The sequence below is a fragment of the Eufriesea mexicana genome, unplaced genomic scaffold (genome assembly GCF_001483705.2).
Source record: "Eufriesea mexicana isolate 0111107269 unplaced genomic scaffold, ASM148370v2 scaffold4744748178, whole genome shotgun sequence".
In the NCBI taxonomy this organism is placed as follows: Eukaryota; Metazoa; Arthropoda; class Insecta; order Hymenoptera; family Apidae; genus Eufriesea; species Eufriesea mexicana.
This window is the reverse complement of record NW_016907978.1, coordinates 1-71,425: the sequence shown is the minus strand read 5'-3', so window position 1 is coordinate 71,425 and position 71,425 is coordinate 1. Positions and strand designations below refer to the sequence as shown.

The 71,425-nt window shown below is 37.3% G+C and overlaps 8 protein-coding genes across 8 annotated transcripts; 5 read left to right on the top strand and 3 right to left on the bottom strand.

The window, feature by feature from the left end:
• The first annotated feature begins 42,207 nt into the window (after positions 1-42,207).
• TfIIA-S (general transcription factor IIA subunit 2) lies at positions 42,208-43,204 on the top strand. Its single transcript, XM_017905239.1, has 4 exons — positions 42,208-42,402; positions 42,685-42,789; positions 42,866-42,995; positions 43,129-43,204. Exons 1-4 carry the CDS (start codon positions 42,331-42,333, stop codon positions 43,158-43,160), a joined length of 339 nt encoding a protein of 112 aa, XP_017760728.1. The 5' UTR covers positions 42,208-42,330; the 3' UTR covers positions 43,161-43,204.
• Positions 43,205-43,696: 492 nt separating this feature from the next.
• Positions 43,697-46,094, bottom strand: S2P (membrane-bound transcription factor site-2 protease). Its single transcript, XM_017905181.1, has 6 exons — positions 46,020-46,094; positions 45,586-45,864; positions 45,058-45,408; positions 44,509-44,667; positions 44,155-44,412; positions 43,697-44,065 (listed from the first exon to the last, which is right to left on the bottom strand). Exons 1-6 carry the CDS (start codon positions 46,092-46,094, stop codon positions 43,697-43,699), a joined length of 1,491 nt encoding a protein of 496 aa, XP_017760670.1.
• A 687-nt stretch (positions 46,095-46,781) lies between these two features.
• LOC108551177 (8-oxo-dGDP phosphatase NUDT18) lies at positions 46,782-48,840 on the top strand. The gene is made up of 4 exons (XM_017905227.1): positions 46,782-46,917; positions 47,186-47,717; positions 48,339-48,444; positions 48,573-48,840. The coding sequence occupies exons 1-4, from the start codon at positions 46,815-46,817 to the stop codon at positions 48,810-48,812; spliced, it is 981 nt and encodes a 326-aa protein (XP_017760716.1). The 5' UTR covers positions 46,782-46,814; the 3' UTR covers positions 48,813-48,840.
• Positions 48,841-50,645: 1,805 nt separating this feature from the next.
• LOC108551191 (zinc finger protein 836) lies at positions 50,646-51,941 on the bottom strand. Its single transcript, XM_017905252.1, has 2 exons — positions 51,717-51,941; positions 50,646-51,560 (listed from the first exon to the last, which is right to left on the bottom strand). Exons 1-2 carry the CDS (start codon positions 51,939-51,941, stop codon positions 50,646-50,648), a joined length of 1,140 nt encoding a protein of 379 aa, XP_017760741.1.
• A 1,734-nt stretch (positions 51,942-53,675) lies between these two features.
• LOC108551169 (transmembrane protein 39A) lies at positions 53,676-55,764 on the top strand. Its single transcript, XM_017905215.1, has 7 exons — positions 53,676-54,059; positions 54,133-54,272; positions 54,346-54,444; positions 54,557-54,663; positions 54,773-55,025; positions 55,183-55,390; positions 55,492-55,764. The coding sequence occupies exons 1-7, from the start codon at positions 53,733-53,735 to the stop codon at positions 55,744-55,746; spliced, it is 1,389 nt and encodes a 462-aa protein (XP_017760704.1). The 5' UTR covers positions 53,676-53,732; the 3' UTR covers positions 55,747-55,764.
• Positions 55,765-56,737: 973 nt separating this feature from the next.
• Positions 56,738-60,613, top strand: LOC108551130 (laccase-like). The gene is made up of 10 exons (XM_017905174.1): positions 56,738-56,747; positions 57,260-57,482; positions 57,629-57,913; positions 58,054-58,327; positions 58,568-58,769; positions 58,910-59,094; positions 59,277-59,472; positions 59,574-59,774; positions 59,900-60,142; positions 60,345-60,613. The coding sequence occupies exons 1-10, from the start codon at positions 56,738-56,740 to the stop codon at positions 60,611-60,613; spliced, it is 2,088 nt and encodes a 695-aa protein (XP_017760663.1).
• Positions 60,614-60,806: 193 nt separating this feature from the next.
• LOC108551160 (chymotrypsin-2) lies at positions 60,807-63,739 on the bottom strand. Its single transcript, XM_017905203.1, has 5 exons — positions 63,618-63,739; positions 63,111-63,261; positions 61,883-62,132; positions 61,564-61,704; positions 60,807-61,437 (listed from the first exon to the last, which is right to left on the bottom strand). The coding sequence occupies exons 1-5, from the start codon at positions 63,736-63,738 to the stop codon at positions 61,204-61,206; spliced, it is 897 nt and encodes a 298-aa protein (XP_017760692.1). The 5' UTR covers position 63,739; the 3' UTR covers positions 60,807-61,203.
• A 2,355-nt stretch (positions 63,740-66,094) lies between these two features.
• On the top strand, positions 66,095-69,443 carry LOC108551122 (laccase-5). Its single transcript, XM_017905162.1, has 10 exons — positions 66,095-66,122; positions 66,403-66,613; positions 66,737-67,021; positions 67,090-67,363; positions 67,512-67,713; positions 67,790-67,968; positions 68,225-68,420; positions 68,542-68,760; positions 68,924-69,163; positions 69,256-69,443. Exons 1-10 carry the CDS (start codon positions 66,095-66,097, stop codon positions 69,441-69,443), a joined length of 2,022 nt encoding a protein of 673 aa, XP_017760651.1.
• Positions 69,444-71,425: the final 1,982 nt, after the last annotated feature.

Sequence of the window (71,425 nt, the reverse complement as noted above, 5' to 3'; positions counted from 1 at the left end):
ATTTTTGAAGATCGTTCAAGATTATTTGATGTATAGTTCAATACTACTATAATTGAGAATTTTCTAATCTAATACAACACCCTACAAGTGTTTTTAATAAAATAATTATGTACTCACATCCTCGCTGTTTCTTTTCTACCCTGCAATCTCTTTTCCTCGACATCTACAGCCTCGGGTAGCCTAATTTCACGCACTGGATCTAATATCTGGCACCTTAACACCCTCTGCTCTACGATGTGAATTCCGATGGCACGCACCACGATGAACAACAAGGTCGGTCACACGTCGAGCCATTTCGTCCGAACTCAGCGAAGAATAACACGTAACTGAGACGGAAACACATGGTCAGGAATGTTGTTTACGTTGGATCCTACTTACAGACCACGCTTCCGAACGGTAATGCTCGTGTTTAGGCCGATTTCCTTACCGCGAGTCTCGCAGAGGTTAAACAGAGATACTCTCCATAAATATTAGCACGAAATTCTCGCCAATGATAATATACAAAGTCGGAATATCAGTGCTGGGAAATATAATATTGGAATATTAACGAAAATTTCAGCCAGCCAACTGGAAAATAATAGTTGGAGCTAGTTATACATATAGGAATTTTAGTGAAAGTTGAACCGGTAACAAGAAGGGCGCGAGAGGTGTGTACGGAAAGGACGGGAAGGATTAAAATGGGCCGTGTGTATAATCTACTTTGCATTTCCACGAACCCTTTCTAAGCGCGGCGACTAATACTGTAATGCATCGGAATCCCCTCAACGGGCGCGGTAGTTTCCGCTAGTCGTAAAGCCGGTTTAAGTAATTCCCGATAGAGGGAAGCTTTCTCCGTGTAGCCTGCACCTCCAGGCCAGCCCCCCGCGAAGCTCCGATGCCGATCGAGATATCGCTCGTACGCGAATTTCCGCCATTTTTACGAAAGTTCGCGACAGACGAGCCTTTCGAGCCGTCTTAAATAAAATCCACGCGAAATACACGAACATCCTTGTATCGTATTATCGATACAGTGAAAAGGAAGAATCAGTAGTACTACTCTACTTTAAAATGATAATAGGTGATATAAATATTCATCTACCTAACTATCTCGCGTTAATTTCTAAAATACAATTTACTTTAAATGATGAGAAACATAGGAAATCACGTGTATACTGGAATAACGAATATTTTATAAAAATAATAAAAATATTTTGCATAAGACACAAGGAATTTCTGATATATCGTAATTGATTTATAAAACCAATTTAACTATACTGTAGGATGACGAGCGGTGAACGACACTAACAATGTATTAACTCTTTGCACTCGACGATTTTTTGGCTAAAAAAGAGTAGAAATTCAAAGATTCTCTACTAAAAAATTGACGATACTTTTTTGAGCAGTAAATAAGGAATTGTATAATAGAATTGTTATCTAACAAGTATGTCACTGTTACATTACATTAAATTTGATATATTAATTAATATCGATCTTCCAAATTTTATGAAATGGTGACCGAGGGTCACCTTTCGAGTGCAAAGGGTTAAGAGTGGCGAATGAGTGTACGGTCCTACTTCTAAGGGAGTGCATGGAAACGTTTGGACAGCTTCCCCCGGAAAGCGAGGGGTACCGAACGGCGGCATCGGGCCCAACGCGAAAGAACAAACGATAACGCGAAATCCTTTTATCGGAATGTATGTCGAATGACTGAGAAGAAAATCATGTTTATGGAAAGAGATAGATTTGGCTTTAAGCAAGGATGCAAGAATAGAATAGAATAGAATAGAGTGGAGAATTGAGAAGAACTGAGAAGAATTGAGAAGTCGGAAGTAGGCAGATTTGACGTGAGTTAAAAGGCTGAATGTGTGTAGAGACATAGAGGATTGTATGAAAATTGTATGAAACGATGGTAATAACGCGGGAGATTGAAATATTTTCAACGAAGTATCGCTGTTTGTCATTATGTAGTGAATAGACGAATCGTGTGTTTGATAGTTGACAGAAACCTAGTGTAATATCTTAATTAAATAAAACCTGTTTGTTACAAAAAGAGAGTTATTGTTCGTTAGACGCGCAGATCTCTGTCTGTATAGGATTAATTTAACCAAAAATCCTACAATAGCTAAATCCTTATCTATTTTATTATTAATTTACCCGTGGACATCGGTTAGATACGTAGAAATAAATGTTACTCACGTCAGACTTTTATCCCTCGTACCAGCACCTTTGTTCACACGTTTACACTTTCGTGGTTCAAGAGCGACTGAGAGTCGTTCGACTCGCGAACGTAGTGACCAGGAGTTATTTACATAACAGAGGAGACACGCCTGTATCCGCTGATAATGCGAAGTATTTGGCTTCAACGGTCCTCAAACGATAGCGTCGTTGTGTGCGATTTACGTGTGTTTTCCTACCGGGTATAGCAGTGACGAGAAAGCGATTAGAAAATTTTGGATCGTATTGCCACGACGTCGAGCGTTAAATCGTACGTTTCGAGATCTAGCTCGAGGAAGGAATAAATTACGCGAAAAGTCTACGTCGACCTGCGAATCCAATCGTCCAGCGGTTACAGCAGTGTGCGTCTCGAATTTCACTTTGATTTTCCTCGTCGTAGACGTTCCGGATAACGACAAATTGCCGAAAGTTTGCAGGCTGAGCGACACACGTGCGCCCGACGATATCGAGCACAGAACGAAGGGAACAAAGGACAGCGGGAACGAAGGCGAAGAAAAGAGAAAGAGCGCGATATCGTGCGCGTAAGGCTGGAGAAATTGTTTAACTTTCGTGGGGTCGGTAGGGGACATCGACGATACAATAATGGCCCTCTGATGCGATTTTAACTTTTCACGCCTGTCCCCGCTCTCCGCGCTCGGCCGGATTCCATCGCCGGAATATCGGCCGTGCTATGATAAAGCGCTAAAAAACGAAGGTGCCACCTCGATCCGTGATAAAAAGGGAAGAGAAAGAAGAAACTTCCTTCCGGGGGCGTTCCCGGGATTCTGACCCCGCGAATTCCTTCGGGACGGAAACGAAATTCCGAAGAACTCTCCGGAAATACCGTATTCCGCGTTAGGATTTCGCCACTCGTAAAATCGAACGGCCCGCCGGAATTACGCCGTGAATAGCTTCGGGATTAGTGCGTTTCGTGCTCGCGGAATTTCGCCCCGATTCCTCGGTATTTGCGAATTCGAGCGCGGTTTTTGGGGAAAAAATTTTCCCAGACGCCGAAATCGAGAAGCGTTTCTATCTTTCGCGTCGTGGAAGAGTCGGGAGTAGAAAAGTTTCGGCCCCGTTCCGTTTGCCAGACCTCTCGGCGAGAAAACAATCGAATATTTTAGACCAGCGCGAAACAAACACGAATATCCGTGGGTTAACTCGAAGAAAATATTAAGCTAATACAGCTGAGCACATGTACGTCTTCCAATCTTTCGATGGTCTCGGGTAACATCGCAAGGTAATTAGCTATCGAGTTACCTTCTGTTCTCCTGCATGTATTTCACCTGGATCCGTTTACAGACGCACAGTTATATCGGATGATGAAAGAAAAATTTGTAAAAAGAATTTATTTTATCTATTTTATAAATTCTCATTCCATAATGTTTTACCTCGTCGTCAATTTTATACGGCAATATTCTATGTTAAAAAATGAAAAGAAAGTTCAACTTTTCGCTAAACTTGCGAATTATACGAAACAAAGGTTCCAACGCGTACTTCGTTTCTGATGTTCGAAAACAACATCGTACCAATAGGATTTCAGGCAGGCGACGCAAATGGCATTATCAAAGAATACCTGGCCTTCGTTCAGGACAATATTTCCCGTCGTAATCTGCGCGAGGTACTCCAGTTAAATACATTACGCTGTCCCGGGAAGGTTTTTCTTTTGTCTCGAAGCACCTTAGCGTGGAGGTCCTACCGTGAACAATTTACGGCTTAAAAAAGGAAGGGAGCCACCCCTCAGCGGCGGAAGGGACGCGGACACCGGTATCGAAACTAGACGGTGGCTTTTCCTTCTTCCTGCGCCCCCCGAAGGGTCAAACTTCTTGTAAACCATAAAGAGGATTCCCAGTCATTAGACCGTTTCGTTAAGAGATGCCTTGCTACTTTCATCCACGTTCTTTCATTTCGCTTTACTCGCCGTGCTTCCTGTGATTGTATCTTCCGATGAAAATCGCAGCGGAGACAAAGTGCAAATCACAGAATCCTGATAAATTTCACGAGTATATACAAAGGGTTAATCCTAGAGTCATCGAGTGTCCTAGACTCCATCTAGTACCCTATCGCTCTAGAGTGATCATGCAGTGGCTAGTAAGGTTTCGTAGGGTTTTTCTCTATCAGATTTCTCCTTTTACCTCTGTGGAAGGTACGTACGAAGGACGAGCAACATAAAAATATGATTTTGAGTTCGAGGAGGGATTCCAATTCGAAATATGCTGAATCGATTGGAACACGGAACAAGGTGGAAAAGTCTTTGGATTGGCAGAAATCCGGGGCACGGGGACGCAGCACCGTGATTTCGTCGTTCCCCAACCACCATAGATCACCGTGTCGCGGCAATTGAGTTAGGAAGGAAGGAACCAGTTCGGCAAACACTCCTGCCCCCCTCTGTCTTCATCTCTCTCCTTTCTTTCCCGACTGCTCCCTCTTAGCCATGAAATTTATGGCTTAAAAAACTCCCGGACGGGCGAGTCGTTCGCTTTATCTGTAATGTACTGATCTTGCCTTTGTCGAGGAAAGCGACCCCTGCTTGCCACTCCTTGGACCATGCCTGGACCAACGATCAGGATACGGGATCCACCCCCCTGCCTCTCCCACCTTCTGGTGCACAGGGGTGAGCCCACCCTGCAGCTCTCATGATTTATATCGACGAGAAAGGCGGGACGCGCGAAATAGAACGAAGAGAGACACGTGGTTGGAATGGGGCGAGGAGGGCTGAGAAATCAACGGTAACCTTCAAGACCTGCCGGGGCTTGGGCCACGGTTTTGATAAGGGTCTACGAATCACGAAATCCTGTCGGAGCCACTGGCCCAACAGCTGGATCTCGGGCTTACGTTTCCGAGAGAGCCAGTCGCTACCAGGATTATTATCGAGGACTCAAACTGGTGGAACGATCGGTAGAATATCGGTAACGAAACTTCTCGATCGAAACCGGGTTTAACCGCAAACGTATTTCGATTTGGAATCTCTTCTTAATACCGATAAGAATTTTTACCTAATTCGCTGATCCTTTTTCGACGAAACGAGAAACGTGAGAGAATAGAGACACGTTCCCTGAAATTATTTTGACACACCGATTGCTCCACCAAGAAATGTCATCGACATAAACGCCAAGGCGAGTTCCCTGAACCCGCATAAATCGAACTGTACTTCTCGATCAGGCTAGACGGCAAGGTAGATGCAGAAAGCTGGACTCGAGGGAGCGCATAGAAATGTGGACGAACGAAACGAAGGATGTCCCTCCTTCCTACACACTCGCTCCACGGGAAGGCTGTTTTAAGTTTTCCAAAGGCACCGCTCGTGAGAAGTTGAAGTACGAAGTTCCGCGTGCGCTTGGCGACCGAGGGGGATCTTAGGGAAAGGAGACATCGGCGAAGGACTGGGCAGTTTCGTGGATGGATCGAACGGTTGTCGTCTCAAGGCGAGCAATCACTTAGGCAAATATTCACGCGCGGATGCATCCTCAGCATGTGGGTTTCTGCCACATTGGACCACGGAGGACGTGTGGGTCATAGGGGTCCTAATTGGGGTACCGTTGCCACGCATCCTGTCCCAAGATCGATACCCTCGACTCCTTTGTAGTCCGACGTTGTTCGTGCTTATTGTGCTCTGCGTGTGTACTCCACTTTGATGGATGTTTCTGAATGCCGCGGATGCTTTGAACGGAAAGCCGGCGAAATTGCGCGACAGAATGGAAAATATTAAAACGTCGAGGAAACTTTCGCGTGGTTATATCGAATACGAAGATTGCGACGAGAGGACACGAGGAAGAAATGCTCGTAGATTCTTGAACCAACGACGCGATATCCTTGCGTAGAGTTTGCAACTTGATTCGATCCAGAAGCTCCCGCTCTCTAATCGTTACTCGATATCTCGCTACGTCCAGAATCGAGAAGACGTTGCAAGAACGACAGAAGGCGTTCGAACGCAATGAGACGTTGGTTTTCAGAGTTGCAAAGAAGAGGAAACTAAAGAAACCGGGATGAAGGAACTGTCCGATTAAGTCTAATGAACGATGGTCGCCTAGCGAACGCTTCAAAGAGGACGCAGACACCAAACGATTCATCAGGATACATAGAGCTCAAACCTCGAGGCTTTTGCGGTTCACCTCCTTGAGGTTCGACCAGAAAGTTCACCCTTAGGACCAGTATCCGGCTCCTTAAACCTGACCTCCACAGGTAAGTAAGCGTGATTCCTTTGACGATATCTCCGCTGTCGGTGAAGAAAAGGGTGCCGTCTTAGTTCCGCAGGACCTTCCCAAAGACCAACATCTGCACTGAGATGTCAGCGATTCGATTGCTTTCGGAATCAGCAACCCTTCCTTTGCTATCGTAATTACCCAAATTAGTTCGACTCCATCGAACCAATTTGTCTTTCTTTTATCAGCCTCCTCAGAGACTTACCGCGGATATTCATGCTTATATACATCTTATATACATCTCGAAAAATTAACACGACGGGCCCATGTCAAATATCGTATAATTATGGAAAATCAACACCGACGCGTAAGGTATACAAAACATGGCAAACATAATCGAGGTGGAGTGTCTTCGAGAAATCGCTGGTACACCACGGGGGACAAGGGATCTTTAACGCATCTGTCGAGCACGATAGCAGCGATTACTTATGCGACCCATGCCCTCTCTCGCCAGAAGCTTCGCTCCGCGCGCTCCTCCTCCGCCTACCCCCTCGCTGGGATGTAAGAGACGTGGGATGCAGGTGGAAGTACAAGAGGGGGTGAACGCAAGTTAACGCGAACATATAAATTAGCAGGACATCTTAGCAGGCCGCTTGCAACTTAGTCACGTAGCGGGTTTAAACTTGACAAGAGGTGGATCCTACGACGGCAAGCGCGGGCCACCCCTCGCAGCTATCACCCCGTCACCTGGCCCCTTTCGCAGCTTCAATAGGTACCAGCAGGAAAAGCTGGTAATCACCCTAATTTCCAGCCACAATCTGCACCGTACAAAGCAACTTTCCGACTCTGCTCTGAAATCTTCTTCTTCTACCGAGAGACGTCTTATCCCTAAATAGAGATCAGAGCCAATTTGGGTGTTCAAAAGAAGCAGGTAAATTGCAAACTCGATTTGTACCGAGTTTAAATACCTCATAAATATCGAAGCTATCGATATCGTACGATGATCGTAATAATGGTAGAAAATTCGTAAGTTGGCCCTGTGACTACTGCAACAAGAACGAAGTACCCTGTCTGAAAGACTCTTGATACCCAAACAATGTGTTCGCAATGTGTTCGCGAAGTTGCCCCGAGCATGATGAACTTTCCTTAACTCGTTCCACGGGAAATAGAATGTTACAACTGAACGTATAAATCAAAGTGCAGCAAAAGATAATTTAATCCCAGCTGATATCCTCGAGAAACGCAGGAAGTATTCTACCCTGAAGCAATTCGATTCACGATTCAAAAAGATGATCTCAAGAGAGAACTGGACACCATGTGTCCCATCCATACCCTACTCACTCGCTACACACGGTAGATATAAATCACGACGATAATGTATCTTAGAAAGCGCGATTTCAAACGATCCAGGTGGTAATCCCGCAACTGACGAAGAGTAGCCGGAGGCGAATCGCTGCTCGATCTTATGTTAACGCAGGAATACGTCGATAACGGGGATGGGGTACACGGTACCCTTCGGGGAAGCCTCGAACTTTCGATTTATGGGCCGTCGTCCCGAGGGATCCCCACGCTAGTCCCCTGGATGTGGTCAAAGTGACAGGGTGGGCGATTAGGTGCACAATACTCCGCAACAGTCCGAAGCAGCATCTGCGCCGTTCATTGATCACGCTCGGCACCGACGCTGAAAGTCCACGGAAGGACGCGGAGAAATTGAGAGAAATAGCGGGAGGAGGTTATGACGCGACCACGTTTGATTCCGCTCTCGAAAGAGGGGACGGATGGTCAAGGGGTGATGACAGGATGTCCTCCTCGATTCCAAACTCCCTTCGCTGTACACGATCCAGACTCTCCGCGCAGCTGAGACATGTCTCTTTTCTTCCACTTTTTCTCGCTTTTCGCCTGGTCTCCTCATCGCCAGTGTTTTCGCGACGGTGATTTCTTTCGCGTCGCAAATTATCGTCTACGAGCATTGTGTACGCGTTGGATTAATCCATTTGTTAAGTGCATCCAGTTAGGGATAGTCTTCCAGTGGATAGTACACAGTTCGTACTATCTTGTTTGACTTGAGATTACTCGAAATGAAGATTTGATTCGCCGTGTGTCTACGTACATTGTATACCGTGTCTAAGCGATGACGAATTCGGAGTAGCTTCTTGGATGCTGTGTACGAAGATGGACTAATCTACGCGAGATCGTTGGTACTCTAAGCGCGCGAAAGAAAGCTCGAAGGATTAGACCAAAGGAACGCAGCTCCTCGATTTTGACTTCGCGCAGGAAGTCTCCCGACCCGGTTTCAACCACGTCTCGAGCTAAACCATCATAGTAATTGCAGCCTAGCTTGCCGGTGATTAATGCTGCTTGTTATTAGGATAACGCTGGAAGATGCTTCAGGAACGCGACGTAACATCCTCAAGAAGTTACTCGACGAAATACGAATTATTCTCCTCGATGAATCGCACTTAATCGCCTCGTCACAGATATTCCATTGTTCGTTCTTCCGAATCGTCTCCTATCAAGTCTTCAAGTGCATATGAACAGAAATAAGGTGTCTGCGAAGCTGAAGAACACCACTGTCGATGCAAATGGTCGCAGGACAGTGTTTTCTTATAATTAACGAGAAGCATGTTCCGAATGGACCGGTGTACCGCCTGGAGGAGAGAAAGGGTTCAGCTAAGAACGTAGGGGCTACCTTCTAAACTCCGGAAGCATTCCAGGAATTCTCTCTGCGCGTCTATCTCTTACCCTCTCTTTCGCCAGTCCGCCGGAATGCTGCGGCATTATTGGCCACGTTTATCATCCTCTTGCTGGGAGGACACTCGTGAAATCTTAACGCGGTAACTGCTTTCTATCGGCCATCCGAGGGCTCTGGAAATGAGGCGACCTGGCAACCCCAGGCGCGAAGAGACGCGGTTCCCGCGTAATTCGATTCTCCGCGGCGAGCGGGCAAAAACGCGCGGCAATCTCGAACGGGAACACGAGACCCGGGACATGGGAAATTTACTAACACGGCCGAAGATATATAACGGGGGAAAGATTTTAGATAAATCAGCTAAACGCTGTAATAATAGGACGCGAGCGCGAGATTTACGGTATCGACAGCCCGTACGATTTACGGGCCAATAGAAATAATCCAATCCGAACGATATTCCGCTCGCGGGATGTTTCGTTTCGTCGGATAAAATTTCTCCCTTCTTCCAATCTTTTCCACCAGGACGGCTCTCTTCGTCTCTCCTTCGGCTTTTTACATCCCCCGCCCCTGTCTCCCGTCTAACGGCCTGCCTGCCTCCGCGAAATTGCACGGCGGTCGAATTTAATTATGTCTGGAATTCGGCGCTAATTAAGTTTGATCGAACGAATCCGCGGGTTTGTTACCGAGTTTGCCCCGCAATGCTTACGAAACAAGGGTACACCCCGCTGCCGGCATAATGCAAATTAAATTACCCCCTATGCCGGTCAGCCCGAAATTCTATCGACGTGAACTCGGCATAGTTTCTTTCCTCGTCCCGGCTAAAAATCCCTTGCTGCAAGAAATCGCGCAGACGCTCGGAGATACGCGAGATATTCGTTAACGAGTGGCCATCTTCGTTCAGTCGCTCGGCCAGAACTACCCCCGATGGCTGACAGAATCGCCAGATTTTACGAGAACCACGTTGCCACGCGATGAAATATTACCGTCTAATCTCTGTGGCTTGTTACACAGCGAACATGACGATGGATTTGCTCGCAGTGACGACCGCAATTTTTTTTATTGACTCTTGCAGAAGAACAAATATGCAGCGAGTTATGGAGGTCAGAGGGAGTCGGAGGTAGAGCAGCGACACCCTCGGGCGCGGTAGGTTTACCCCCTGATTGGGTGAATATTAAATTCTGGTCACTGGCAAACAACCACCCCTCGGCCTGCTTGCTTCTTCGGTTACGACGATTGAAATATGTATCCGTCGTAAAGTCAAACATTCCGACCAAGTGCATGACCCCCTACGTGGCACAAATTTGTCACGCAGTTTTCGCTGAGAAATCGGCGAAAAGGAAAATGTCGACCATCGAGATTGAACGGCGAGGCTGGATGAACCGGGGGAAGAAAAGTTCTGGTCGGTTATCGAGGCAAATGTTGAAGCGAAATTAACGATGGAAAATCGATGTTTGGAACGAATTAGATACCTCGGTAACGAAGAGGACGATTCTTACGCTTCCCAAGACGGTAATTGCTCGGGATGAAACGGGACTTTCGAAGGAATGCAATTTTGTTTCGTCTCCTGCGCGATGAGACAATCATTAATCGTCGATAAAGCTCGATTATTCACGGCGATGAGATGGCAATTATCTTTGAGAATACATGGGGGTGCTTAAAAAGACTAAAGGGGTATCGAAATACTAATACCGGTAAACAAATTGGTATTTTTAATTTACGTGGAAGATTAAACGTAAGATTAAACGTTATTTTTGTAACGGGTCGAAAAATGGCGATCTGCGAGCTGGTAGCTTGGTGGATGCCTCCATTGTTTCGAAATACGAACGACGCAACTTTCTCGACGATGGCACGGTGCTTTTGAAAGAATGTAATTTCCTTTTGCATTACCCTCCCGCCAAGGATCATCATCAATCGCCTCCATAAGCGACACGAGGTTCGCGACGCGAAGACGAGGCGGCAATTATCTTGGAGAAATTAAGGGCGAGCGGAAGATACGCGAAGGAAGAGGGAGGACAGGGGCGAGGTCTTGACAGAACAGCCGTATTTCGGCAAGAAGGGTGGTACGCTTAATTTCATAGACGTGGCGCATGGGGCCATGCAAGCAAGAACAATCGAGCCCGGGAGCGTGTGCGATAGGAGGTTGGCCAAGGGTAGGCCCTACGTACTCCGAAGGGATAATTACAATAAGCAACCCTCGCTGGCCTTACCTCATCATTGATCTAAGAAATCCACTGGCGTAATTTACCATAAATTTTCTCGCAAACGAAACGGTAACCTGGCTAGCAGAGAACCATTTTTCCTTTCAATTATGTTCGTTTCATACTATACGATCCTTGTAAGCTACATCGGAAGTTGGAATCACGAGTCGAACGTATAATTTTCCGTAATAATTTTTAAAAACGCAGTGAGAATTTTGAAATAAAAAGATTCTTTTTCCTCACAATTAGATACGAATGAAATTTCATTGCAAGTTACGGATCTTGCTCTGTTGTTTCGTACTCTGCAACGGAAGGACATTCCTGTACCTTTATCCGACAAAATAAAAGGAATAAAATAAAAAATGGAAGATATGTTATAGGAGATACAAACGTAGGAATAAGAATCGCGACGAAACATTCTATCATTTTCCACCACGTTACACCTAACACCAGACCGTCACGACTTAACCCTCCCGCCCCTGTTATTCCGTGAAACGTTTATTCGATTCCGGCAAAGGGTAAATCCCCATAATTCTTGCACGTACACGCAAAACACGGCCGCCCGATATACTTTCTGTAACGAGCGCATCAGAAAGTACAAACTTAACGGCGCGTCGCGCCACGATAAAACATCGGCGAATTCGCGCGATTGAATTACAGTTTAATTAACTCGCGGGCAATTAAGGCCCTGCCCCGCCGTGCCCGCCGCCCCGTGGCCTCCCTCAAACAGGGCCGCCACCGTCGCCATCCACCTAAAATGAAACCGTTTCCGCTCGCCGTCGAATCTCGTGCATCCGCGAGCCCGACCGTTTCAAGCTGCAAGTTTCGAGGGTACTCGCGATTTCATCGGAAACTTTTGCACGCTTCAATCGTTTCTTTTTTACTGTCCCTCCTTCACCCCTCCTCGTCTCCGTCCCCCCTTATCTGTGCCTCTCGGACTCGCTTTCGTTCCCTCTCGACCCTCGCTCCCAACGAAAACGCGTTTCGCGAGCGGAACGCAGGTGCATGCACGGCTATAATCGAGACGGGAACACGATTTTCGTCGGTCAATTAAAAGTAATCGACTGACACAACGATCCACCGATTACAGTGATTCGTCTCGGCGATATGCGCAACGCTGCTGGCAACTCGCACCAATTACCAATACTCGAAGACAAGGCATTGCGCCAACGCTGCTTTCGACTACTACCTGCTCGTCAAAATTACCCAATCGGAAAATGGCGTGTAGCTACCAAACTAATCGAGTTACGATTCTTCCTTTTATCTTTTATATTTATATTTCCAAGATTTTCCAGATTTCCTGTTCTCCGTATGACGCAGAAATTTTTCAAGCGCGACAGAGTTGGCTGACAATGGCACACGACTCGTCCAGTGAAACCAAAAGCATTCGCCGGAGTACGCTAATCCGCTATCACATATGCAAGCATCCTAGTAACACGTAGTCAGTATACACGGTACACTTAGCCGACGGGAAGCCGTAACTGCCGCGTAGGCGGCCGATTTAACGACGAGTGAATAATTATGGGGCTTTACGGTCCGATGGAGGAGAGGTTTGGCGAATGGAGGAGCACTACTATGCTCGTAGTTATATTTATGAGCCGACGATGACGGCAATTTCGGTCATGGAACCGACGGCGAAACTGTTGCTAATCGAGTCGCTCTTATTCCTCCTTCCGTTGAATCGGTGACTCGAACTTATAAAAATCATAGAGAAACACCGTCGCGATTGTCCCGCGTCGTAAAGAGGCAAAGACTTCCACCCTGGGGGACCATTATCGCGCAAATTCGTACGGTGGACGATCGTCGTTCGAGAGACAAAACTATTTCATGGCGATCGTTTGATGGCACCGAGCGAGAAGACGCGTGCCATGGGGCAATAACACCCATCGAAGAACGTTGCGATCGTTAATGTTCAATGAAACACCCCCGACCCGCGATTCACCGCGACACTCGAGGGGGATGAGTCTTCCTGGAAGAGGTCCTGTGCCATTTCTGCCCATTTTATCGCTCCTCGTCCCATCCTTCGTCCCTCCTAGTACCCAGGGAGACTGTCACGAGATGATCGAAATTTTTAAACGTGGTTACCTTCTGGTATCTTGTACGTACAATGTACACGTAGAGAGATATTTATGGCGAAACGAAGTATCCTAGAATTATTTTTCTATCGAAATTAACAGCCTCGAAGATAATTGGAATTGTTAATCGACGCGATGTGTTTAGTTGGAGAAAAATGGCTAAGATTTCTCGGCACTTTAAATACTAATCGATCAGTTAATTAACTCGATGATACCGAGAGGAATTTAACCAAAGACAATCTTCCTGCCGGCATGCTAACGGCTTAAATTCTAACGTACGATTCGGTGTACCCCAACCCACAGTCAGGATTAAACGGAAAGTGGGAGCTAGATAAGTTCGTTTCTCGGGTGCGAGCATTTATAATTAAATGGCGTTGTTACTTATTACATCGAAGTTCGCGAAGAAGCGGAACAGGGAGATTGTTAGGCTGCGGTTACTCGGATAATCTTCTTCATAATGTATAGCGGTAAATGAAGCGATACCGAACCATCTCTCCGTTTCATTCCTTTTTAATGAAAATTCACCACATACACGGAAGCATTTCAAGGAAAAAGAGACCACCGTAAAGATCATGAAAAGTTGTGAAAAATCACCGACGTATTGATAAAACGTGATAGGATTGATATACGAAATTAACGAAGAATAATTAAGTAACGCGATTGAACTTCAAGGGGTTAAAATTTAATATAAAATAAGAAAAAGAAAAAATCAGGACACGCGTTTCAACCCTTACAAATCTACATCCCTTGCAAGAACTAATTTTATTTCCAATGTGTAAGTGAGTACAGTAAGTGATACAGTAAATTCTTCTTTATTAAATAAATAATTGGCGAAAATAAATTTAATCGATTGCCTACAAAAGGAAGCCTAATCACCACGAGGTAACGTGTTCGTACAATTCCGATCCACCCCATTCGACCTACGATCTAGCGCCACGAGCCTTGACTCCTCCACTAGGGTACTCATCGATACTTTCGCGGAATCGCGCATCGATCGTGCCTAAAAGAGAAATGTCACGGCCTGCTTTCGTTTATTTCCGCTTATTAACTAAGTCGCGCTCTATCGCATAAGTCGTGGCGCTGTCGGAAAAGTCGATATCGAAAGGCACGAAGGGCAGGTGGCGCGCGGGGGTGGCGTGCGTCGCAAGGGTGTCGAACGCCCAGGTCTCGTGACAAATAGAAGCTTTGTGCCGCGACAATGGGGAGTTTATTTCCGGGCCGGCTGGGGCTACAATGTAGGCACTATACTGTAATTAAATTCCCAAACCCAAGGATTCGGAGGTTATAGAGGACCAGAAGGAGGAACAGAGAAAGGGTGAGAGAGCGAGACGGCCAGTGAATTTTCGGCTAGTAGTAGAAAGGGAGGAAGAAGGGAGGGGAAAAGCAGAACCTTAGCATATTGCATACTGACCGGTCCGCAACGGTTTGGGTTTCTCGTGGCTGACGCCATATTGTTTGCTCTATGTTCATTCCTTCCAACCTACCCACCTTCCCTTCCACATGCTCGGCTTAAGCTCCAGCCAAGATGAAACGAATTCCACCTACGAATATCTTTGTCGACGCGGCCATTGTGATCGGGAGATTAGTCCTATTAGGCTAGTCGTAGGTAGCTTCGTTTCCTTTCGACCTGACTCGAGGAGCGCTCTAGTAGAACATCGACTAGCATTCGGAGCACAGAACTCGAGGATTCTCTTTCGATAAATGTTCAATACGAAATATTTGCACTTTGACGCACGATATACGATAATGGGGAATCTGTTATTATTCGGTCTCTTATTTTCCTTCGAAATGGAAGTATTGGAAGTATTGCATTTAATAAAATTACCAACGTCCGCCGGTAAGAAATATCGGTAACACCCTCGTTTACCAGAAGGCAAACACAGGGGTGGTGGCCAGGAGTAGGCACAGAAATATAAGGACAGATCTCGGGACTTAAAGGCTCGTATATATCGAACGAAGAGCAAAGAACACGATACCAATGTCGCCACCACCAGAAAGGGGGACGAATTCGTCGTGTAATCTGTATTGGAAGTGCTAACTAAATTCCAGGCAAGGGTGGGATGTTTGACAATAACGAAGAAGAGGAAAAGAGGGTTTCGACCTCCGGAGGGAAGTTTGATCCATCTGATCAAGCTGGATGATCTCCGTCTTGGAAGCATAAAGCTGCGTGGCATTGCGATTTTCTACAGTGAAATCCACGTTTCGTGTAAATCGAACGAATTTATAAATGCAAATTTTGATTATTATTTATCGTCTAAAATCACTGTCCATGTCAGTGCAACAATTAGAAGTTTTAATTGCCAATTTAAGACTGGAACGTTCGGTTTAAAAGTCGCTGTACCATTACAGAGAGAGCCACGTAAATACGTGACCGTGTGCTGCAGTTACTAATCCGATGAGTACATTCGGGTAATTGGATCGATTGTTTAGATAAACGAAGCTATTGAACAACCGGCACAAAGAGAGATGAACAATGGATCGACGAAGCATTCCTCCATGCGACTCGAAATGGTTATACATGCGAAGATCACAAAGAGACCTCGGAGGACGCGCGTAATCGCGTACCATTTTCCAATAACATGGAATCGCAAGCTACAAGTCATCCGAGTATAGTGAAATAAATATAATAAAAAGATAATTTACGCTTCTAAAGTAAAATTCGGGAAAAATCAAAATCGCCAGTTTTAACCACATAAAGAGTCGAATAACCCTCTGGAATAAGCTAACTTCGACATTGATCCCTTCTACGATCAGACCTCGAGCCTCCGCTGTCAACTTAACGATTACACCATACGAAAGGTAAATCTTTCTGGGCGCATCGGTTCCATCGGAGTTAATAACTTAATCGCGACGCAGCGAGGCTCGTTCGTTCCCGGAGTTTCTTAAGGAGGACAACGTCGACGGGATCACGCGTCCCCGCGAAACAGAGACAGCGTTTTAATGCAGGACAAACACCCCGTATGGGTGTCTGGCGAACGTCGAGTGGGACGAAGAGGGGCAGGCCCGCGGAAAGGTGGCAAGAATAAGAGAGGAAGAGTGGAAGGCAGAGAAAGAGAAGCGGACGAAAACGTTCGTGCACGGCTTGTCAGGGCGGGGTTAGCTAAAATGAAAGTTGGAACCACGGCTTGCCGCAGCAAATCCGGCTTGATTAAAACACCGTAGGAGGAATCCCTTACCCCTTTAGCCCGTAGCCACCAGCTACGTCCTCGTACCACCACCCCCCCGTTTATTTCGACCTTCTTCGGTCGCCAAGGAGCGCGCCAACGTATAATCTTAATGCAGTCTTATACGAAGCGGAACGAGCCTATATTTCATTATAACCCCGCAGTCCTTCCGGAGCCCTTCGCGTGCAACCCTTTCCATTTCGACTACTATAAGCGCGAGACCGACCGGGATTTCGCTTCGAGATATCGTTCCGCGGAAAAGGGGTCTCTCGTCTCTCTCCGGCACCGCCAAACCAGATAGAAAACCGGAGGGTGCTGCGAGCTTTCGAATAGGAAGGGGGCAGAGGGTGTAGGGGCGTAAGTATCGAAACGACGACATTGGCTAAAGTGCCTCGACGGAATGCTTTCCCTAATCTTTTCCCCATCCTGTCGAAAAACTACAACCGGCACCCGCACCCGCCGGAATTATAACCCGCGATCGCGTTTGATAATAAAGATGGCCGCTAAATCAGCGAACGGACGGGAACGTAGGGTGGTGGAAATCCATGAAGCAGGATACGATCTTCACTCGACTAACTTGACTAACTCTTGAGAAATATAGCCGAGAGATTGACTATAGACTACCGAACGATGTGTATCTGTTGATAATAAGGATTTCACGCGGTTTATTTTGCTTCCACTGTCAGAGGACGTGAGCTTTTCAATTTTGCGTCGTCACATGTGCGCGAAGAGTTAAGTAACGAAATGTAATTATTTTATTTCCCCGTGTTGAATCCGAAGTCGGTGACAATGGTCGGTGGTGTTACCGACCGACAGACGACGAGAGAACCGGGAGAAGTACCGTGAGTTTAAGCTCGAGGGGTAAAAAGGGGATGTATTTACGACGTTACAATACCCCGTGGGCTAATCCTCGCCTGGAGCTGTGCCTAGGTCCGATCGACCCTTCTCCTTGCTCTAAACATCGCAATTCCGAAGGCAGAACACGGAAATTCGAACAGGATAAGATCGTTACCTTACATTTTTGGGACTCAACGTTAGATGTTAAGAGTAGCAATATCGATTCGATATCAAGAACGCGGATAATGATTTTAATCGACGAGAAATTGTTACTCGTCGGAGGAAACACTCGAAGATTCCTGGTGCAATAAGAAGGAGGCGAAAATTTGGATGAAGAGACGCTCGAAAGGCAAATTGCTTGTCAACGATCTCTTTATAACGCGAGCTTTAAAGCCCTCGTCCAACGGAACACCTTACTCGACCTGCCTTTCTTTCTCGAGGCCTAATTGACACGATTTTTATAAACTCCCCTCTGGTTACGGAGGGTTAAGCCTTCTTTTGTACTGCCGCTAACACTTTCAGCCTCAGACCCTTCTGCAAAAGTCCCTTTGTAGCTAAAGAGTGCGACGATGTTGGTGCACAATTATGATTTTCATCCCATGCAAAAATGTTCAAACCCCAAGGAAGAAGCTTATGTTAGGGCATAAACCACGACAATGATACGCGCATGACGTATGACATTATTTCGAGTCACTAAGGGCTGCGTGAATTTTATAACGCTTCAACCCTCGAGTAACGTTTCAAAATAAAACACGAGCAACGAGAGTAGAATAACGCCGCGTGTCATCCCTTCCGCGTGTAATTCGATTAGTTGCGAGAATTATGAATCGAGGACGAGGTATCTTGGGGAAAAATTTGTTGACGTAATTGCAGAATTAAAGTGAGAAGCACAAAGGGTAAGACAGGCGAATTAATATCGGGAAAATTGAGTATGAGAGCGGAATGTATTTGCGTAAGATGTAACGGAGCATAAGGAAAAGTACGTAGAAACGAAACGAATGATCAAAAGACAATTCGATTTATTTTAAGCCTACTTACCCCAAAGGGGTGCGTTTTAACGGCAACGTCGTTCCCTATAGGTTTTATGGGTTACGAGAACTTCAAATTGAGAGTCACTGACGTAAATATAGGTACAGGGGTGAAAACAGGGTGCGCATTCCAAAGCCTTGGATCTAGGTATCCTCGCGCATTCATTCATAAAAATTCACTCAACCGCGTGGCTACTCCCACCGAGAGAATTGGAGGGTTCGTTCCAACCCCGATCAGTATGACAGCTCGACAAAGTTAAAGGGTACTGTGCCTCGTCTTTCCAGCTCTCCTTCATAGCAAATGATCGCTAATGCCATCTTCACTCAATAGAAATACCTCGGTCTCTGTAATATTTTTTCTCTTTACGCAATTCCAATGAGAACGAAGATTCCGTGGAACTGTTAAAAATCCATCAGATTTCGAATGTACGAATTTCAAAAGGAAAAAAATCTCCACCTATTACACACAGTTACAGAATTCTTTTACCAATTTCTATGCAATTACACTAGTTGCAAAAGAATGGAATCTACATAAAATAAAATAAAATTTCTTCATAAACATAGGAAAATCGTAGAAAAATAATATATAATATCGATCGAATTCAATTTTACGATGACAATACAAATATTTCCTAAAATAATTCACGACTTATATATTCCAAATTTTTAGCACAAATTTAGAAATGAGATAATCATCCACATCGTGTTTTAGAAATACGTTCAAATTCTATGAATTATTGAATCAAAGTATCGAATCGATGACGTTGAACATTCTGTACAGTGAAATAACAAGAATCCTGGGAAGAATATTACTCTCGGCTATTATGGTTCTCCTTTAAAAAGTACGACTGCTCGTAATCGTAATCGTAACCATAACGATCCCGACCTTTCAGTCGGGGCAGATTTCGCCATTAATATTCCAACGGCGTACGGCGAATTACCCAGAGGTTCGCGTCTCACGATGTTAATAAAGAAATCACTAGCGATTTCCAGATGTCAGTCACCCGTTACTTTTCCCACCGTCGACTGGAAAATACGGAAACAGTGGAATCGCGCTTTAACACCGATGATAATCGTTCGAGCGCATTAGAGTCGATTTAGGTAACTTCGAAACGGTGTTCACTTTTATGAAAGCATAAAGTAACTCCGCAAGATCCCTAAGGGCTCTTAACCCCGTACAGCGATATCGTAATTTCGTTGGAATAAAATCGTACGTCGATTACTGAGAAAAGTTACACGTGTATGTCGTAAAGATTATTCGTTACATGGATGATGAGGATAGATGAGAATAGAATTACGATAATGATTGCAGATGATCATCTGAAAAGTTATCGAGAAAATGTTATCGATCGTTCAAAAATTAAAGATGAAATATTCCCCTGAATAATTCTAAATAAAATTGTGTTCAACGAAAAACACGATGCGAATAAATTTTTAATATTTTATAAATTTTTGGGATGTATATTTATAGTGAAAAAGTAATTATGTTAATCCGTATTCTTGTATTAAATAATCGAGTCGTTGTAATTTAATTTATTCGCTAAATTTTTACCCCCGGATCGAGGGAATCATGGAGGGTTGCGATACCAGTGGCACCCTCTCTGGTCGTTTCCCTGATTTTTTAAAGTCTATACTTGTTATATATTTTATGGTTAATAGTTTATTTCATTTAATATTTAAAAAACAACAATTGAAGTGCTAAACCGAAGAGATATAATTATTAAATATGAAATACGTATACTGAATATAATATAAGCCAAACCTAATCGTCTTTTAAAAAATTATCATATTATAATGGTCTCTGAGGTCCTAAACTCCAAACTCTAAAGAATTAAGTACCACTCGAAAGAATGTTCATCTTAAGTATTTGATGTTGCTTATTATAAAGTAACGAGATAATTGCTTTCGGGTCAGAAATAAAGAATCATACTACTTCGATCTTACAGCATCGACTTTATTTTATTCACGGTCTCACGAAACCCCTTGGCCTCCTTCCGTTATGCACGCCGTTGGCTAAATAGCTAACTTCCCTCAACTATCCCAATAGATTATGATTATTGTGGAGGAAAGCTCTGATTTATGCAATTATCATAAATTTAGTTCCGCCCACCACCTTGCGTATGCTCAAGACGCTCCGAACATAGTCCCATTCATAGGAATTCAATAGCAAATTATTTTCTCGTAAAATACATGAATATTCACCTTGATAAAGGATCACTCGGGAAATTTAGAACAAAAATCAATCGAAATTAAAAATGCGTCTCTTCGCTACTGCAAAATTTGTTGTATACGAGTTGGACGATTTGGATAAAATAGCATTTAATTATTTATTAACTTTTCGTTATGCTGGTTTGCGAATATTTTTGGAAACAGGATTATATTGTAATAAATTTGGTATAAAAGCAAACAAAAATAATGCAAGTGATCTTATCGCATGTAACCATGTTATTAATATATTGATAATCAAATTTTTAAAAGTTTCTTAATTATTACGTATATTAAAACTTTTCAAAATCAAATTTCAATCGATATCTTTGAACGCTTACCATCTGCTTTCGAATATCTGTGCAACTTACAATTTGTCGATAACAGTTTTATACCTCTCTGTAATCTACCTTACCGATAGTTGTGACTGCAACTTTGCCGGTATATTACCAAAGATGTATCCGCTGAAACCATCCCTAAATGAAACAACCCGTCTAGAAACCATCGTTGATAAGTACGTACCCACAGTACTGTCGGTAATAATTTTTCACCAAATTTTTCTACTATTTTATTCCAAATTTTTATTCTACTAATCATGCAAACTTAATTCAAACTAAGGATACATAAAATATCGATATACTTTTTACCAGAGTGAAATATTTGATTATCGACCGTCAGTCTGATCGCGCGTAGTGTCTGACTAAAGCGGCATTTACTACTGATTGGTAATACTCTAATCTCGAAGGTTCATTCTACGTCCATAGAATATTAATGAACAAAATCTCGATGATTTTGCACATATTAACGAACAATCTCTACATGGAATAATGATTAATTACAACAATAAAACCGATTAGAGAAAAATTTCAATGAAAATATTTAAATGACTTAAAGTCGTTACTCGAAGATAAAAATTATTATTGCTTTATAGGATGCTTTCTTGGAAAATTAGTTTAACGTTATCGCAAGTGGCTTTTAACAGAACAACCTAGAACCTAGTCGGATTTAAGCATTGAACGTACGAACCATTTTATATGGTTAGAGGAAATTCCTTTCCTCTCCAATTACGCGGTTCAAACTTTGGAAACTTCGTCGACGAATCTCGGTGGGAAAAGGTTTGAAACTCCTCGAGAAACTTTAAAAATCGTTATTTTACAGGGAAGCCGAAGCCTCCCCTACCGAGTTACGTGAATCCCTCCTTCATGACTCCCTGTCGGATAAAATGGAACGAAAAGGAAACAAAAGAGTAATCATACAGCGGCAAGAAAAACTTTTTCGATCAGCCAAAATAGATATTCTCGCGTGTATTTACAGTTATGTAAAATAACTTTACTATAGATTCCGAATTCTATTTATCTCGTGAGATCAAATTTAAATGGGTGTATATTCGTCTCGATTATATAATTGTTTACAAAGATATACGGTAATATCTGCGACGAGGTTATAAAGATTAAATTTCTTGCGTAAAAGGAAAATTGTTCGAGGAAGATTTTGGTACCTATGACAAGTCGTATATCGCGAAAATAAAGATAAAAATTATCTATTCCATTGCTGCGTGAATTCGAGCTTACGTCGACGTTTATACGAGTAATAACAAAGTGCCGAATGATCGATAAAAAAACCACCAGGGTAAAGTAAAACGTCAGCAATTTATGTGGTTACAATGGTTCCACTTTACGTTTCTCGTCAATCCCATTTTTTACGACCAAAAGTCATTTAATCGCCACTCTAGTCATTCGCCCCGTGAACGGGGTAAATGTTACAAATAATTAAAACTTAGCTCTGCAATAACAAAAGATAAACCGTGAAACTTTGGACTATCCCGAAGTATAGATACTAACCGAGTTGTTTTATAATTTATTCACACTGGATATTTCAAGCAATTTAATTACAAAAGACTGTAATACCTGGTATATATTCTAGGAACCATATACCTTTCTTTCAGAAAAGACAAGAAATTATAAATAAAAAAGAAGTATATCAAATTTGAATACTCTCAATTGATTATAACACGAATATATTACAGTGAACTGCACCTTCACGTTAGATAACCACCCTTATATTCATTAGGACGAGTGAGAGAAATTTTTGAAAGAAACTTCAAACGAAAATGTGAAAATGTGTAACGTGAAACTTTTAAGCTTCGTTACTTATACTTTTGCGAAACATTACGGCACAAATGACTTGTAGAATTTTAATTACATGTTTCATAAAGAAGAGCGCTGCACGGTGAAAACTCTGTGATCGTGGGGGGGGAAAAAAATGATAAAAATGATCTGCTACATCTTAGCACTTAGATAGTGGAAGTAATTAATTTTGTATTTAATCAGTCCCTCGTTAAAACGCGTTGCAGATAAATGTTTTAACACGGATTCAATTTTAATTCAGCGACTCTTCAAAGGATTGTTAACGCGACGCGGGGAAAAGAAGAAAGAAGGTAATTGATCTTTATGTTCCTGCAAATTGAATGACAACAAAAGATTTTTGATAACTTATTCATGCTTCACTTACCTTTTTCGGCGAGGGATGCAGCACAGTTACCGGGACCTGTCGAGGGGTTGGAATGAGTGGCGTTTGGGTCGACTCCTTCACAGAATATAACGGCAATTTTGTCTCTCTGTTGCTTGGCAGCTCTAGTAAGTGCTGTATAGAATGGTTTTGCCTCGTCTTCTTTGACGCCATCCTATCACAGAAAAAGCAAACTATTAACATCGCCAATAATGATAACGATATTTAATGCAACGTTAAGTGGTTGGCATCTGGTGCATTAGTAAGCAGCACATCAATTGCCAATAACATAATTACCGTATGAATTATTTGTTATATTAATTGCATAACGAAATTTATCGACGGTTTCAATAATGAATAATGAAGAGGCGTCAAAGAGTATCATTACGATTGCTATAAATCTGATCGATAATAAATTTTCATGTTTGTTATTCGCACCAAAAAATTCCCGATAATTCGGCCAATTTACATGGAGCAGCGTCTCTGGCAGCGCGAATAAAATTTCCTTCGAATATTACACGTGGAGCTTTCCATCGCGTCGGACGATACTGGCATAAATTATACGTAGTACGTTATGATTATCAAGGGTATCCAAATTTCGACGTAACGGTGTGCGTAGATCCCTTTTTCCAGCAGCGTCGTGGAACTGGATATCGGATAAAACTTTCGCATTTAACTTTTCCGTCCTGCAGGGGAAACGGCCAACAAAGCTCATCACCGGAAACTTTTCCGAGACAAAGAGGGACGAACGGGAGGAGAACGAGATAGAAGATGACGCGCGCCGCGACGCTGACCACGATATAAACCTACGCTCTGCATCGCCGTCTCTGTTCCACCGTTTACACCCGCGATCCTGCTCCGGACTATCCGTATACAGATGTCTGCATTCCTTGTTATTATAATTTTCAAACGTAAACGTTGATGTAACCGAATGAATATTAAACCTCTGTAACTGATTAAAATTCAAAATGTTTCGCCACCGTGGATAACAGAGGGGCATCGTCCGCTGTTTTCCTCGATCTCGCCTAACAAGCAACGCGAGATGACTCGACGAACAACCTCTCACCACAATGTCTCGTACCGTTCACGGGAAAACGACATCGAATTCTGAACCCCGGCTAACAGAGAACGAATTCTTTTTTCACACCTCGAAGCTCATCCTCGTCGCACTTTCCTCGGAACGAACGGATATCTCGAACAAAAGCAACGGCGAACGAACGAGAGACCATTTCTATTACGCAGCTTATGAAACTTATTTTCCAGCCGGCCCTCAAATCACTTCGTGGGACGACTTACTTTTGTCATCATCGTAAGCGGTTTTCAAATTACAAACACTCGAAGAAAGGATACGGGTTCGCCCGCTGCGCGGAGCGTGGTACGCGAGCAAAAAGTAATGCCTTTCAATGGCTCAAACTGAGGACATCGCGACGAGCGTGTGTATGTGCGTTTAAAGTTGACTGCACGTGCTGGTGGAGGATCGCTCGGCGCGCTTGTCGGCCAGCGGCGGCAACGGTGGGGTAACTCACCCCCGTGGCCGCCGCGAAAGTTTGTTCTCTTGTGTGTTTACGCACGCGCCAGATCGTGCACACACGCCCGACCAAGTGCACTTATAGCAACGCACCATGTCGGCGAGCATTACGACCGTGACCTTACCGACCGAATTGCTATCGAAAAACTGCAGGGAGTGTTGCGAGCAATTAGCTCCATTACGATTAACTATTGCGTATATCGAATTTAAACGAGAAAATGGTCGTATCCGTGTCTTCCGTTTAAGGAGCAATTCGAGAGTCACCACGTTCGCTTCAAATGTCATCGAAATTAAATTTAAAACGAATATCTATACGCGAGGCCGTGTTGAATGCCTTTTGTAAATATAATCGTGCGTTATCGCTGTTAAAAAATACGCGATATCTTGGCCCTGTCATCGCTGTAATGTTGGTAATGTTTACAGCGAGTGTCGCGCGCATCGTACTGCAGTAGATAAGGACAAGTTTGGTCGGACTTCCCAGTGGTACGACGCGACATTAACGAAGTTGGCGAAATTACATCCATTAGAAATCTTGTTTGCGTGTAACGACGTATTTTTCTTTCCCGTTCTTTTTCTATTTTTTCTTTCTCTTTCGGCACAGATTAATCCTGAAAGGCAGACGGAAAATCGAATGTAAAGTTACTTCAATTAATATATAAATCTATCACAATAATTACTTCGCGAACTAATACAAGTTTCATACCGGTACACATTTTAATTCAATTACGCGGAAGCCAATGTTACTCGTGTGTAGGGACCAAATGTCCATCTGTACGCTTTGTGCAGAGCAGAAATGAAATGGATATTGATTTTTGTAATTTCAATACTGATATTTGGCAACAAAGTATACGCGATCACTTTTTTTACGCGAGCTAATTCCCACTTTCTTAATGCGCAAGCTCTCAGGCTACAACCTGGCAAGCAATTAATCGTATAACTTCTCTGCCCATGTTTGAGTACGTTTCATGCAATTATTGTGATAAATTAGTTAAGCGATTAAGTAGTATATTCGTTGTGAGCGTGGTCTAATTTTTGGAAACTACTAACGAAAAGAACCTAACGATGTTTTCGACCATTCTTCATCGTCTCAAAGGATAATACACCACTTTCAATGGGATACAAGTTTAGGGAGAATATAATTCATTGAACTTACGAAAGTAATCTTAATTCCAAGAGTAAAACTTCCGAGACGAGTTAATTAGAAATAGCAGCGGATATATTTTACTGTCGCGAGATAAAATACAGCAGAAATGACTAATAAATAATCTTGGAAGTATCATGCAAAAAGAATACTTGTATCCTACCTTTTCATCGAATATATGTTATCGGTGAGAAAAAAATTCCATTAATATCTTTTCATTTCTTTTCAATCGCTTTACGCAGCGTAAATATGCTAGAGTTTAGATAAAAATTAATTGAAACACGCGTGAACCATTAAATCGAACTTTTGATATAGCTCAATTTTGAAATGAAAATATAAATATCAATCCGTCAAGTTTTTATTTAAAATATATTTCCTTCTAGATAAATTTAGTGAAGGAGTGAAACGTAATATCCGCACATATTTTTATGGATGTTTTAATAAAAGTACCTTTATGGCTAAATACCTGGATAAAATAATTAAAACATTTTAATATTGAAAAATATTTTGTTCCGGTATTTTTTTATATTCCCCAGTCCGTTAAAAAAAAAAAAAAACATTTATGTCGCGCAATTCACCAATTCGGTTTTAATTGTTCCCTTTTACGTGTAACATCGTACTACAGCATTATGCAAATATTTCATTTTAATTCACTGCAACCTGATATTAAAACTGTTTCTGACTCAGAATGATAGAAAAAACGCAAACTGATGTGGTACATTTTCAAAAATCACTCGTTGCATATTTATTGCGTAGGGATAAAGCTAACAATAAGTAAAGATCGATCAATTTGCCGCAACCCGTACGACGAAATAAAATTTGAAAGAAAAATCAGGAATATCATATTCCTTTTCCGTTTCTCTCTCTATTTTCTTCGTTCAACCCGGATCGTTATGGCGTGTGCCATTGCTACGCTCCTACGAATCGAAATAACAAAATTAAAGGAAGAATTATTGATTTCGACGCGTCCGTTTAATTCGCATGATTTCCGCGTGTAACATTAGCATGGTATTAATGTTATATTTTTCACTGTTTTATTTTTTGCTAGTAATCAATATGACTTGATTGTATAATGCAGCAACATGCATGCAGCATGCGTTTAATTTTATTTCCACCAAATAATTCCGTTACATCATTCTTCTGTTTCAAAATGATGTTATAATATGCAACATAAAACTACATCACGTATTTCATAAACGATAAAATTAATATCTGTTACCCCCTCTCTCTCTGCCCCTCTATCTCTGTCTCCCTCTTTCGCCCCCGCTCTCCTTCTCGCTCGCAGCGGGCATATATGATAAATTGACGTAATTTATAAAGATTTACAATTTGAAACGAATATGAATATCCTAGTCAATATTACGCCGTGGAAGAGCTGTCAAACGATTCGCGAAATTTTTTCTCAGAATCGATAAAATATATAGACCATAGGAAATTAATGATGCTGTAGCTACTAGTTGAAAAGCTCTACAATTGCTCCGAAATTACGTGAAAGCGAAGTATTTCACAATATTGGCTAAAGCGTTAACGATTCGATTCGAATGACTTGTATCTCTTGGCCACGGTAGTATGCGCTTTCCGCATTCATTCTTCGCAATCGCAATAACAGCTAAACGATTGTGTACATGCTATTAATCTGAATTTCGTCTGATTGATGTTTCGAATGTACAAATCAAATGATACACCTACTACCATTTAATTAATAACTTATGCATTACCCGAGAAGGAAAGGTCGGAATCGAAGCGCCGCTTACTTTCCAGGAAATTTAACTGCTTTGTTCGTTAATGCACGGCACATTTCGCGCGATAATTTCCACAACGCGATCACACCTGTGTCGTATTTCCAATTAAATAATTGTCATTCGCGTCAACTTGGGCCATCATTAAATAACAAGTACAGCCCGTAATTGCTATTACATATTCGTATCAAAATTCACGACGAAGATTTCCATGCATTACAGAAGAGACTCGTCGAGTGCCCCTTCTGCTTCGAGGCGCCATTGCACGCGACCGAGGTAACAATTAAATCATCGTGATCGTATCGCAATTAGATGACACAGCGATAGCAGCGAGGGAAGAAAGCATCGAACGATAGTGGGAAAAAGGAAAAGGCGGAGGAAAAAGAAGAAGAAGAAGAAGAAGAAGAAGAAGAAGAAGAAAAGGGAGGTGGCGGAAGGTACGTATTTCAGTCATCCGGCCAACTTTTGCAAGTTTAATGCCCGAGCGCTCGAGTAATTTAACACGACGAAATTAACTTTTCAGTTTTACCAAAGTTTCCTGGCAACTTAACCACGTTTCCGCGTCCCTTTCCAGCGTATCACGCGCTCTCCCTTCTTCTGGCTTCTTCTTCTTCTCCTTCGCTCACCCTACCGTACCAGCACGAACACCCAAGACCAACTTTTAAAGCGCTCACCGTGGTAACAACTGCGTGGCTTAGCGCGAGCTCTACTCAACTATAATTCCACCCTTAAGACTCGAAGTTTACGACGTAAACTTCCTCCTCGCCGACGGTGTCGGGCCGTGCTGATGCCGATACTTCGATTTCGGCAACGAGAAAAACAAAGATGGGGCGGAAACAGAGGGGTAGAACATCGTCGATGGTTGGACCAGGCAGATATCGAAGATTCGCCAGCGAAAACAATCGGATCGCCCCGAAAAGGAAATTCTCGGGAGCGTGGCAGTTATCGGGGACCTTCCGAAACGCGTGTCGAAAAATTTAGTAACCAATCCACGATTTTTTCCACCATAATACCGCCATCGAAAACGATAAAAGCACCGTCACGGTGTGACGTGTCGTGGACCCCTGTTTAATGGATTTAATTTTTCAATTTGTCATCATAAAATCGAAGACGCTTCCGGGAAAGGGATCTACGAGTCTATGGCACCACTTTTTATTTAAGTAAATTATCTTTAATGCATTGCGTCGTGGAAGGTAAGGAATTAATATAGATACAGACACGATTTTCGTTTAGGCGAAATCGCTGGATAGAGACACTAGGAAAATTCTTTCCGGTTTTATTGTTCAAGGAAAAATTGACCGAAGGAAGCAAATGCTTGCGCGCAGCTTTGCGTGGCTATTATACTCGCACGATTGGTTATCTGTTACTTCCCATTCATCTGTCCCGGCATCCGCAACTTCTCAACGATTTCAAGCCTTTTCGCCAAGAGTCAGCACGAAAACCATCGAACGGATACCGAGGCTTGAAATATCGTATCCATTGCTCATTCCAAAACGTCGGTCCTTCCGGTAAACAAAGCTTTTAATGACCGAGTGCACAATCGACGCTTTCGCGCTTAAAATCGAACAAATGAGCATCCTGTTTAAGGTAGAAAATGCTTCCACTGATAAACCTGGTGTTGTTTCGCGGCTTTTTTACCTGTACGGGTATGCGTACAGCCTGATTGCGGCTGGTTTTGTAAGAAAACACATCGATCAAACGACGTGATCTCAAGTTTCGTCACTATTATTCATTCGCTGAGTCTTTGGTAAACGCGCGGCCGATATAAGAGTTTGGAAGAAGTCGAGACATCAAATAACTTCTATATACGAACTTTGACACAGGTCAGCAATTTCTTATCCAATTTTTATTTAGTATCGAAGTTACAGAAAAGCTATTCGCCACGAACTTACGAATGGTATAAAATTACGTTTAGGAACTTCTGCTTCGTACTTCGCCAGAGATTTACATGTTTGTAAGTATCGAGAAACACATTTACCTTTAAAAAAGATGAATATTACTGCACGAGTCGCTCTTCGCAAGGAGATCCCTAATCGTGAGATACTGAGACGATTTAAAAAAGATACTCTATTGATCGTCTGTAAGGCGAAACGATTTCTGATAGAAACGTTTCTATCTTAAACTCAGATATATTCAGGCACGAGACATTTTTTCAGAATATAATAAATTAAACGGATTTGTCAGACGAAATAGATGCATCGTATCTCAAATACTACGTAGCATGTTTTCTGCAATGTTTGTTGTAAAAATATGTAAAAGCGTCGAAATTCACGGTGCGTTTCACTCGTTGGTAAATGAAACAGTGTAAACAGAAGAAAATTATAACGTTAAAAATTGCACGTCGTACTTTACTCGCAAAGATAAAAAAAAAAAAATATCACACGTCAAACATAAATTACACGATAATTTGTATTAAATGTAATGACGTTTTTCTAGTACATCGACACGTAGACTCGATTACCCGAGAAGAATGAGTAATAAAAATATAAATACCTCGCTAACAAGATACCTCGTTAGATTCACGGTGCAACGCAAACTCAAACCATAGTTCGCGTTAAATACGATCTGAATTTTGTTTCTCACGCGAAAAGAAAAAAGAAATTCCATGCTTCCTTGATTCTCGCGCGATAAAAGTACCCTGCTAACATTCGTAAAAGTATATCATCCATCGATAACATACGCGCATACCTTAGTATACGTATCTGGCTACTCTTAACGAGTCCCCTCTCTACGACTCTGACCATTGTTAGTACCAAACGTATGGCACATTTACCCTTTTGGAGCATCGAAGAAAGGATGCACCTAGAAAGGATACAAAGCAATAGGGCTGACTCTCTTGAGCAATATTCACGCGTATGGAAAAAGAAGTAACAACTATGAAATACCGGATTAACCTCTAGCCGCGTTCTTGTGAGGCGCAGCGAGAAAACAACAGGAAACATCCTGGACCACGACGATGTCGTTGACGACGACGTCAACCTCGACGATGAGACGCACGCGCGTGGAATTGGAGTTGAAAGGCCTTGGACCACGCTCCGGAGGATTCCAAAAGCCCCCGGCCAACAGCCACTTGGCGGAATTCGAAGCACAATGCCAACAACGCGGAATTACACCGCGGAACCGTAATGATAGCGGCTTAATTAGTGCCTCTCTACTTTTTCATGCATCGGACTGCATCCCAGGTGCTACTAAACGGGGACAGGATATCATATAACGCGTTAAAGATAGAGAAAACTCCGGGGTTCCATTGTCTCCGGCGACTGTACGCGAGTCGGCAGGATAAGCGAGATTATTCGAATAATCGGATAATCGTGGTGGATAACGAGCGAATGTCTCGCGAAAGCGTTGATAAATTATTATTTAACGCGACTTAAGGTGAAACGAAAAGATTGAAAGAACTTCTTATGTACGGTATCTCTTTTCAGTTACAGTCGGAATGGCAGCGTGTTGGACTCTAGAGAAGACATTTTGTACTGAATAACCACTGTTTTATGCTCATTCATGATAAAGAAAAGAGGCTAGTGAACATTTTATACGTATGGCTTCTCCAATTTTGTTAAATTGAAAACATGATGTTTCATGCCCGCAGGAGTATGCGAGTTCTTTTTCAGAAAAATTACTGAGCGTAATTCGCGCCGGTTTTTTTCCTCAAAATCATTTTGGCTCGTATACAAGGAACGCTTTGTATTCTTCCGGTATGACATAGATTTTTAACAATTACCAGGCTGGTACGATATTTCGTATAGTCCCGAGAACACGACGTCAAGTTTAATGCCCGATATCTCGTGCTTCAGCTCATTCTTTTCGAAATCCGCTGGTTCGGGTTTACAGCTAGCGGTTCATTTCTGGCAAATCGTTAGCTCTCGAAATATAGGTTTAATAAAAAATTACGAGCTGTATGAAAAACGAAGCTAAACATTTATGAACTAAATAAAATAACGATTGAATCGAAACAGGAAGACAAACAAATGCTACCCGTGCAGCAATACCCGAGACATTTAACAAATTTCACGCGTAAAACGCGTAAATTCGTAGGAACGAATCGTTCAACGAACGATGTAAATATATATTTCCATTGCAGTTACATCCATTGCATTGTAGTTACATTTACCCGACAGGGTAACGCTGGAACTAATAAAATCGGAAAGTCGGCTAAGCAAATACGGTCGCACGTCTTACACATACGTATGATAACGCGCAAGAAACAATTGCTGCTGTGTGTAAGCACAAAGTTCCCCGGTTCTCGATCAAATCCGCGCAACTACAGGAGCGCAAAACTTTTCGACGCTCATGAAACTTTCGAACGTGCAACCGGCGTGTATTGGTAAGTTCATAGTGGAAGGGGTGAGCTCACAGAGGATTAATCTCACATTGAGTCTGCGCGCACGGAATCCCGATAATCAAAAGCGTTGATACTCTCACAACAAGCAACGTTATATAGTGCCTAGTAAATGATCAGCTGACCTATTCCGTCCCCGGAGAGGAGAGAAACACGGCATCGCCAGGACGCTCGCGACGATTCGCGTAGATTACACCACGATTTTTCTCCTTTTATCTATCGATTCAAACGCAATCCGCGGCAATGGATCACAGACGAGCCGATAAACGATCGTAAAATCGTTCGACAAACGAGTGTCTACGTAGCCGGTTTTCGAATTACCGCGCAAAAGTTTGAACATCCCTTTCGCAGCCCTAGCTAACGGGGAAGTTTTTCGAAACGCGCCGGGACTCTTGGATTCGAATGACTAGTTGCTTCCATTTAATCAAAGTCGCGTGCAACGACCACCACTATACGTACGTGATATATTTCTTGAAAATCGATTGTCACGATCCAGCAATCCTGATCAGTCCGATACACTTTTGAAGCATCGTATCAGCGAGTCCACCGTTGGCCAAAGGAACAAAACACAAACACCGGCGTAAACAAACGGTTCGTAACGCGGCCGTACATCTCGCGAATCATGGTAAAAGAAGTGAAAAAAAATTGCGACAGATAAACGTTTCCGTTTCACGTTTCTTTCTTATCCCGCGTCACTCGTTTCCTCAAGTTACGCACATGGTTCTGTTACGAGAAGAAAAGGAAAAATCAGCACGTCGAAAAGCGTGTTCGTGGCGATCGCATCTCGTGTCCTGTACCACTTTACTCATCCCACTGTCACCGTAACACGCGACACGTTTATCGCTGGCACGCGTCCGGCGTTACCGACGGAGCAAACTCGTTACTAGGTTAGAATTCGGTGAAAAGGGATCCCCGTGAGCGCACGCTACTAGAAAGCGGTCTCGCTTCTCCCCTCCCTCGGTTCAGACTCCCTCCCCTCTCTCATTCCGCATCGCTCGTAGTTTCCAGGATCTCGGGAAAACTTTGCTGGAAAGCGGCAGGCGGCACGAGCCGAGTGGGGGTTGACAGATATGTACACCCCATCCAGAGTTTGAGTAGGGGAAACAGTTCCCCTCTCCAGCCCTCTTTGTCTCTGTGTGTAAGCATGAACGCGGTAAATAAAAAAGTTTCAAGTCACTCGCGAATCCGCCGGCCAGCAATGCGCAGGAACCAAGATGGCGGATTACTTCGCAAAAGTTTCTTGGAACACCTACGAATTCCCGAACGGAGACCACCGGCAAAGAAAAAGTATTTACTCTGGAGCGAGTTAGCCGCGCAACAAAGGAGAGATCGTTATACGTTTACCGTAATAGTCGGATGTAATACACGATTCGAGGAATCGTAAATCGAGCGCGGAAAGAGTCATCGATGAACTCGCGGAAAAGAGACGGTAACTAAAGTAGTAGGGGTTCGTACATGATCGGACGGACAAATATCGGATATCGGGAGAGCAGGTTATCTCGGAACGCGTTCAGGATAGGCCGATCCATTACGATTCCGATTTATCTCGAAGACGATTATCGTTGGAACCAGTGAGAACAAGAGTTACTCGATCGTCGCGATTTACGAGACGTTACGCTTACGTTGTTCGCTATGCGTGAAGGAGTTAGCGTTCTACGGAGAAATCTTCTTCGTAGTTGGACGTCTAACTTCGCTATTAGATCATAGTCCTATTCGCCGTTTCATGAGACATAGCGCGTCACGAGTTTCCTCCAACTTGCCGCATCGAGGATAGAAGCGAGGCGAACGTGAGTTACACGTGGCAAACATAGAGAAGAGCGCGGCATCGTTCGAGTGTGGTACAGAGAGCGCGACAACTGTTCCACGCAAGGAAGCGTCAAACCGGATCGTTTTCGACAGCAGAGACGTTGGACCGCTGAAACTTGGAAAGTGCATACTCTCGATACATGCGATGATTCCCTTCTCATCGTCGGAGGCTGTCTATTTGCGGAGGTAGCCGTACCTGGTTGCCTGCCGCCTGCCCTCGTGGGAGTCAGCTAAGGGAAATCAATATCTCACTAGGGGTAGAGAATACGAGAAAGAGAGAGACGAAGTAGCGAGAGTAGGAGTCGGCGAAGGAAAAGCAGGAGAAAGAGAAGGCAGCGAGAAGATGTAGGTGGAGGAGGAGAAGTAGAAGGGTATAAGAGGTGGAAGAGAACAGGAAGCAGGAAGGAGAAGAAGGACGCAGTCCGCGCTCGACGACCTCGCTCGCTCGTGATCTTCCGCGGCCGTAGTGCCACGCGTGAACTCGAGTACCGCGGTAGCAGCACGCGTAACTCGTGCAAGAAACCCCCACTACTGCTATAGTACGCTATTACGCTCGTTATTACCGGCAGCGCTCGGTCGGTCACACACGCCAGCACGGGCCGGTCGTTCCGTCGGTAGCGCGTGCCGCGTGTGTTCTTTCGCGCTACAACAACCACCGTCACACCGCGCACGCTACCCCTGGACAAACACGTTACCCCGCGTGTGTAACCGCGTACACAGCCAGCCAGCTCGTTCCAATCCTATCGGCCGCTTAGCGGGAACTGGAGACGAAAACCTTGCCCGCACCGCGTTGCCGTCCTCCGGACTCGCTCCAAACTCACTCTCGTTCTCTATCCCCTTTTCTCTCTCCTCTCTCTCTCTCTCTCTCCCTCTCTCTCCCTCTCTCTCCCTCTCTCTCTTTCTCTCTCTCTCAATCGCGTTCTCGCTCTTGTCCTCTTTCTCCGTTCACCTCTCTCTCGCTTGCTCCGCGTTCTCACACTCCGCGCGCTTCTCAGCGAAACTTTCCCGGCGTCGGGACACGCTGCCACCACCACTACCACCGTCGCCACTACCACCACCACCGCCACCACCACCACCACCATCGCCACCACCACCACCACCGCCGCCGCCACCACCACCACCGCCGCTGCTGCTGCCGCCGACGCCGCCGCCGACGCCGATGCCGCTACCGCCAACGGTACCAACACACCGTCGCTTCTATACCAGCACACCGTCACCCACCGTGCCGTTACCTTCGTCTTTTCGACGTTTACCAACACCGACAACGAGATACTCTACACGTCTATGACGTTTCACCACCACCGGATCCATCCCTCCTTTCATTCCAATTCTACCCCCGTTTGGACACCGGCGTTTCTCTTTCCTTCGTATATCCTACGCTTCCTTCTCTCTGGTTCTCCTTCAAGTTTCACACAACTTTTCCAACCACCCCACCAGAGGTACAGACAACGTCGACGCTGTCGCGACGACATACGCTGTATCCCGCGCGCGCGGATCTTTTCCATCTTTATTCCCTTTCGCTTGCTAACTTGCCGGTTCGCCCGTTCGCTTCTTGTCCTGGGAATGCGCGTTACGGTCTAAAGTACGCTCTCGCGAATATTCGCTAACGCTACGACACCTCGTCTCTCTCTCTCACCACCCCTTCCACCCGCACCCTCCTTTCTTTCCTTTCTCTTTTTCTCTTTCTCTCTCTCCCTCTCTCTCTCTCTCCCTCTCTCTGTACGCGCATAAATGGACCGAAGTTCGGGGAAAGCGGCGAAACCATCGCGTTAAGCACCGATTCAGAAACTCGACGACGAGCCAGCTTAATTCGTGCCTGTACTTTTTTACGCGAACGCTTGAAAATCGTTTCGCAATTTCTTTGATTGCGAGCCGTTGGGACGTTGTATGATGGACGGTGTGTATGGTCGACATAATTCCCCGAGTTCATAGCATTGCAACCTCGTAAAGCGAGCGATATAGATTTTGCTCTCAGGCAGTAGGTCGAGACGCGTTGGATCAGACATTAGTAGGGAACTATGACAGTGATTTATCCGACGAGAGTACACCGGCAAGGCGTTTGACGAACGTAAATTTTCCACGCATGTGGCGAATTTAACGCGTTCACGAACACAAATTAGTCCGTATTGCGGACGTTAATGCGTTATTACATTTCACTACCCGATATGCCCGACGGAAACGCATTACCATATCGTATAAAGAACGAAATGCAATGAAACGAAAACCGACACGTAACGCGAAAATCTTTCTCCGCAACCTATTAAAACTTTGCACGGCAAACTAATCGATTTAAATTAAACTCGATGCTCCTGAGAACCCTCCTTCGCCGGCCGTGATAGCCATAAAACATTTACGTGTAAACACTAAAAGCGAACTTTCTTGACAATTGGAAAACTTTCCAACTACCCGGGCAACTTTGCTGCGAAAAATTTTCGGCTAATTCCCAATAATAGCGGTTTCTCGAAAGACGATCGATGACGAGCGATCGTCGTAGTTGGCATCAAAGGCGAAACATCAAAAATTCATCTAAGATCCCTATACATCTCGGATCACACGCGACGAGGTCAGATCCGATCTCGCGATAGACGTCGATATTTAAAGAAACGAGAAAGAGAACATGCCCGAGTACGTCCGTCGAATCGAAAAACTGTTAAAAGCGGTGAACCGACGCTTTCCACGTCAGGAGACTTTTACGTGCGAATCATAATGCGGCAAATCTCGTAAGTCCAACCAACTGCGTCGGGCGAGAAAATGTCTATTGTAGCGTGCATGCCTTAAGCAGCGGCACGCTTCGACAGGGGTGGAAGGGAGCAGAAAACGGGGTGTGCGCGTGGCCGGACGTCGTGACGCCTGCGTCAATCTGCGATTCATTGCCCTGGCAACGGCGACGCTCATCGTCGTGCCTTTTTCTCTTTCCCGCTAAGCTCGATCACCGTTTCACTTATCTCTTTCGACATACGGATATTCCCATTTTCCATCCCCACCGACTTCCGTCTTCGTCCCACTCGACGCGTTTCACCCGACTGCTCGGTCCTCCTTATCCACGTATCACGGGAGCAAACGGTTGAGGTTTCTACGACGTAACAAGTGGATATCCTCATTTCCTACACGATCATTTCCCGTGCTTGTACATCTTTCACTGTCTTCGAGGATTTCGCTTCTTCTACGAGAACTCGATTCAACGCGTTCTCTTCGACGTATCGTTTTTCGATAATCGCGCGCATTCGGGAGAATTTTCGGTGAATACGAGGCCGCCCGACACGCGATTTTCATTCGCCACAGTCGAGAAACTATCTCGACGTTGTTCGTTCGAGAGACGCGTCTGCGAATTTATTCGTGTGTAATTATGACAGGTAAACCGTGTTGCACAGCTTTGTTCTCAAAACAGCGCGAAGTAAGAAGCCGTTTCCCCTCCGTTGGTGTACAAAAGGAAAAGGAAAGTGCTATCATTTTTCACGCTTTCAACGGAAAATACATATTTTCTCTCGTTCGTTATGTTCGCAAAAAGCGTTACGAGTTATTTCCCGGAGATACATCGATATCTTTGTTCTTTTCTAGAGAAAATTCGTCCACGTTCGTCTTTCGCGTATCATCGAACCGATTTAATTAATACGTACGCTACAGTTTCCTGATATTTATTATCGTCTTGACAAGGATAAAACGAAAATCGTTTCGACATTAAACGACGCGAATAAAACCTACTGAACTACGACTCACAAAGAACACGCATATTTCACGGTGCACCCCTACGCTACCGGGTAAGTGATGCGTGACCGAAAAGAAAAAAGAAGTTTTCCAAGTCTGCCGACCCAGGGCTCGAACCACGTTACCTTTTTATCGACGCGAAGACGAGACTCGCTGGCGAAAAACATAACTTCCACTTTGGAGGGTATGCTTAAATGCTACATTCTTGTAGCTGAAGAAATTTCTGGGACGTTCCTAAGTATGCTTCGTACTATGTACCAAGATTTCGTACCGAGTAGAATACATGTATCTAATGCATAACACGCCTAGGAAACAGTCTTTGGGACAATCGATTTAAATACACATGGTGCTCGCGATGTTTGCGATAGACCTAGCCAAATCTGTACATAGGAAGGAAACAGTTTCATTAAATTCCGCAAAAGAAGAAAATCTTTCTAGATAATCGTTCTCTACCCCCCACCCAGTCTCTTTCTCTTTCTTTCTCGTTTCTATTATATTCAGCACTTTCCACTTCCATCGATTGAATAACGAAGTCTTCCCCCGTTCCCTTTATCACAGATAAAGTTCTCTGTCATAATAACTTTGGCGTCTCTAAATGGTACGTATATCCGTAATAAATTGTTCTTGCAAACTTTCTGGATGGCGAGCTATATAAATAGTCTCGTGGAATCTCCCCCGTTCCGTGCGTTCTCTGCAACCCACCTTTACCCCGAACCAACCTCAACCCCTCTTCGAGACGTCGCTATACTACTCTTAAAGATGCTTTTCATTGCACTCCTACACAGTGGAATCCGATCGATGCGAGTGTCCCGTTCTATCGCGGGTAACTTGCTCCGTTCAATGTCCTCCTCCAACAAACCGGACCTCGAATCCTACTATACGCATCTTCCATTGTGTATTTCGCGACCTTATCTTCTCTCGTTTCCACTATCCCTTAAAATCTCTGTCTCTTTCCGCATTTCCTTTTTCCCCGCTGTCCCATTCCTTACGGACGGATGCGAACTTTGATACCTAGCTTCAGGATAGGGTAGGTAGCTGGGTACATACATACTCTTGCACCCACAAATTCTCGTGAGTCGGAGTTTCAGTTTCCCTCTTTCAAAAATCTTACCACGGAAAGGCTTGTTAAGCTGCCTTTATTGGTTTCTTCTAACCTCATTGCCGCGATAAACCCTACCAGTTTCATTCCTCGTACCTCTGCGGCCCTGTTAGCTGCGTTTTAATCTTCTTGCCCGACTCGTTTCTTTACCTCCATTGTTACCACTCGTTACGGTTTGCATCGACTTAATTGACTTTTGCTTTGCTTCAACCCGAGGGATCTCGACGGTGGTCGTAAATGTGCGCACGCGTGTGTGTGCGCGCATTCGTAGAGGACTGATTGGTACGTGTGGTTGGCTTGTTCGAATATCGACGATCGACGATTTGAATCGCTGAGGTACTCAATCGATGCAGGAAGAGCATACTCAGAGAGATATAAACGGTGAACGTTCGTAAGGAACATTTGAATAACTTCCATTAATAAGATATCGCTGACGATTCTATCAGAGTCGAGTACTCCTTTCACACCTTTGATCAACACCTTTAAAAGCATTGAAAACGACCACGATTAAAGATTTCACACTTTTGATTGAATGAAGAACAGGCTCAAAGGATCATTTGAATCTTACACCGTGTTTTCGAGTGCAGCAGTAATAATAAATCTGGAGGAACGTAGAACTCGTAAAAGGGTGGGATACAATTTTCGTGAGCTAAATTCATGGAAACTGCCTATTCATTTCCGGCTCGAGAGACTTTGTGCCTCTTTCGGTTTACCGAGAAAAGTTTTGCATGCGCGCTGAAGTTTTCACCCGCAATTACTTGGGCATCTAAACTTGCCGGATAGTAATAAGACTTCCTCTTATACGTCCCACCTGCTTACTTGAATTAATGAAGTGAACTTACTCTTACTTATTAAATAAAGCTTTTGATGTTACACTATCGGACCTGACAAGAATAAAAAAGTTAAATACACAGTTTTCTAATTAAATGTCCTTACGTCTGCTATCTTTACTCAAACATGTTTAATTTTTTATTTTCAAATCTCTTATAGGAATGCTATTTGAATATACGAAATATATATACGCGCACAACGTTACATAAATGAACACCAGTACATGAGATAATTTATCAAAATAAATTCAAAGAAGCTTTAAATCGCCAACTTGCAATCTGGAATCCATCCAACCATTACTCTCGTAATTTATCAATTCTTAAAGACGCGAGCTGTTGTGAATGAGGATGGCAATTTTAAACAATTGGAATAGACAGTTGTTACCATTAAGAAATATACTAGTAGAAATTCCGACTATCTTACTGAAATCATTTAACAGCGCAGTAAAAGAAACAACGCGAATACAAAGGAAACATCAACATTGCTAAACAAAGGCAATGTGTAGAAATCGTAACAAATAGCGTTCAGTTCAAAATTTATGAAAACGAAAGCAACAAGCGTACAACCACAATACTCGGTACCTAACAGCGACACTGCGGCACCGACATAATAGACAATTTGGAATATTTAACAATTTTTTGCTAACGATCTTGAAAGGCAATTCGCACAGTGAATACAGAAAGCGACGATTTTTAAATTCTTTAAATTACAAGACAAAACAACCCAAATATTCTTATCGCAAAATTCACAAGCTTATAAAAGCCAAAGAAAAATCAGACTAATAAAAGTTACATGATACAAAAGGGGTCGATTATGGCGGTAAAATTTTCTTTGTGTGTGAAGATATTTTTGAAATACTAATACGAACGCATTTACCTTAATTTGATTGATATAATTTGTTTATATCATACCAAAGATTCCTTAGATGAAAAGTGAATTCAATTCTTTTTAAGTAATGTATTTGCAATATTAATAATCCTCATTGACCATTGCACTATGTACATATATACACCTACAATTTTAATTAATATAATTAATGGGTTGAACCTAGCCCAAAGTGGTACATGTGATAAAATCTTTAATTTGAGAAAACTCAAACAATAAAAGGCATTACTATATACACTTATAAGAACTTGGACATTCACTTAGAATGAAAAATTATCTAGATAAATATGCAACTTATATATTATTTCTTATACCTATATCATTTTGTAACAAAGATACACTTGTACCACTTTTCTAATAAGTAATTAATCAAAATAAATATAAAATTATAATATGTCTGTAAACAAACAATGAAAAAAATTCTATCTTATGCATTTAAAAATATGTATCATATAAAAAATATTTTGAAATGTATTTTTAATACACTTTTATAAATTTGAATAACCTGAATATAAATCCACCATCACAAAAAATAAAACATTTTTAAATCATGAATCATATCAGTTAAATGTAAATATCGAAAAAAAACACATGAAATAATTTCATACAAAATCAAACAAAAACTTACCAAAATAAAATTTCATTTGAAGAAAAACAATTTATACTTGCTCTTAATTTACAGACTTGTAATACGTTTCCAGTATGGCACCTAAAATTATACGTGAAGAATATATTAACGCGCGAATCGATGTATCATCCATGTTTCATTATAGCTACTACTTATTACACTCTTTATACTTTAAACATGAATCCCCTCCGTAAATTACCAACATACCATATGCGTGTCGATGAACTTTTTTTGTATTACTTCTTCTGTTGCTTCGTTAAGTTCCAGGCTCCATTATTAAACGGTCACCTATGGGCGACATGATGAACACGAAGTTAATACGCACACTTCATAGAATAATCGTTTCAAATCGACAATTCATAAAACTTCGATGATACTTTCTACATCTAAATTTTATAACCGCAAAAAACAATCACTTTAAACGTTCGACAATTTTCCTATACCTATTTTACAAACAAAAACAGATATGTCACGTTAATTGATATGTCACTACCGAGATAACCGCGACCGCGACCGTTATAACAAGCGTTCCACAAGTTTTAAAATTGCTCTCTAAATTTTGATTTGCTGCGCAGAAAATGGTGGGGAGCTACACTGAAAGTATAGCGATGTTGTACCACGTGTCTGCTTGTTGGAAAGTTCGCAGGATAAGCAATGGCAGGCCACGTTGGTGTTACAGTTACCTACCGTATTGACCATCTTCAGATAGCGTTATCAAACATTTACAAGGTATACGTGTTGCATACGCGACTGGAGGACAATCTTATACAGCTTTATAGCGTACATGATACGTTAGCTTCATATTCTCAGTATAGATATTATTTTAAAACTTTTACATTTACCATACATTAAATATTAAAAAGTTATTCAAAGCTAACCAGCATTTGACATTTGTTGTACAACTTATTGCGAATTGATAAATGTTTTCCAATTATCAAAATTCTTTAGTACTGTATAAAAATAAAATAAATTCCTTACCTTGTTTTAACAATCAATTATGTAATTACACCATTTTCAAAATAATCCAGTATTATGTATAGAATGTATCAAGCTCTTTGTTACCGCGCAGTGTCGTTTCATATGTATGCACCTACAGCCATTGTTACTATAGTTATAGAAGAAATCACTCCAGTTACACATTATAAATTTATAAATGACTTTACAAATACTAGAATTATAAATATAAGAAAAAAAAGTTACTAGAAATTTTAAGAATAAATATGCTATGAATAATTTATTTGTTTCAAATTGCACATTTCTAATTTCTGCAAATATTTTAAAACTTTATTATGATATTACTAAATACATTATGCTCTTCTTTGTAAACAAATTTTCCATACAGTTTTAATAAAAATATAAGGTACATATCGTAAAAAAATAAAGGATACCACCTTAAATTTAAATCTACCGCTATCGGCAATATCATTTTCTACTATCACGGATTCATTTACACAAATAAGCGTTGCACTACCTTATCTAACAACACGGTTAATCAACAAATACTGTTGCATATTTTCGTTACGTATGAAGTTTACTTTTGCATTAACAAACATCGATCTGCTTTAATATTGTGCCTATTATACATTAAGGACAATGTCTTATCAATTATATCGAAATACAACATTAGGTAATACATTGCAAGAAAGCCTCGATGAATTGATTCAGGTATGCATATAAAAATATATAATATTGAGGTTAGGATTGTCGGTAAATCTACCTTGCTTCTGTCATTATATAGAATTTAGAAAATAATGATCAATATGACATATTTAAAAAGAAAAAAATTCTGTCAACATTAATATTTGTATAGTAAAACATAAGTTCAAGAAATACAAAAAAATTTATTGAACAGAAACAGAATTTGAACAAAATTGAACAGAATTTTTTAATTAGAAGTTACATATGTAATATACAATATTCATTTTATGTAATAATATAATTTTATAGTATGGGCAAATCACACCTCAATTAGCAATTAAAGTACTACTACAATTTGATAAAGCAATAAATCAAGCACTTGCAACAAGAGTTAAATCAAGACTTACATTTAAGGTAATAAATATTAATATTTGATACTAATTACTATAAGTAATATTAATTATAATTACTGATTGTTTAAAATCTGTAGGCTGGCAAATTAAACACATATAGATTTTGTGACAATGTATGGACATTTATGCTTAATGATGTTGAATTTCGTGAAGTTCAAGAAGTTGCAATAGTAGATAAAGTTAAAATTGTTGCATGTGATGGAAAAAGTAAGTAATCTATTTTTCGAATTGCAAAATTAATTATTTATAATATGTTGATATTTTATGGAAGCCATGTATCTTTAGAAAGTACTATATTAATATTTATATTGTTATGAACACTATAATTTCTGTATTACAGCCTTGGATGGAGATGCAGCAGCAAAGCGATAACATCACTTTCTTATATAAATAAATATATTATTATTACATCACGAATAAAGAAATATTAGTTATAAAAAAATTTTGTAATAGGTAGTAATCAAAACAAAGTATACATACATATTTAATATAGGTATAAAATTTCATTTATTTTCTAACAACAGTTAAATTTTGTTATACAATAACTATAATCATAACACTATGTTGAAAGTAGGAATATAAACATTAACTGTTTTTTTGTCATATCAGAAGTTAGCATTAGCTTTATTTTTATATTGTACTTGGAAGTGGATAGATTTTACATATTATATTTACTATAACTTATCTTCAAAAAATACAGAAATATATTGTATAATATAATCTTCCTATGTGGTCCAATCTGTTGTTCCAAAGATGTAAATAATTTTTCAAACGAGACTGCAAGATTTATTAAGATATTTAAGTAAGTGATACAAAGTGGCATTAAGGTTATATAGAAATGTAATTCACTACAATGTACTTTGTATTATAAATAGAAATTTTGAATATTAATAACATCTTTTTACTATTTATAATAATTTATTCGTAAGTACATACAATAAATTTATAGTGAGAAGTAATGTACCTATACTTGTTATAGTTAATATAACGGTTTGTCTAACATTTTTATTGTGGGGCATAAAATTTAATAAATAAAGTATAAGTATATTTATAATATATTGTCCATCTAGAAAGAAACAAGGCACAATGTTAGTAACTGCTAATCCCGCAGAAAATATTGTAATGTATTTGCAAAGCAGTGTTAAAGTTTCTGGTAATCTAGGACTCAAAAATGAATATTTAGGAATCCAGTCAGATACATCGACTGTTCGGTAAATATCAGCTGGATGTCCGAGAAATAAAACATCCTTTCCCTCTCTCCTCTTTATTTGAACAATCTGCAATAGAAATAAATTTGTTAACTATTTTCGATACCGCTAATCATTATTTGAGTAACATTTACATGCACTTTTATATATATATATACCTTAGTTATATTATCAAAGGAAGGTCTTAAACAATGAGTATCATGAAATACGCATTCATGACTAGCATGACAAAAGTTTAGTGACTGATTGATCATAGTTCTTGCTGGAAGACAAGAATGGGGAGGTAAATGTAAAGGAGCTGCTTGTGGTCCTTCAATGTATTCAAAACATAAACTTCCACTAGATTCACTGTCTGATGTGCAACAATTTATAACGCCATTGGTTTTCTGTTTAGATGGAACTGACTCATCATATTCCTAATTACATAAATTAAATTGTAACGACATAAATTAAAAGTATAAAATAATGAAAAAGTATATTAACTGATGATAAAATTACACAAAAAGGAATACCTGAATAAATGATTGTTTAACACAATATCCAACAGCTGGTTGATTAACTGTATTTAATATACAATTATACCAATCTTCAGTATGTTTTACAGGGCAGTCATTTATCTCGTATATCAAATCTTGTTCAGATAGTCCTGTTGGTCGTAGCACAGGTGAATTCTATAAATGTAAATTTTCATAGGAAGAATTTGACATTTTTAACTCAACATTAAACTTTTGTTTCATTTTAATTTTGTTTTTCAGTGAAATCTAAATTAATAAAATACAAAAATCATTAATATATTGACTGCTATGAACATTGACTGAAACATTTAAATTAAATTAAATCATATTATTATAAAATTGTTAATACTTTTAATTTTAGAATAATAGCACAAAGTAGTAAATATATTATAAAGTACTTAAACAATTTTATTTTTTTAATAAGATTACATATATTTTAATGTATCGTGTCAAAATATCTATCAAAACCTCAGTGCTATAAAAAATGCAAAATTTGTGTGACAATCAATGTATTAATGTATAAGAACATATTACTGTAAGACTTACAGGTAAAATAGTTTTTACATAAATTCCATTCCCAACTACATATAATGGTGCCCACAACCATGTAGAAAGCATAAGAATGGTTGCAGCAACTATAGCAAGTACTATGTTATGCCAAATTCCTCCACAAGTAATTCTTAGTTGATTTTTTAATGGTAATGAACTAAGTTGTTCACTACTTATATGTACATAAGCTATAGGTATTGTAAAAGCAATTAATATTCCCACGCCAAATAGTTGAACATCTTCTCTCGCTGCAGCCAATGCATGCCCTAACTCATGCATGATACTGCAAGTTGCTAATGTAATGATATAACATCCAATTTCATTAAAGGGCACATCTATTCCAGGTAACTGAAAAAAGATATCTATTATTCACTTATTAACAAAAAATATTTACTAAATATAAAATTTATATTATAACATATAAAAAAATTATTTAACATATCCTTCTAATAAAGAAATTCTTATAAAAATGCAAATATTATATCTAAGAATAGGTACTTAAAAGTTATATGAAATTAAAATTACCATAGGCTCTAATAAAGGTTCAGAATTTGTATTTTCAAGAGATGGTCCATTAATCCATATATTAAATGTCATTCTTAAAATTGCAATTGTAGCAATAGGCAAAAGAATTATACTAACAATCACACCTGCATTAAACCAAGCAGTCCAAAATTTTGAACGATCCATCCCCCATTTAATTATCTTACGATTAAATGCTGTAGTAAACCATTTTATTCGTAATATTTGAATTTCTATACCAGTGTTTTTCAGAAAATAAAAATATGGATAATGTGAACATGACTGTAAAATAAATGTTTGATTATTATTTATACATTAAATTTAAAATATCAGTTATAGTTAATGTTTATATCAGCAAAAAGGACTTTTGGATTAATTTAATATTGGATAATTCTCAAATTATATTTAAAAGTACATTCTTTTTTAAAAAATTATACCTTGAAGATTGTGTCAAAAAAGAATAACGAACAATGAATAAGACCTATTGCAATTAGCACGCTTAAAGCTTCCATTTTTCGGCACTTTATTTTGATTTTTTATGTAAACAGTTTTCATATTACATTGTATACAGACGTTTTCTATACGCGAACTATAAGTTACTGAGTTTATACAGAACTGTCTGACATCCAGAGTAAAATCTAAAAGATAATATACTAGTAAAATATGACTTTTTGACAGTTGTATTCCCTAGATCATAACAATTATTACTTTTATAATTATAGTTATATTATTAATTAAATTATATTAAATATAGATAACATTAATTAAATTTTAATTTAAATATAAAACAACACAACATTTAAAAAAAGAAACAGTTACTTCTTTTAAATAAATTTACTACGTGTTACTTTAATATTCAAATAACAAATTTGTATTTCCGTAAATATAGTTTTCTACAATTTAAAATAATTTGTACTAAACAAATTTTAGGTTTTTTCTTTATATTGTCATTTGTATTTCATTATATATTGTATTATTACATTCTGAAAAACTTTTAAATTTGATATAGGGAATTCGGTATAGGAATGCGTATAGTCTAACTGAATAGTGATGGCTTAGATACAAGTACAGCAGAATGCACACGCCTAATTCGATTATGTATGATCATTATCACTTTCACTTTGTTTATAACCTTGTATATTGTTAAATTAATAGTAATGATATTTGGTATTTGAAATATAATTGGAATATTTGTTTTGTGCATAATTTGAAATCACTGTTATTATACTGACATGTCGTTAACTATTGAAAAACAAATTGAATTACTATTAGATGGACATCCTTTAGAAATTGATGACACGCATGAAACTAACCATGCCGTACAAAATGAAATAGGTAAAAATGAACTTTATATATAATTAAAATTTAATGTTTTGGAAATGATAATACACTTCAATATACATGTATATATATTGCAATTAGTTAATATTTCTTGCATAACATTATGAAACTTACAAATGAATAATTAAAAAAATATGTTAGAAATCATAATGTATTTAGATTTTTAATTTTTGGTTTTACATATTTCTTCTTTTAATTTTATTACCTTTTTTTTGAAATTATTTGTTATTAACAACTTATACACAAGAGAAACATATCACAGGAGGAAAAGGAACACCTAGTTCTTATATACCAATTTGTCAAAAAACTGTAACATACATTGTTGCTGCTGTAGTAATAAATAATCAAGGGGAGGTATTAATGATGCAAGAAGCAAAAGCAACTTGCAATGGAAAATGGTATTTACCTGCTGGTCGAGTTGAACCTAATGAAAATTTATTAGATGCTATTAAAAGAGAAGTTTTGGAGGAAACAGGACTTATATTAAAGCCAGAAACATTAATATTAGTAGAATGTGCAACTGATTCATGGTTCCGATTTGTATTTACTGGAAAAATTACTGGTGGCAAATTAAAAACATTAGAAGAAGCAAATGAAGAATCATTGCAAGCTTGTTGGATGAATAATATAAATGATCTGTCGCTCAGATCAAATGATATTATTCCTTTGATAGAAAGAGGTAAAACTTATGTCATGAATAAAGATGTTTCACAACATCCACATTTAATGCCAATTAGTACACCATTGAGCAAATTGTTGTTGCGGCTTTCAATTACTTCAAAAAAAAGAGCAACGTAAGTTACATGTATTTGAAATATGCTTTATTTAAATTAATTTTACATTAAAGTTTCAAATTTATTTTTGTAAGTATATCACTGCTTATGCTTGGTTCCTCTTTAGTATTTACGCTTTCAGTATAAGGTCACTGGTGATAGCTTTCATAACAGAACAACAACAATCTCATTATGACTATGAATGTGGATGAAGGCTTAGGTTGGAGTATAGTAGGTACACTTACAAGCACATGCACTTGTACATATACATTCATAACAATAAATATACTGTCATATCTTTTTTAACTTAATTCTAACTCATACTACTAACAATGTAGATTTTCATGAGTAAATAATAATTAATAATTTTAGAATTGATTTTTCTATAATATAAATGATGTGTATAATAATATAAACTATAACATATACATTATGAAATTACTAACTATATTTTGTTATAATTAGAAATTTAACTAATAGATTGCATAAATATGTTCATAAATATTTTGCTTAAAATGTAAATAATATATATTCAATTCTCTAAATGCAAAGTGTTACATATTTTCATACAAATTTAATATTTTTATTATCTTCATATTTTTAAAAGATATACAATTATCTTGTGATGTATTTTATCAACAGGAATAAATTACATATTCTTGTATCAGATACCATGCCATTTCATTTACCAATTTGTGAAATCAATCCAAATCGCAACCTTCTTTCTACTCTACATAATTTTATGAAGGTAAATTATTACTTTAAATATATATTTTTCGATATTTTATACTAAACTTATAAACAAAGCTTTTTTCCTATTTTCTTTGCATTTAAATGCAAATAATTTTACACTATAAGTTGGTATAAATTGTTTAGGAATTATTTGGAAATGGAGTTGCACAGCATAAACCACATGGTATACTTTCTGTAGAATTCAGTGGAGGTCAAGGAGGAGATGGACTTTGTTTAACATTATTGGTATCATTTAAGTTACCTGTAGAAGATGTACCTGCTACTGGAAAATTCATTTGGCATGAATTGTCCGAAAATCTGGCCACAAGTATTACGTATCGTTTACCACGAAATATGACTGTGCCTTTAAACGTTATACGATGATCAAATATGCATAGTTTAACTGCATGCTAGGTGTGCATAGTATAATTGCATTTTAAATTTTATTAATTTATTTTTTTCTTAAAATGAAATTAAAAATTCTTCAGCTAGCACACCATATCTTAATTACAATTATATAATTCAGTAGCTTGAATTCTTGAAAACTATTATCAGAATTGAAACATAAAATTTCTTAATTATGACATTACATTATGGCATAAATTTTATAATTAAAAATAATTACCATATATGCACGCATATACGCACGTAACTCTACATATACACATATACAATGCAAATATACTCGTCTGATATTAATATCTAACAATTTTTAACTATATTAGAAAAGTATTTATGTTATGTATTTACATTTTTCCTAGTCTATACCAATGATTTTTTTAACAAAAATGAGTATACAGAATGTAATTCTTATGGAAGATTATAACATAATGTTATTATTATTAATTATAAATGAATTACATAAATTACTGTATTTTGTTAGAAGAAAACTGCAAGTACTTTCAGTTGTTACCAAAAATTTTGGAGGATCTCTTTGCTTCAATTTTAAGACTCGTGTAAAAATTTTTATAAACATAATGGTAGATTAGAAAAATTTGGGAAACTGACATATTGAGTATAAATTTATTTTTATATATTATACTTTATTTTCGGAACTAAAGTGGGTCACTTGAAATTATCAAATGGGTCGGTCGGTGACCCGCGGGTTAAAATTTATTTTTATATATTATAAAATATTGTAAAGAAATATTGTTATTTACATTCCAAATACACGTACGAAAAATATATAAATGGAGATTCTTAAGCATGAATATAAAAATAAAACTCATAGATTTATACATAAATATATAACGAAATTGTAAAATAATAGTTACTGAAATTCGGAAAATTAGTAAAATACGTAAATTTGAATATGTATCTTACAAATGTATATCACATTGTAGATATGTATAATGATACATATTTAAATAATATTTAACAGAAAGTTTGAGGCAATTTGTTATGTAATTTAAATAATACATTTTGAAGCTTTTAAAAGTATTTATATAGATTAAATAATCTTTTGTAGTATATATAATATTTATTAACAATGTGAAAATAAAATAAAAGATATTAATAATAACTTAATACATTCTCCTACGTATTTCATGATAAATAAATACTTCACTAAGCATTTTACAGAAATTTATTTAATATTTTATTAAAACGCACAGGATATGTCAAGAGTATGAGTATGAAAACTTAGACATTTATATTTTATATTACATCAAATTTAAATATTTTAAATATCACAGAATGTACATAAATATTTTTATAAAAAATTTTTCAGTATACTTTTGGCTTATCCTATACATAACAATAGTAGAAATAAATTTTTTACAAAAAATGTGTATGTTTAATATATTTTTTAATATTATATTATTTGGATAGAATAAAAAAAAGGATTTCAGAATACTTAATATAAATAATTATCATAAATAATAAAATGAATGAAAAATTGAATAGAAAATTGCAATTTCAAAATAATTTTATCTTATTATACAATAATAAATTTACAAATATTTGATGTATTATATGAAATTGCACATATTTTCGATTATATTCCACATAGTTAATATATTATGTAAACAGTTTTACTCTTTACAATATAAAACTTATATGTAATTCCAAAAATATATATTTATATTATGTTCGTAATTATTATTGTGACTGTTAGTCATTAAGAAATTTAAACTCTGATAATACATTTTTACAGCAATTATAATTACAAAATAAACTTATAAATTGCACTATCATTAAAGTATTTACCCAGTATATTTAATTTGTTGTTGATGTTAATATTCCAACTGTATTTGTTAATTCATCATCATTACTTTCATTTTTTATAGGAACAATGTTGTTTACACTAGGCATTAGTTTAACATCAGTAGTTTGAGTGAGTGGTAGATTATTAAATGAACTTATAGGTGGAGTGTCATTGATATTTACTGCACCAGATACTGTTTGTTTCTCATTATTTTCACACTGATTTATACTAGTGTTAATATTTACAATATGTTTCTTCATATGAGTGGTTAAATTTCCACTATGATAAAAGTCTTTCCCACAAACCTTACATTGAAATGGTTTAATTCCAGAATGTATCCTTTCATGTATTGATAAATTTCCACTATGCCTAAATTCCTTACCACATACAGCACATTTATATGGTTTTATACCTGAATGAGTTCTTAAATGTGTTGACAAGTTTCCACTGTGACTAAACATTTTTCCACATATTTGGCAACCATAAGGTCTTTCACCAGAATGTGTTCTCATATGGATAGCTAAATTTCCGCTATGAGTAAAACACTTTTCACATTGATTACATTTGTAAGGCCGTTCTCCATTGTGAGTTCTCATATGTATAAATAAATTACTTTTATGTCCAAACTCTTTAAAACATATTTCACATTGACATTTAAGTTTTCTTCTTATATTTGCTTCTGAAGAACTTTTAGGTGGTCTTCCAGGGCGGTTAGATTTTATGGAAGATATAGGTTCTGAAATCGTTACTATTTGACTTGTAAACTTTGCTGGTTGTATATTCTGAGAAAATTGCAATTGTTCAGCTTTTTGTGGCATATCTATATGACACTGTTGATTCATTTGATTCAAACTTTCTCCCTGATTAACTTGAAAGATTGTATTATTTTGTACACAATTTTTCATATATGCTAAACAATTATTTTCCTAAAATGTTTAATATTTAGAATTAGTTTCTTAATGAAATATTGTATAGATTTTATGATTTCAAAAATAAATGTAACTAATCATGTGATCTAAGTCTTTAAGTAAAATTGCATATATTTTAACATTTGTAATATTTATTAGGATTATAAAACCTACTTCAGTTTGAAATAAATTGTATTGGCCATGAATTTCATTTTTTGGGTGTATTTCATTTGATAACTGTGTATGATTCCAAAACTGTGATAACTCATTATATTTATAATCAACATTTTCCTGACTAAATGTTGAATATTTGGAATTAGTTGGAGCATTAATTTTATCACCAGAGTTAACATCTTCTATTCCCATACATTCATGTTTTATTTGTACAGAATTAAACATCTATATATATATTAAAAAATAGTAATAATTAATAATACTTTTATACTATTTATTAACGCTAATTAATAGGTATCTAATTAATTTAATTAATTGATTCAGCAAAATAAAATAACGAAGATTATATTTTATAGATACAATAATTTTTAATTGAAAATGTAAAGTTATTAACATTATGGTATAATTATTTAATAAATGTGTAATTAAACATTTAAAATTCATGTGAAGTTTACATACATTTCAGAAAAAATATTCTAGAATTAATAATCACTGCCCTATAATTTGCAATTCTTCATAGTTTGATCAAAAAATCAATTTTGAAACAAACATGACTAACATACACTATCACTTCACCACAGTTATTTATGCTATATATATGTAAAGGAATAGTTATTTATAAACATTTTTTAAAATATCATTCAATACATTAAGTAATTAGAGGATTGTCTTATTATATTGGAGAATTTAATTCTTTTTGTAAAAAATGTAAATTTTTTATATCACCAGACAGTGCCATCTATAAAGACTATATTGTTTCGTAGTGGACTGTACTGTTAATTTTCGAATTTAATGTAAAGTACCACAGATATTCTAATGAAAGTTAAAAAAAACTTTTGAATTTAAAATAAACCTAATGTGATGTAATATAGTTGGCAATCAGATTTAAAAATGCTTAGTATTTAATATTTTAATATTGCGTTATATATTTATTACATCGATCCATGGTTATTTTTGGTTCAAATTAAAAAAAAACGTTACATATCTTTAATAATCCTCATAATATTAATTAGAAATTATTTACATATGTCACTAATCTATATTTAAAATCTTTAATTCGTATATAAAAATTAGAAAAATGTACAGTACAATATACGTGAATAAATATTAAATACATCGTGAAATATATACAATTTATATGTATATGAAAAAAACAAGGGGAATATTGAAAAAAGTATATTAGTATGATTTCATTTGTATAATGTAATTTGCTAATTAAAGTAGTATTATATACCAGTAGTAATTTTGTATATATCCTAAAAGTAAAATAAGTCAACTAGGCATATTTGATCAGACATAAAACTAGAAGTATAAGATTTCCAAAGTTCCAATTTTTTAGTATATACATTTATTACTTAACAGATCAAAAATTGTTTTGTCAAATCATTATGTTTAACTACATTTATTAAAGTATAGTATATAAATCGTATAGACTCTTCTTATCTATTTTTTTATTTCCTCTCTCTTTAGTAGTAATACGCACCATAGGAATTTTCTATGAAAAAAATGTTATATTTTTATTATTTTTGGAGGTAATACATATATATGTATATAAGCTTATTGAAATTCTAGTTACTTTGTCTATATAAATAAGTTAATAATATTTATAATAATATATTTTTTAGTAAAATTTATAATCTGCTCATTTAATGTATAGAGTGCGCTACATATCATCACAGTAATGTTCACTTCAAGAATGCTATTTTATGTTTTATAAATTTCAGGAAGAGATAAACCTGTGTATATATCCTGTTTGTGTACAAAACAAAAACATAAACATTTTATAATAAGCAATTTCGGATAAATAAGAAATTATTGATTATGTTAATTTTGGTATGTTTCTTCTTCCATTATCAGTATTAGCGAATTTGAGCAATCATGAAAGTGAAAATAAAACTTGTTTAATATGTTAAATTTATTTATTTATTTTTAAAATAATTTATTAAATTAAAAGTAAGAACAATAATGAATTGAAATAACATGAAACAAAGTAACTGAAATGTGAACTGGTACATTATGCCTGGTGGAAGACGTAATGCTGCTAGTAGAAATGGACAAACTAAATCTCAAGCTAATTTTTCTGTATCTTCAAATATTGGTATAAGAAGCAATAGTGGAGAAAGAACAGCTGGAAGTGGTGCAGATGATAAGAAATCTGAGGAATATCGTGGTATAAAAGCATTGGTGCCAAAACATGTACCTATACCAGTTGTACCTATAGATGGTCATTTAACATTTGAAGCTGTGTCTTTAGTTGTGTCAATTATTGCAGCTTCATTACAAATGCTTAATTTATATAGAACTGTTTGGTGGTTACCTCATTCTTATAATAATTATAGTATGGTATGTTATTATATTGTTCAACATATCTTTTATATGTACTAACAAATATGAATTAATAACAATAATCTTTCAGAATTTCTATTTAATAGATCCTTATTTACTTATATTTATCATAACTATGGTTGCAAGGCAATTCATTTATTCTTTACTACGTCGGATTATTGATATTTCATCACCAGTTCGTTGGTTACCTACTGCTCAAAAAATGATGAGGTATGTTTTGCTATAAATTATGTATATAATATACAAAGTGGCAGTCAGAATAATTGTATATATTATTTTTCAGGATAATTTTGTTAATTATTGTGATGAATATACTGTGCTGGTGTCTGTATCACATGGCTGAAAGGCACAACTCAATGAAGATTTTTTACTTATGTTATCCGTTTGTATTTCTTTGTTAAATTGCAGTTATTCATTCTAATATGATATGTATAACAAATAGTACACATGTATTAGACAAACAAGAAATGTTTATTACATGTATTTTGTTTCAGAAATTTATCTGTATATTTTGTAATGTTTGGTGTAAGTGCAGCACCATTTTTTGATATATCAACACCTTTATATAGTAAAGATGAAAAGAAAACAAAATTTCTAATGGGTATATAACTTACAAACATATTAATAATAATAACAGTAGTTATTTTTATATTTCTAAATTATCATATCTATATGTGAAGAATTTAGATTAAACCTTCTTTTTTATATAGATAAACCTTTACATAATTGCTCATTAAATGCATCAGCAATTAGAGCAGAAGTCTCAACATTAAGATCTGATTTTAATCGTCGTTTAAAACGAGCTTTATTTGCATCTTCTAGTAGCGCTTATGTATGTGGTATTGCACCCATCATATTTGTACCTCAACATTTACATTTTAATGTTTCATGGGTCGTGCAACATGTTATTATGTTCTGGCTTGAAAGGATAAGTGCTCACTTCTCACATGCTTATCCCATCAGGTATATATTCATATAATTGTAGTATACGTAATTATATTTTTCATGAATTTTGTAAATTCTATACTAGTATACTTTCTATTTTTATAAGATCGTGCAATGTGAATATTGCATTTAAAAATTCATTTCCAGAAATTTGATGAATACCATAATTATTTAGGTACTGTGACGTCTTACATAGAGCAGCATTACATCTAGGTCAATGGGTTAAAATTGAAAATCGTAATAGTCATACTTATGCTCAAGCCTGGAATGATTCTGTTTTGTGGCCTCATGGTTCAGTTGTGAGACATAATAAAGAAATTTATCGTTCAGAAGGTTTATGTACTGTAGCAGAACCAGGAAATTCAAATCATTACAGATTTTATGTATGTGATAAACATCACTTTATTTCGACGTAAATTTCATTTTGATTATATCTGTACTGTGATGACCTTAAATTAACATATATTTCAATTATTTCATACAGGCGTTATTTAGCAATCCCACGATGTTATTTCGTTCATTGATGGGCTTGCAATTTCTTCTTGTCTGTGCACAATTATTTATTTTATTACGCACAACTGATTGGTATCAAGTACTATCAATAACATTGCTTCTTGTGATCAACTATTATACCTTATTTAAAGTTATTAGAGATTACCTTATCTGTTTGAAACTGTATCATACCGAACAAATAATACAAGAAAAATCGCAAATGATTGCAAATTCTGTTGTTCAATAAATAAATATTTAAGGAAAATGTTTATTTTACTGCATTTACCCTTTTCTATTTAGCATTTCAATTTTATCTTAATTTATTAACCTTAGGAAATTATATTTTTGAAGTTTATTCGTATTCCAAAAGTTAAGTTAGTATTGAGAAAATTAAACTTATTATAATATAGATAAAAGGGAGAATATTGAAAATGCGAATTATTAAATAACTGAGCAATAAACTTGAAGGTATATATTTACCTCCAAATATTTTTACAGACATTATTGGTTGCATGAATTATTTTTAACTTTTTCCTTAAACACACAGTTTGTTGACCCCAAATTTTTTTAATTATTAAAAAAATCATAAGGAAAAATATTACCTAATTATTATTTTATCTAGTTATTTAGGAGTCGTTACGCGATAGTGCAATATGCAACATATCTTTTTAATAACGAATGATGTACATGCAAATCTTTCAAGCAATATTTTGACCGTAGAATAAACTTAGTCTCTAAAGAATATATACGCATAAATTATTAATTTCGAATATGAAAAACAAGGGATGATTTTTCATGTAACGATGTATATATTTTAAAGTAAAACGTAATCAAAGTTGAGGAGTTTTTTGGAAAATGATCTCAAGATAAGGCATTTTTTCGATTATCGCATTTTTATATATTGTTATATACTTATTTTATATGAAAGATAAAATTTATGCAATATCGATTACAAACAAAAAGGTTTCAACTTTGAATATCTCGAGATACAATTTTGACAGATTGTCTCTTCCTCCAAAAAGCTTCTCAATTATAGATTAGCAATACGTTATACAAAATCATTACTTTTATTTACATTTTGAATGAAAAGTCTGAATTCAAAAAAGTCGTAAGTTAGAATAAATTAGAGTTCTGTATTGTTTCGTGCTTTTTCAAAGAAACATGTTTTTTATTTTATTACCTTATCTTATCATTGAACTTCATAAATTTTGTATAACGAATTTAGATAACTGTACAATATGTACTCAGGTGCATTCGCATACGTTTTAAATAAATGGCAAATGAAAAAGCAATTAACGTTATTGATAAAACACCGAAGCATGAAATTTTCAATTTTATTGTGGAAAGAGATCTTTTATGTAGTAAAATATCCAAACAATCACAGTGTTATATATAAGACTGCAATCAAGATATTAGTTAGTATGATTCGTGTTATTACGATGAATTCCATTTGGAAAATATTTTTAAGTTTCTCTCTTACATTTCTCGGTGTGAAATAATTCCTTTTTCTTATACTTATTTCATCCCTTTCATACGAATTTCTGTAGCATGTTATGTATTAAAGCAATGACTTATAATTATCGTTTCTTTGATATTAATAATCGATATCTAAGGAAAAACAAATGTATTCAACGCACTATTAATATAATTCAATATTTTTACGATACTACAATTTTTATGCTAATATTAAATTATGTAGCTTATACGTATGTAATTATTCCGAATTTGAAAATATTTTTAAGCTATTCCTTATAATTTAGTTACAGTGGATTGTGAGGGGCAACAATCAAATGAATTGACCGGTTATATCCCTGGGGTCAGTGGTATGACACCAATAAATGTAACGAACTGCATAAACGATGAAATTCGTAAGAATCCTTCACTATCGAACCCTCTTGAGTGTGCTCGTCCCTGTCATGTGTCGGATAAGCCGAAAACGTGTTACTATCATTTTGTAATTGAACGTTATCAAGTCAATGGACAGTAAGTACAATCACGAAAGTTTTAAATTGCATTTTTCGTAAGTTTTCCTTTATTAATCAACATAAATTTCTACGTCTTTCTTATGGCGAGAGTTGCGAATTCAATTAACACTTTTATGTTTTATTAAATTTTATTTTCATTTCTAGAGCGTGTAGTCTTTGTTTCCCCAATGTTACCAATTCGATTTGTCCGAATTGTCAGTGTATACCCGGTGACGGGGTGAATCGTATGGCTTTAACTGTGAACAGAATGATACCAGGACCAAGTATACAAGCTTGTCTAAATGATTCTATCGTAATAGACGTTACAAACAAGGTGCTAGAAGATGCTGTGACGATCCATTGGCATGGACTGTTCCAGCATGAGTCTCCATACTACGATGGTGTACCTAGTGTAACACAGTGTCCAATCTTAACTGGAACTACCTTCAGGTATTTTGTAATTACTTATAATATATGTACATCTTTATATATATTTATAATATATACATTTTACGATGTACATTTATACATGTAAAAATTATTAATGTTCTGAGAAGAATTAATTAAAAAATTGTTTTCCCTTCTTCTAGATATCAATATCGCGTAGCGAACCCCGGCACTCATTTTTGGCACGCTCACACAGGGTTGCACAAGATGGATGGCATTTTTGGTAGTTTGATTGTCCGAGTTCCAAGGAAAAGTGACCTTAATAGACGTTATTTCGATACTGATTTGGCAAGTCATGTTCTGGTTATCAATGACTGGATGAATGAAGAAGCCACAGAGAGATATCCAGGGCGTTCAACAAATGGTATAACTGGACAACTACCCGATGCGCTGCTGATTAATGGAAAGGGACTTATAGTAAGTATATTTCTTTGATGATTAATTAAATAAGTATTAAAATATTTGAATGTGAAAATTCGAAGCATACGTACTGATTAGGCTTTGCAAAGATTGAGTTGACAAAACTTTGGTAAGTTATACGCTATCTATAAAATTCTTTTATTTCTATTTTTCAGTTATTAAAGATTAAAAGATATTATTTTGTATACTATTAGTGTACATAGTATTATTATTGACGTACTTTTATTTACATTGTAGGGCGCTAATAATACCATTCTAACTCAAGCTCATCCAGACATTGTAGTAGAACCAAATACACGTCATCGTTTCCGGTTAATTAATTCTTTTTGCACCGTTTGTCCGGGTCAATTAACGATCGAAGGTCATAACTTGACCGTGATAGAGTCAGATGGTCAGCCTATTAGGCCTTTCGTTGTAACGTCCATAGTTTCGTTCCCAGGTACGGAATCAATGAATAAGAATAAAAAGATATTCATTTCCAAATGAAAAATTTAGTTTCGTTCATTTCTCAAATAATAAAAGTAAGTGGAAATAAGTAGGTTAATGGAAGCAATTTTTAATAATTGCGTTTCATTGTAGGTGAACGATACGATTTCGTCATAAACACCAATCAACGTCCTGGTGCTTATTGGATACAGTTACGTGCATTGGACAATTGCGATAGTAATAAGACTCAACAATTAGGTATATTGCAATATTTAGGTGCGTCTAAGAAACCAACAAGTCCTGTACCCACCTACAGTGGCGGTCTTGCGCCAGGAGTTGTAAGATATTCTTTCTATTATGCCTTAATACACGTGTTATTTTTCCATTTCAAGTTTTCCAATGTCACGTTTAAAAAGAAATATATTTGGAAAGATATTTTTCATAAACGAACATATTTCATAAATAATTTAATACTTTGACTTATTGAACAGTTCGTTTCTTTATACTCCTATAATGACAGGTTTTAAATCCATTGGATGTTAGCTGCAATACTCAAAATCCTAAAGCAATATGTATCAATAAATTGAGAAATGCGATTCCGATTGAGAGTGGTCTCACGGAACCAACGACAGATGTGCAATTTATCATACCTATAGGTTTCGTCGTTATTCCACCAGATCAACTATTTCGACCGAATCAATATAGATCTTTTCTATGTGAGATATAAATTTAATACTTCAATATGTCTAGATAAATCTACCGTAATGTTTATAATTCATTTCAAAATGCTTTCTTTTTTCCTCGAATACCTGTGTAGATCCCGGCGGTGTCGATGTGGCAGCAACATTAAACGGAATAACATATCAACAGGCACCTTCACCGCCAATTTCTCAACCCAACGATGTACCCCCAAGTCAGTTTTGTGATGGTGATCGGTCTAATTGCACCGATTGCACTTGTTCGCATATGTTGAGAATTCCACTGAACGCTACCGTGGAAATAATACTGGTCGATACGTGTGAGTAGTCCCAAGTGGATTGTACAAACATCAAAGAAACTTTTTCTTTTATTCAAATTGAAATGTTTCGAAAAGTTTCTTCAGGAGTAAAAATATGTTTTTAATCAAACTTTTCATAATCGCAGCTCAAATTCCACGTCTCACGCATCCCTTCCATATGCATGGATTCGCATTTAGAGTTTTAAGTATGGATCAACCATTAGGACCTTATTCTAACACGGGGAATGGCTCAACGATCGATGTTGATTTTGTGAAACAACTCGACAGCAGCGGGAAAATAAAAAGAAATTTCAAGTCTGCTAGCAAGGATACTCTTGCTGTTCCGAATAATGGATATACCGTGATTCGATTCCGCGCAAACAATGCAGGTACGTGGGATGAACGAGCTGTTTTCACCGATAAAGAATTTTATATTGTTATGGAAATATATGATGCTTGAGTATGTCATTGATTATGCGATTAAGAGTATCACTTTCACAGAATGAAGTTAATATAAATATTTGCGTAATTAATCGTCAGCCTTCGTTTCTTACTATTGCCGATGTTAATTGGTATTTGTTTGTGCTCAAGGATATTGGTTCTTCCACTGTCATTTTGTTTATCATCAAATGGCCGGTATGGAGCTTATTCTTAAGGTTGGAGAGCAAAGTGATTTACCTCCCGTACCTCCAAATTTCCCGAGATGCGGCAATTTCAAAGCTCCTATCAAGGGATTAGACGATAGCGACGAATCAAGCTCCGAGGAGGAAACATTTTCATCGGAATTAAATCTAATGAGCGAAGTTAGCACATGGATTTCTTCACAACTTTCATCAGAGACTGATTTACTTAATTTATAATTATGGAATACTATTAGCATAATTTTGTATGTATATAAAGATATAGTGCTGGTCATTCTGTTTTAAAATAAATAAATACATTTTTGTGAAAGCAATCTATCTTTCTCTTATTTACTCATTTTTTATTAAAAGTAATTGACAATTTTACAGTTATAATTATATATCGCATAATATTTTCTACTTAAAGCTATATTTATACAAATATTATTCAATGGATCTTTCATTCTGCTCGTTTTTACATCAGACGGTTCGTTGTACGTAAATGCCATAGTGTTTCAATTGTATATCCACATGCTCGAAGCACGAAATGAAGATAACAACGTGCTAAAAACAGATGATATGCATAATTATACTTTTAACAATTGTTTTCACCTTATTTTTAGGTTTGCTAATATTTGCCATTCAATTCTGTTTTCTCTTCACCATACCAACTTTATCATGTGGCCGTTTCAGAAATTAATTTATGACGTTACGTCGATTATCACATTAACGTTGTATCGATAGTGCCTCGTACCTTCGCCTTCTCTTTATTTTCTAATCGATAGTTATTAATTACTCAGGTTTAAAATGAATGCAAGAGTTAAAATATTTTACGCTGGAGAACATAAACGTGTTAGAACCACCGATGCTGCAAGCAGCCATATGGTCCATGTATTCGTATTCGCTTGAGATCTTGTATACCACGTTTTCGTAACATTAGCAATCCAATCTCGATAAGGATATACTCTGGTATACACGTCAGGCTCGCCAATCGCACACGGATAGCCATGTGAAACGATCCCTACCTGTTCACCTTTTACAACCAAAGGGCCGCCAGAATCACCCTAAGATAAGGAACATCGTTACGAATTTCAACGAACTTGTAACCGAATTGTATAAAATTAAATAGGACACAAAACGCTGATCAAGTTGATCGTAACTAAGGGTGGATAAATTATCAATACACTTACCATGCAAAGACCTTTGTTCTCAGCTTCGAACGTGCATATACTATTTTTGGATAATCTCAAATACGATTTTGCACACGATTCTTGGTCTATTACGGTCACGTTTATTTCTTGTAACGTATGAGGGATAACAGAATTGCTTGCCTAGAAGAAAGAGGAAAAAAAATATGAGTAAAAGCCACGTATATCTGACCATGAGTATATAGCTAGTAAATCGTAAAGTAATATATGAGTGATATTAAATAATTTAAAAAATAGGCGATGAAAATTTATATGTTTAAATATATATTGCATGTTAATTGCAATTTATAAAATCACTTACACCTAATCTTCCCCAACCAGTTACCACAGCTATTTCTCCGGGAGTCACATCATATTTCGATCCAAGTGCAATTGGTTGAATATATATATTGTATGTAAGGTTTGTTTTCAGACGTATTAGACCGATGTCGTCATTATATGTGAGAGGATTATAATTCTCGTTCATAATTAACATATCGACAGCGTAGATAGCGCGCTTTTGCGTTAAATCAGTTGTTCCTGCGACAATTGTGAAATCTGATGCAATTTCTCTGCAAAATTATAGAAATGCATAATTAAGAATGTACGCATCGAGATATCATCGATCAATAAATAATAAATACAATGATAAATATGAAAGTAGCAAATAAAAATTTAATAATAAATATTATTACGACTTATGAACTTATTCGGTTAATTTAATATTTTAGTTTCCTTGATTTTTCTGCCTTTTTACTCCCAATGGATTTTCAACGAAAGATTTCGTTCAATGATTCAATGAAAGACCTTCGATGGAAATATTTACGATAAATTATGAAGTGCATGACTAATGGTGTTATCAGCGTTATTCCGATATATTTCAAGTTGTATCGAAATAAATTCTTACAGTATAATTCACTGATACATATCGACTGTTTCTGCTATTATATCTTGTTAACTGTATAAACTATTCCGTAATGCTTTCAAATCTTATGTACAACTTAGCGATGTAAAATAGATACGCAAAATATTTTAGAACATCAGGGTAGTACGTATCTCATTTATTATCTATATCTTATACTTTATATCTGGCCAGTATGACTTTTATCGATCATTTTATCGCTAAAACTTATTTTATCACGTGATACGGGTATAGAATATTATAGGTTATGACATAAATTTTACAGTCCAGGAATATTTTAAATAGGCATATTTTTGTAATAAAGTATAAATTTGGAATTGTTACGAAAATTTGTCCTTCGATACTTTCTTCTTATTATTAATTCTAAACCTGTACAGATTTAATATCCGCCATCAGCACATAGTCTTTGCTTCATTCCTCGACATTTCAATTTGCACTGTACGTCAAGATCTCGTCTAATTTAACGAAGTGAAAGTATACGACTGAAAATGTACAAGTTTCTTGTTTACTGTTTAAAATGGTTGCATAAACAGTATCTTTGGAGACCATAATTGAATATTTGACACTTCTCGTTAATGACAACTGTGCAACATTACGATAACATAAATATTTTTTGTTATAAACTTACTGGTAAATGCAGTGTGCAGCAGTAAGGATGAAACGATCATTAATAATTGATCCACCGCACGAAGGGAAGTTTTTGATTAGGATTAATACTTGGTACGGATATTTATGATCTTCGGCATTCTGACCACCCACAATTCGTGGAGTTACCGAGCCTGAAATCGCGAATGAGTAAAGTACACACGATATAACAAAATTTACACTTCGCAGTGGAATGATAAATATATGAATGATACGAAAAAAGAATTACAGCACTATTTCTTGTTGATGTCCCACAAAATTGGTCTACGATTAACCACTTGCGCTGGAAAGACGTGTCACGCACGTCGTAATGCTTTTGTCACAGAATCGCCGAGAACGTGGTATACACGTTGTTAGGCAATTGTTACAGAAACACCGGACTGTTCTGGCACACCCGTCTGTGAATTCCTTGCCACCGCAAATGGTTAAGTCTATCTATACATTGAAGCTTTAAATCGCGCGATAAGAAAATTTTAGAATTAAAACTTACCACTGACAGCGGAGACTATGATTAAGAGGACAGCTAACGCGTACATGATGTCTGCAATTGAATTTTGTTTAACTTTTGTTAATCTACTGGAAAGTACGTTTTCCATGAACCTCTCAATCATGACTAACAGCGTCAGAGTGATAGATAGATAAATATATAGATAAATCTTTATTGTTTTTCTATTGGATTACAAGGGTTCCGTCTCTCCTTATCTTCCATACATATTGCTTATTTTATATAAAATATATAACTGCTATAACAACAATACAATATTAACGATATATCAGCCTATGATACAACCATCATAATAACTTAACCTAACCTATAACAAAAACTGAACCTAACCTATAACAATAACTTAATCAAACCTAACATAAACATACTTTTATTTACACAACTAAGCCACATCTTATCCCACCCCCCATCACTGGTTTTTGCCTTTGTTCAATTTTGCAAAATTCTCTCTTCTCATTCTTCTTCTGTTCGCCACTTTCCATTCATCTTTTTCGAGGCTAGCCTCTTCCACCTCTTTCTTAAAATTCTCTCTTTCTATTTCTTTCCATTTTTCACACATCTCTTTGTATTCTGTTCTTGCTCTCTTGTATTCCTCCCTTTGCTCTTTTCCTCTTCTACAACTTCTTAGTTTTCTTCTCACTTCCGTCTTCTTTTCCCTGCATTCCTCGTTCCACCATCCAGTCTTCCTCTTTCCTCCTTCCTGCTTCCTATTCTCTAACGCCTTTCTTAATTTCTCTATATCCATGTCCATCATTTCCTTTACGCTTCTTCCGTTTCTCCTTATCGTTCCTATTCTTTCCCAAAATTTCTCCACATCTTCCTCCGTCCAATCTCCTCGTCACCTTTTCCTCTCGCTGTTGCCCCACGCTCCCTAGAAACGGAACTCAACAGCGTCAGAGTGATAAAACCAACGAATATCTTGCACTCAGAAAGAATTTCGTTTTTCTTAAATGCCTACGTACACACCGATTACATAGATCAGATTTTATTATAATAGAGAATAGGTAAATATGTTCATCACGGATAAAATTAATAAATACGTTTATAAATAAAGACGACTTGCCTTCGTTGTATTTTTTCCAGCTAAATAAACGCTGTCAAATTTTATGCCTCAAGTACAATCCGATAATGATGTCATAAATTGAGATGGATATTTTTGTCTGTTATATTTTTCGTATTATAAAATACAAAGTTGAGACGTAGAAAACAATTTGCTTTTTAACGTCGACGTTTTACGAAGAATTCTCTTCTTAGGTAGGCAATGTCACTTTTCTCACTGTACTTTAATTGCATCCTATAATTCTCTAACCAACGTGTCAGGAAAATAACATAGAGATGTTAGGTAACCACTTTTAGATCATGCTACTCAGCATTAAGATATAACTTACAATTGGAAAAATGTTTTGTGAAAAAATCTCGAATAAGAACATTATAATATTGATCTCGAATGAAACACTTGTATTTTCGTTTTAAGCACTTGATAATACTTCTATGGATACGAGTTTCGTACTGATTACCAATCACTACATGAACGTCGAATTTCTATTTGTACTCGGAAATACATGGTGTCTCAAGAATAAAAGGTATACGCGTGGAAGTGCTATACTTGTTATACTCGTTCGAGTGTAATAACGCAAAACCATTGTAACAATATTTTAAAGTCTTATATCTTACAATTATATTTTAATAAAAGGCTATTATATCTTTGTATCTGAGGCTATACATCATACTTTGCTGTTAAAATGGATTATAAGAATCATAATATACTTGAAATGTTCAATTAAGCTATAATAGGAAATCAAGGTTCACGGCTAATAAATTTTCCGATATCAACGATTATTTTGTGCAAATCAATCCAATAATATTAAAACAAGCGCAATATTTCAAACGTATTCACTAGGATGTATCTAGGTGTCTGAAAAGATTAAGTAAGTAAATACATTTCCATTATATATTAGTCTAGTTGATGTATATAGTTGTAAATTAAATTATATTTAATATATTAAGATCTTACGAGTCAAATTTTATTTTTATGCTTTCCTCCAATTTTGAAATACGGCTGGAAATTTAATTTTTCTCGTTAAGAATATAAATCGAGATATTTCTTTATAAATTCATATTATTTTTCGCGATAGAAAATTTTTAATACTTCTTTAAACGTGTCTTTTATAATCATATGGAATAAATTTCATGATCTGGTAGAAAGGAAATGGAATCACGCAACGGTCTGATTATCCAATTTATATATATATATATATTCCAATTTATCTGTAGGAAGAAAGACACACGCTATTGTTTTTCCTTGTTGCAACTTTTCATAAACAAAGAATACGACATTTTATTTTTTTACATTAAAAAATATCAGTTCATCACAGTTCTAATCAATTCGTTATCACATATGAATATGATGGCAATCGTTTATGGAAAAATGTATTAATCTTATCATTAAATTAATCGACAATATGTTTTGGTGCACAAAGTGCCTAAATGGTACCGATATTATATATACTCATAATTCAGCTATCAATTGTAGAGCAATTGTGGTCTCGTAATGAATATTATCCGAGAAACGTTTCTATTTTCTATCATCATTCTTGCCGGTATAAATCTCTTTTTCTTCAGATCAGTCAATAATACCGAATCAGTTCATTTCTTCGTACCATTTAACAACTTTTAATCGAAAAATGTGTTTTGCGTATATTAGTATAATTGAAATACATCCTAATTATATGACTCGTGTAATTGTTCAAAGTGTAATTTAACATTTCAGCCTTTGGCCAGGATGAAAAATCTATCATCGCGGGCTACGCGCCCGGAGTTAGCGGCATGGAATCCATCGATGAATCAAGTTGTTTGAACGATGAACTTCGAGAGGACAGCGATTTATCGAACGCTGTTGAATGTGCACGTACGTGTAAATTAGGGGAAACGAAAACGTGTTACTACAAATTCGTGATTGAGCGTTACCCCATCAATGGCCAGTGAGTACAATAGATGAATATGAATTAATCTGATTTAACGATAAGATTAAATAAAATTAAACTTCCGTTAGAACAAACATTTTCATTCGAAAGCTGAATCAAAGAGAAATTTCTTATTTTAAGAGCATGCAGTTTATGTATGCCCAACGCTACCAACACCTTGTGCCCCAATTGCCAATGTGCACCTGGGGATGGAACGCAAAGAATAGCTTTGACCGTGAACAGAATGATACCAGGCCCAAGTATACAAGTTTGCGAAGGAGATTACATCGTGGTCGATGTTATGAATATGCTAAAGTCAGATTCGGTAACGATTCATTGGCACGGCTTATTTCAACAGGGTTCTCCATACTACGACGGAGTCCCGCACTTGACACAGTGTCCAATCATAGTTCAAAACACGTTCAGGTAAACTAAAGTTTAGGGATCAAGTCGAAATCAAGTTTACATATTTAAGTGGGAAAACCTTCTTGCAGGTACCAATTTTATGCCAATAACTGTGGCACTCACTTCTGGCATGCACACACCTCGACGCAGAAACTTGATGGTCTATTCGGTAGCTTTATCGTACGAGAACCAGCCCAAAACGAGCCCTATGCGAAACTGTACGACTACGATTTGGCAAATCACGTGATCATTGTCAACGATTGGTTAAGAGAAGAGTCTACTAGCCGACTTCCGGGTCGCAGGGCGGGAGAGACTGGGCGGAATGCAGACACGTTCTTAATCAACGGAAAAGGAGGATTCATAGTAAATATGATTCTTTTGATTAAAATTGGCTCCATATTTTTATTTTCAAACGTTTCTACAATTTCATTACGTTCTTCTACGATTTATAATATTTATAAGTACTTGTATTTGAGAAATAAAGGATGGTTGCTAATTTTATGCGTTATAGGATTCCGATGGGGAAACGACAAATATTCCGTACGATGTGATTACAGTGGACGCTAATAAACGCTACCGTTTTCGTTTCATTAATTCATTCTGTACCGTTTGCTCTGGACAACTGACTGTCGAAGGTCATGATCTGACTGTTATCGCCATAGATGGTCAACTTATAGAACCTGTCACGGTTGACTCTATAGTTTCCCTTGCTGGTACGATGTCAACTAAAATGATCAGTATCGATCGTTGATTATCGTTTCAATCGTTTAATTCTTCTAACTTTCACAGGTGAACGATATGACTTTGTTATTAATACCAATAAAACACCTAGTGCTTATTGGATACAGATTCGTGGTTTGAATAGTTGCGCAAGTATCCTGCAGTTAGCTGTATTACAATACGTTGGAGAACTTTCTACGCCAAGCACGAATGAACCTACTTCTACGGATCCTCTTCCTGCCGGAATTGTGAGTCAGTTTTTGTATTTTATGCAGAAGGTAATCAAGCAAGAATTGTTGATCTTTTCTCTTACTATTATATTCATACGTGTTGTATACAAGTTAGGTGATCGGCAAGGTTTTTTTATAAAAATATTAAAAAAAATAATAAAGATCAATTTTTTGGCTAATAAGAAATTGCCGTGATCTATGGCACAGTATAAATAATGCAAAGATAATAGTACATATACAATTCAACACGATACGGCATTTTCTACGACCATAGTCACTGAACGTAGCAGCTACCAACTGCGATGTCCCAAATGCCGATGAAATTTGTGCCAGTGACTTGAAAAGCGCTTTGCCAATCGATCCAGGCATCCTGAAGAAAGAACCGGATGTGAAGCTGTATCTATCCATAGGCATGCAGAGCTACAAACCAGACGAAACTTTCGTACCTAACCAATACCAGAATTATTTAGGTACGGTATAGACACGAGCTACGTGACTATTTTCTTTTATCTCACTTTTCGATAAAAATCACGGCTTAATATGTTTTTAAACCAAAAAAAATTAACGTTTTTATTTTCTAAATGTCGGTAGTTTTATCGCAAAATAAGACGATGATTACCACGTTGAATAATATTACCTCGGATTCCCCAAGCGCACCGCCACTTTCGCAGTTCGATGATGTAGCCGAAGAAGAATTCTGCAGTGTCGACAATTTGCCATCTAATTGCACTTCCAGCGAACCGTGTACGTGTATACACTTAATCAAGATTCCGTTGGATTCCATCGTGGAGATCAATGTGATCGATGAGTGTGAGTACGATAAATGCGTGAACGTCGAGAATGAAGCGTTGCATCGGTTTAAAAAATTTGAACTAAGGGTCTATGAGGATATATATTTATCGATTAACATTCGTTATTTAGGAAAATTCACGTAGAGATCGAGGAAGATATAAAAGTTGGGTTATATTTACAGTTAATGCGCAATCCGTACGACATGCGTTCCATTTGCATGGATTCGCGTTCAATGTTATTGCTTTGGGTCAACCCTTGGGCCCCACTTCCGACGAGAACCCCAGGATAACACTGGACTACTTCAAACAACTCGAGGAAAATGATCTGATAGAAAAGGATTTGATATCTCCTCCAGGGAAAGATACTATTCCTGTACCTAATAACGGATATGCTGTACTTAGATTCCGTGCAAGTAATGCAGGTAATTGTTAATCTTTATTATTACAAGTGTCAAAGGACTTGTTATGTGGATGATTTGAGAGAGCAATTGAATAAAAAAGTTGTATTTTCAAGGTTACTGGCTGTTCCACTGTCATCAGATTTTCCATCAGATCGCTGGTATGGAAGTTATTTTCCAAGTTGGAGAAGTAAGAGATATACCATCGGTTCCGAAAAATTTCCCAAGATGCGGCAACTATAAGCCCGCAATACAGGTTAAAAATAAAGATTCGAAACGGAAAATTAATCGAAAACAAGAATGAATTGATAATTCTATAAATGGAATTATTCTCAGTTTCTTATTTCCATAAATTTTTCGGAGCTTATTATTTTTCAACGATCTATCTCTATAAAGCAAATACAATTTCGTACAAGATATAATGACTAGTATTTAATTTTCAATGTTTAATCTTTATCGATTTTGGAGAAATGGTTTTATAAGTGGTGGTCGTTCTTGTATAGAGGACACTATAATCAATTTCATATCTATCAGTCGGTAAGACAGGTAATGTACTGTGAAAGTTTGTGCATTGCTAAATCTATCCTGTACCTCGCCTGTGATCTTATTCTTAAATAAGTCTATTTTCATCTATAGGTCTATTTGAAACGAACTTATTACAGACGAAATATTTTCTCTATAAAGTTATTCACAGTTCACTTTTCTACGTTGTTAAATTAATTTCCGACATGACCGATTATGAGAAATGTATCACATAATTCCTGATTTACTTAGTAGATGTCACAACCAGATAGAGTGCGTGCTATAGTAAATTCCTGTTGCATTAATTTTTTATTTTAAATCTATTATAATTTACACATGTATGTACAATATCGGGTATACAGTCATTAATATACGAATGCTTGTATTTTCGTCATTTGTATTAATATTTATCCAAATTTAGAATGAAGCATAAATTCAATTTTGTTTATGCTATAAATAATATCGTAGTATTAATAATGGTAATATAATGTCTGGCATAAAATTTTCAGCTCTATTCCAGATGTGATATAATTTATAAGTATTGTACCCCTTAAAAATACTTGTTACAAAAACTTGAGCATCCTAGAAGTTGTACTATAATGTATGGAAATATTTTTTAATGATATACATATAAATTTTTGTAATTGTTATAATCCAATAAATATTTCTCGTAGGTCAAAATCTTGCAAAAACATCTAGCTTTGAAATTAATAGTTTCAAACCCTCTTGCAGTATTCGAAATAAAATATTCCTAGATCTGGAAATGTCAGATTTGTTAAACTGTTCACCATTGAAAGATCACAGCAAAAATGATTAAACATTGCACTGTACAACTCGAACTTTAATGTGTAATATTCATTAAGTAATTCTTGTGGAATCTACTTTCGTGAAAAAGAATCCATAATCGAAATTGTTTTATTACCCTTAGTTTATAAAAAATATGAATTTATCTAAAAAGGCAGGATTTTTGTATAAAATTGCCTAACATTCCTATTATATAAAAAGTGGGAACAGTATGAGTATCATAGTTGTTTTACAAGTTAGGTGAGAGTATCAAGAGTTTATCAAAGTCCATAATTATAATTACTTGTGGTTACGAATAAATAATAATTGGTCATCAAATTTTTAAAATGAGCCTCCGAGCGCACTTTCTATGCATATTATTGTATTTTTACAAAAAGTTCTTTATCTGACATACATTTACTAAACAGTGACGTATTCTGTCGGCTTTCCTGAAGAAGAAACAGTCAGGAAAAAATATTACAATGATGTTCAATGTTGACAGAACGGTAAAATATATATCAGCAACACGTACATGAGATTTTGACGCCACTGGAAAAATCATCGTCTAGTAGATCTCATTTTTTTATGTCTATCACATGCATATGTTTTCATGTACTTTTTCTACACCAATCGCAAAATTATAAGAAATTTCCATAAATCCTTCGACATTTGGAACTGCTTCGTTGTTTGATACATAAATACGAATAACTTTTTAATATAAAGTAGTTAAAAAATCAACTGCCACCTAACTTTTAAGAAGAGAATGAATCTTCTAACATATTTATTTTTCGTTTAATACTATATATATATACTAAAATATTTATCCTATGCAGCTGCTGTTTTAGTTTACAAAACGTGTAAATATTATCAAATTTATTGTTAATAACAAATTGCTCGCAATACGTATTTATAATAAAAGTGAAAAAAATGAATAAATTATTGGTTATTACTTGAACTTCTATCATAATTATATAAAAATCT

Excerpts from the sequence above, each read along its gene's own strand:
- TfIIA-S (XM_017905239.1), top strand. The coding sequence starts at position 42,331 with ATGTCTTATCAATTATATCGAAATACAACATTAGGTAATACATTGCAA. Across the intron at positions 42,403-42,684 it reads GCCTCGATGAATTGATTCAG|TATGGGCAAATCACACCTCA; the intron begins GTATGCATATAA and ends ATAATTTTATAG. Across the intron at positions 42,790-42,865 it reads AATCAAGACTTACATTTAAG|GCTGGCAAATTAAACACATA; the intron begins GTAATAAATATT and ends TAAAATCTGTAG.
- S2P (XM_017905181.1), bottom strand. The coding sequence starts at position 46,094 with ATGGAAGCTTTAAGCGTGCTAATTGCAATAGGTCTTATTCATTGTTCG. Across the intron at positions 44,668-45,057 it reads ATGTAAAAACTATTTTACCT|AATTCACCTGTGCTACGACC; the intron begins GTAAGTCTTACA and ends TTACATTTATAG. Across the intron at positions 44,413-44,508 it reads TTAAACAATCATTTATTCAG|GAATATGATGAGTCAGTTCC; the intron begins GTATTCCTTTTT and ends TTATGTAATTAG.
- LOC108551177 (XM_017905227.1), top strand. The coding sequence starts at position 46,815 with ATGTCGTTAACTATTGAAAAACAAATTGAATTACTATTAGATGGACAT. Across the intron at positions 47,718-48,338 it reads ACTTCAAAAAAAAGAGCAAC|GAATAAATTACATATTCTTG; the intron begins GTAAGTTACATG and ends TTTTATCAACAG. Across the intron at positions 48,445-48,572 it reads CTCTACATAATTTTATGAAG|GAATTATTTGGAAATGGAGT; the intron begins GTAAATTATTAC and ends TAAATTGTTTAG.
- LOC108551191 (XM_017905252.1), bottom strand. The coding sequence starts at position 51,941 with ATGTTTAATTCTGTACAAATAAAACATGAATGTATGGGAATAGAAGAT. Across the intron at positions 51,561-51,716 it reads ACAATTTATTTCAAACTGAA|GAAAATAATTGTTTAGCATA; the intron begins GTAGGTTTTATA and ends TAAACATTTTAG.
- LOC108551169 (XM_017905215.1), top strand. The coding sequence starts at position 53,733 with ATGCCTGGTGGAAGACGTAATGCTGCTAGTAGAAATGGACAAACTAAA. Across the intron at positions 54,060-54,132 it reads CTTATAATAATTATAGTATG|AATTTCTATTTAATAGATCC; the intron begins GTATGTTATTAT and ends ATAATCTTTCAG. Across the intron at positions 55,026-55,182 it reads TCACATGCTTATCCCATCAG|GTACTGTGACGTCTTACATA; the intron begins GTATATATTCAT and ends ATAATTATTTAG.
- LOC108551130 (XM_017905174.1), top strand. Across the intron at positions 59,095-59,276 it reads GCGGTCTTGCGCCAGGAGTT|GTTTTAAATCCATTGGATGT; the intron begins GTAAGATATTCT and ends CTATAATGACAG. Across the intron at positions 59,775-59,899 it reads AATAATACTGGTCGATACGT|CTCAAATTCCACGTCTCACG; the intron begins GTGAGTAGTCCC and ends TCATAATCGCAG.
- LOC108551160 (XM_017905203.1), bottom strand. The coding sequence starts at position 63,738 with ATGATTGAGAGGTTCATGGAAAACGTACTTTCCAGTAGATTAACAAAA. Across the intron at positions 62,133-63,110 it reads GCTGCACACTGCATTTACCA|AGAAATTGCATCAGATTTCA; the intron begins GTAAGTTTATAA and ends ATAATTTTGCAG. Across the intron at positions 61,438-61,563 it reads AGAACAAAGGTCTTTGCATG|GGTGATTCTGGCGGCCCTTT; the intron begins GTAAGTGTATTG and ends TCCTTATCTTAG.
- LOC108551122 (XM_017905162.1), top strand. The coding sequence starts at position 66,095 with ATGTTTTGGTGCACAAAGTGCCTAAATG. Across the intron at positions 66,123-66,402 it reads GTGCACAAAGTGCCTAAATG|CCTTTGGCCAGGATGAAAAA; the intron begins GTACCGATATTA and ends TTAACATTTCAG. Across the intron at positions 67,714-67,789 it reads CTCTATAGTTTCCCTTGCTG|GTGAACGATATGACTTTGTT; the intron begins GTACGATGTCAA and ends TAACTTTCACAG.